We start from the raw sequence: 72,089 nt of genomic DNA on the forward strand, positions 1-72,089 counted from the left end.
AGAAATTTCTATATCCAATTAACTGGTTGTAAATTAAGTTCATTTGCCTTCCAGAATATTACATTCCAGGACCTTCAATCCTTTAATGTTGAAACTGCTAAAATCTGTATAATCTTGACTATGGCTCCATGATACTTGAGGATTTATTTCTCTGCTTTTCTACTTGGTCTGGCGGTTCTAAAATTTGACTATGCTATTCCTTGTAGTTTTTGTTGTGGGATCTCTTTCAGGAAGTAATTGGTGGATTCTTTCAACATCTATGTAACCCTCTGGTTCTAGAATATGATAGCAGTTTTCCTTAATTTTTTTAAATGATATCTAGGCTCTTTTATTTTTTACTATGACTGTCAGGTAGTTTAATATTTTTAGTTATTTATTTCTTCATCAATTTTCGATGTCAATTGTTCTTCAAACAAGGTAGTTCACATTTTCTTTTGTTTTTAATTCCTTGCTATTTGTTTTGTTGCTTCTTGTTTTCTGATATTGTCATTACATTTTGTTTGGTTAATTCTAATTTTTAAGGAAATATTTTCTTCAGTGAACTTTTGTACCTCCTTTTCCATTTGACAAATTCTATTTTGTAGAAAAAAAATTCAGTGAATTTTTATATCTCTTTTTCCATTTGACTGTCTCTTTTTAAGGCATTTGTCTCTCCACTAACTTTTTGTACCTCTTTTGCCATTTGATATGTTTTTTCAGGTGCTATTTTTTCAGTAATTTTTGTGTCTCCTTTTCCATGCTGTTGTGTATTTTTCCATGATTTTCTTGCATTACTTTCACTTTTCTTCTCAATTTATTCTCTGCCTTTCTTACTTGATTATCAAAATCTTTTTTTGAGTTCTTCCATGACCTGAGACCAATTCATATTTTTCTTGGAAACTTTAGACAATGTATCTTTGACTTTACTATCTTCTGAATGTGTGTTTTGATATTCTCTGTCAGCATAGATCTTTCTTTTTTAGAAAGATTTTATTTATTTTGAGTTTTACAATTCCCCCCCATTCTTGCAACCCTCCACCCCCCCCCCACAGAAGACATTCTGTTAATCTTACATTGGTTCCATGTTATACATTGATCTCAGTTGAATGTGATGACAGAGAAATCATATCCTTAAGAAAGAAAAATAAAGTGTGAGATAGTAAAATTACATAAGGTAACTTTTTTTCTAATTTGAAGGTAATAGTTTCTGGTCTTTTTTCAAAGTCCATAATGTTTTCTCTGGATACAGATGGTATTCTCCATTTGCTGCACTGATGGAATGAGCAAATTCATCAAGGTTGATCATCACCCCCATGTTGCTGTTAGGATGTACAATGTCTTCCTGGTTCTGTTCATCTTGCTCAGCATCAGTTCATGCAGGTCCTTCCAGGCTTCCTTGAATTCCCATCCCTCCTGATTTCTAATAGAACAATAGTATTCCATGATATACATATATCACAGTTTGTTAAGCCATTCCCCAATTGAAAGAAATTCACTTAATTTCCAATTTTTGCCACCACAAGCATGGCTGCTATAAATATTTTTGTACAAGTGATGTTTTACCCTTTTTCATAATCTCTTCAATGGTATAGACCCAGAAGTGGTATTGCTGGACCAAACGGTAGCATAGTAACTTTCTCTGCTCAATTTTTTTCCCTCTTGTTTGCTCATTTTCTCAGTCTATTACTCTACTTTAAACTCTTTGTTAAAGTAGGGATCTGCTTCTAGGATATAGCACACACTGTTCCATATTTCAGGGGTTATGCGCAGTTCTTTTTAGTTCTTCCAAGGTATGTTTATAAGGAGAACTATTTAATATTCTCTTGGTCTGTACTCTGATCTGTGAGTGACCATAAGCACTCTGGAAGAGAGAGGAGATTCTCCACTGGACTGAGCCTACAAACTCTGATGTGATAGTGCTCCCCTTCACCCTGAAACTGCTACTCAATTTTGCAATCAGTACTAGAGTATGGGCAAAACAAGAAAGTTTTGTCCCCCCATTGTTAGCAAAAGTACCCCCATAATCACTTTCTGACCAGTTGTTTAACCCCATTGCCATACATGGAAAAGTTATAGAAGCAGCACTTGCTGCTGTTGCTGATTCATTGGCTCCCATAGTCTGCTCCTGGTTTGCTGCTATGGGGACCATGATTTCCTAGTCTGAGCTCTCTGAACTCAGCTGCAATTCCAAAAGCCCGGTCCAAAACTGTTTCCCAAATAAGTGCTTTACTCACTTACTGGATGGAGACCAGGGAGCTGACCCACATGCACTGCACACCATTACCCCTAGAACTGTTACAGGTTCCATGACCCAATACCTTCTTAACAACTAGCAAGAAATGACTCTGGAGACCTGAACCAAACCCTGCCTTCTCTTTCATCAGTGCTGCACTGCCCGCCTGCCAGACACACTCTGGACCACCATGTGCAACTCATCACAAGGAAATCTCCTATTCTACACATCCTCTGATCTGACAAGACCATGACTGACTCTCCATCCTCTCCATCTCACATAGAACCCCCAAAACAGAAAAGAACTGATTGCCAAGAAAGTCTTTTCAAGCAGAACCTGTAACAAACCACTGATTCTGCTTTCTCGTACACTTAGTCTAGATGTCCTTTGATGACTCTAGTTTCTATGGTGGCTGCCTATTCATTAATTGGAGGAAAAAATGCAGAATCTATCAGTCATCTTATACATGTCATAAGTAAACATAAACTGCTGGAGAAAATGAGGAAAAGACTCAATTGTGGAAACTGTCAATTTCAACTTTTGATAACTCCACTTTGAACAATGAAGCTGATTTGGTCAGTTGTTTTGTTAAGAAAATCAATTAAAGGGGCAGTCAGGTAGTGCAGTGTATAGAGCACCAGCCCTATAGTCAAAAGTACCTGAGTTCAAATCTGGCCTCAGACACTTAATAATTACCTGTGTGGCCTTGGGCAAGACACTTAGTTCCATTTGCCTTGCAAAAACCTAAAAAACAAAACAAAAATCAATTAAAGTCATTGCTTCCTTTAATTTAATCCTTCTGCTCAATTATCCTCAAGTACAGATGCTGTTACATTTGTTCATCTCACTTATTTTTATTTTTAGTATTAATATTTTACTTATTTTCCAATCATAGAAATAGTACTTTTTAATATATCATTTTGTAAGGCTTTGAATTTTGCAATTTTCTCCCACCTTCCCATTCCTCCCCTCACCCCTCTACAGAAGGCAGTCTGATAATCTTTACATTTTATTCATGCTAAACATTGATTGAAATTGAATGAGTTGAGAGATAAATCACATCCTTGAAGAGAAAATAAAACATTATAAGCAGCAAAATTATATAATACATAAGACACTTTTAAAAAATTGAAGGTAAGGATGGCTAGGTGGCGAAGTGGATAAAGCACTTGCCCTGGAGTCAGGAGTACCTGGGTTCAAGTCATGTCTCAAGCACTTAATAATTACCTAGCTGTGTGGCCTTGGGCAAGCCACTTAACCCCATTTGCCTTGGAAAAACCTAAAAAAATATTGAAGGTAATAGACTTTGGTCTTTGTTTAAATTTCACAGTTTAAATTTCACAGGTCTTTCTGTGGATACTGATGGTATTGCCCTAAAATTGTCCCTGATTGATAGAATGAGCAAGTCCATTAAGGTTGATCATTGCCCCCATGTTGCTGTTACAGTGTACAATGTTCTTCTGGGTTTGCTCATTCCACTCAGCATCAATTCATACAAGTCTTTCTAGGCTTCTCTGAAATTCCATCCCTCTTGATTTCTAATGGAACAATCCGTACAAAGATATAACACAATTTTTTCAGCCATTCCCTAATTGTTGGACATTCACTTGATTTCCAGTTCCTTGCTACCACAAACAGGGCTGCTATGAATATTTCATGATCTCTTCAGGATATACAACCAGTAGTGGTATTGCTGTATCAAAGGGTAGACATATTTTTATTGCCCTTTAAATATAATTCTAGATTGCTGCCCAGAAAGATTGGATGAGTTCTAAGCTCCAACAACAATTTATTAAGCATCCCAGATTTCCCACATCCCTTCAAACATTGAACATTGTCCCTTCTGATCATATTGGCTGATCTGAGAGGTGTGAGATGGTACCTCATTTGCTTTTCTCTAATCAGTAATGATTTAGAGCAATTTTTCATATGACTATAGAAAGGTTTGATTTCCTCATAGGTAATTTGCCCTTGCATATCCTTTGACCATTTGTCAATTGGAGAATAGTATGATTTTTTTTATCAGTTTGTTATATATTTTAGAAATAAGTGTTTGTCAGAAAAATAGCCATAGAAATTGTTTCCCAATTTACTACATTTCATTTTATCTTGATTACAGTGGTTTTGTTTCTGCAAAAGCTTTTTAATTTAATGTAATCAAAACTATCTAATTTGTTGTAATAATGTTCTCCATCTCTTCCTTGGTCATAAACTGCTTCCCATTCCATATATCTGACAGGTAAACTATTCCTTCATCTCCTAGTTTGCTTAAAATATTGTCTTTCATGTCTAAATTCTGTACCTATTTTTATCTTATCTTGGTACAGGGTGTAAGATGTTGGTCTAATCTAAATTTCTGCCATATAAAACTTCCAATTTTTCCAACAGTTTTTATTGGGGAGAGAGTTCTAATAGCAGAAACTGGACTCTGGGTTTATTTTCTGTTGTCTCTTTTACACCTCATATTTTGCATGATCCACCACTCTATTTCTCAGCCAATAGCAAACAGTTTTGATGACTGATGCTTTATAGTATAATTTTACATCTGGTAAGGATAAACCACATTCTTTTGCAATTTCTTTTATTAGTCCCCTGGATATTCTTGACTTTTTGACTTTTTGTTTCTCCATATGAATTCAGTTACAATTTTTCTAGCTCATTAAGTAATTATTTTGCACTTTTTTGGTAAGGTAATAAATAAGCAATTTAATATAAGTAGAGAATCATCATTTTTATTATATTAGCTTGATCTGTGCATGAACAGTTAATATTTGCCCTATTTGTGTGAAAACTTTTGTAGTTGTTTTCATAGAATTTCTGAGTCTGGCTTGGCAGGTAGACTTCCAAGTATTTTATATTGTCTGAAGTTATTTTAAATGGAATTTATCTTTCTAGCTCTTGCTTCTATATCTTGATAGTAAAATACAGAAATATTGATGCTTAATACGGGTTTATTTTATGTCCTGCAACTTTACTAAAGTTGCAAATTGTTTCTAGTAGTTTTTAAGTGGCTTTTTAGGATTCTCTAGATACACCATCATGTCATCTGCAAAGAGTAAAGTTTTGTTTCTTCATTCACAATTCTAATTCCTTCAATTTTCTTTTCTTCTCTTATTGCTGAAGCTAATATTTCTAATACAATATTGAATACTAGTGGTGATAACAGGCATCCTTGTTTCAGCCCTGATCTTGTTGGGACTCCCTCTAGCTTATCCCCAATGCATACAATGTTTTTAATAGTTTCTGCTTATTATTCTAAGGGAAAATATACTTATTACTGCACTGTTTAAGGATTTTAGTAAGATTGAGTGCTGTATTTTGTCAAAGTCTTTTTCAGCATCTATTGAGATAGTCATGATTTCTGTTAGGTTTGTTATTGAAAGGATCAATTATACTAATATTTTTCCTAATATTGAATCAACCCTGCATTACTGGGATAAATCCTGCTTAGTTGTAATGCATTATCCTAGTGATAACTTGCTGTAATCGCTTTGCTAAGATTTTATTTAAGATTTTTGCATTTATATTCATTAGGAAAATTCGTCTATAATTTTCTTTGTTTTGACTCTTCTCTTCCTTTATTTAGGTATCAACCCGATCTTGGTGTCATAGAAGCAGTTAGGCAGAGTTCCATCTTCACCTCTTTTTCTGAAGAGTTTATATAGAATTGGAACCATTCGTTTCTTAAATGCTTAATAATCTTATGATTCCATCTGGCCCTGGAGATTTTTTCTAATGGAGTTCAATGATGGCTTATTGAATTTCTTTGTTTTTTTGTGTTTGTTTTTTTTTTCCTTTTTGGTTTCTCAAGGCAATAGGCTTACCTCCCCCCACCCCCCCACAGAAGGCAGTCTGTTAGTTTTTACATTGTTTCCATGGTATACTATTAATCCTTCTTTGAGCCACATCTGATAAGAGTAAAAGTCAGGCAGTTCTCACTTCCTCCTTTCTTCCCCTCCATTTCAATACATCCTTTGTACCTCTTCACATAATGTGATCTCATCCATCTCATCCATTCAATCTCATCCATCCTCTTGTCTCTATAATGTCTCCCCTTTTTAAGGAGATATTGTTTTTAAATCATTCTGAACAAATCATGATTATCCATTACTTCTGGCTGAGTATATTCTCTCTCCATTAGAATTACAATTCTCAAGAGTTATGAGAATCTTTTTCCCAGATGTGAATATAGACAGTTTCATCTTATTGGATAGCAGGATTTTTTTTCTTTTCCCTTTTCATGTGTCTCTTGAGTCTCCTGTTTGAAGTCCATATTTTGTATTTAGCTCTGGCTTTTCATCAGGAAAAGTTGGAAGTCTGTAATTTCATTAAATGTCCATCTTCCCCCAGAAGACAAGCCCCATTTCTACAGGATAGTGAATTCTTGCCTGCATTCCAAGCTGCCTCGACTTTTGGGAATACCAAATTCTAGGCCCTTCTATCCCTTAATATTGATGCAGCCTGGTCGTGTAATACTTATTGTGACTACTTGGTAACTAAATCATTTTTTTTCTGGCTGCTTGCAGGATTTTTCTCTTTTATTTGATAGTTCTGGAATTTGACCACAATATTCCTTGGTGCTTTCATTTTGGGATCCCTTTCAGAAGGGGATCTATGTTTCTTTCAGTAACTAATTTGCCCTCTGGTTCCATGATATCAGGGCAATTCTCCATCACTAAATCCCATAATAATGTATCCAGGCTTTTTTTTATCCTCAAATGTTTTCAGGAAGCCCAGTGATTCTTTTTTTTAGGTTTTTGCAAGGCAAATGGGGTAAAGTGGCTTGCCCAAGGCCACACAGCTAGGTAATTATTGAGTGTTTGAGACTGGATGTGAGCCCAGGTAGTCCTGACTCTAGGGCTGGTGCTTTATCCACTGCACCACCTAGACACCCCACGCCCAATGATTCTTTAATTATCTCTATTGGCTCTATTCTTGAGGTCACTGGTTTTGCCAACGAGGTATATTTTTATATTTTCTTCTACTTTTTTGATTTTTTGATTTAGTTTAACAGATTCTTGTTGTCTCATGAAGTTATTAGTTTCCACAGATTCCATTCTTTTATTTAGAGAAGAATTTTCTTCATTTATCTTTTGCACTTCCTTTTCCAATTGGTCATTTCTATTATTGAAGGAGTTTTCCATTTGTCCAGTTGTGGTTTTGAGACATTATTTTCTTTTTGCACTTGTCCAGTTGTATTTTCCAAGGATTTGTTTTCTTATTATGAGATGTTAATTTTCTCTTGGGTTCTTTTCCCAGTTTTTCCAATTGATTTTTAAATTCATTCCTGATCTCTTTGAAGAAGTATTTCTAGGCTGGAGATCAATTAATATTCACCTCAGAAGTTCTAGCTCTTTCTGAGCACTTAGTGTCTTTGCCTACAAGGTAGCTTTAAATGGACACCACTTTCTGCTAGCCATTCTTCATTTTCCTAGGATCTTGTTTTGGGGGAGGGGCTGTTTCACGAACCTTTGGTACTGAAATCTCTGGATTCTTTGTCACTAGGCTTAGGAACTCCAAGTGGGATGGCCAGTAGGGGGAGCTAGACACTTTCTTTGGAGTGTCTGTGACTTTGTTTTATGGTCCACTCCATAGAACTGGGTGGGGTGGGGGGCTAGGACAGGGGCAGCATGGTCTGGATTAGCCTAGCACAATGTAGACTGGGCCTTGGGCTATATAGTTTATCTGCTTATTCTACTGAGAGAGATATGCTGCCCATACCTGAGCCTGGGGGTGGGGGTGCTCTTTCTTGTCCTGGGAAGGGTCACTTACTCACACAGGGATGGAGGGGATGGGACTCAATGGAAAATGCAGGGACTTTGCTGAAATTTCAGGTCTCATGGCCCAGGTCTTCCAGACCAGCAGAGCTGACTGACTGATGTCTAGTTGCTTCATTGGAACTCTTCTGCCCATTGTACTGCAATTCTCCCTCCAACCTTGGTGGAACTCTCCCATCTACCTCTCACAGGAAAAGATTCCTCACACAGCCAAAGCTCCTGCACCTCTTCTAAGGTTAGTCCTCACCCTTACCATCAGCCTCTGCACTGGCTCTCTGTTCTCTGCCACTGGTTCACCCATGTTCCCCTGAGACAGAATTTGTTGGTAGATATTCTTCTCATTTGTTCTTCTCTGTATTTTGTGGATCTGAATTCTATTAAGATGCTTGAATAATATTACTCTAAGGGAAAGTCAGGAGACCTTAGGTTAGTGCCTGACTTCTATCTACCATCTTGGATGGAAGTCTACCCAACATAAAAACTGGAGATGATACCATCTCACTTATTTTTTATAATTATTTCATGTCCTCATTTCGTCACTTCCCAGGAAGGCCTCTGATCTTCTCCTACCCTGCTTGAAATTATGATCTATTTTATGGAAGTGGAAGAAATTTGATTTCATTCTGGCACAATAGTGTAATTATTAGATTTTCAATTCTCTAGACCAGATATTCCACTGAGCCTAAATAGAGAATCAAAAGTGTTTGTTTCACTTTGTTCTCTGAAGGAAGCCTCAAAAGTCCTGAGAACTTTCAGGAACATGGGAACACATGAATAGGAAAGAATACATTCTTATGTTGCTGCCCACATACTCTATGATGGCGTCCATAGGGACCCTACTAATCTACTTTAGATCCTTCCCCAAAACAGAGAGATAGTTATGAAAAATATCAGCAAGAGTCTTTTTTCAGTTAGGTTCAACCAAGTTAGTCATTTGGGTTGTGACAGAGCTTCGGCTCAAGGGAGGAATGAGGGAGTTAAAGAGTCAGACTCAGAATGTCCTGTTTTGTGATGATGGAAAAAAAGATGAATGCAACTGAGGTTAAAATGCCCTCTTCTACAAGAGAGATAAGTCTAACTCAGTATATTTTTTGAGATCTGAAAAACACTGCATCATTAGCCATCATTAGCTTTCTTCATTCCAATTCGCACCCACTTAAATTGGAAGGTTGAGGGGCCAAGAATTTGACCCAGTATGTCTTTAAACATAAGACTAAAGTCTTTTATTCACTGTAAACATGTGAAAGAAGATCACAATACCAAGAAATGCAGGCTAAAAGAAATAAAACACAACTCCCTTGAGGATCCTCTACTATCATATGAGCAGGGTAGAAATTCCTTCTCTAGGGATGGTTCATGAATACATAGTCCAGAATGATTAAAATGGTTTTTATTAAACATATCTTAGCAAAAATAGCACACTTCTCTCAAGGTTTGCAGAGAGGGGCTAGGAATCCCAAAAATGGAATTTGAAAGGCTTTGTTCCTCCCCTTTCATGCCAATCATAGGCTGGGGTAACATTCTGATACATTGTTCCTCTATACATTTCACCCAGTCTGCTCATTATGCTAATAAGCAAGAACAGCTATCTCCTTGAGCATGTCCAAAGGAGAAAGTCAAGACCCTGGTTTAATTTAGTCACACCCTGCCTAATCTCAGTTTTTGATCAGACTGAGGCTAAGTCTTTTGACTTTAACTCAATACCTGCAAGTGGGCAGACTCCTGTCTTTGTAATGTAAACTAACAATTCTACTTCCACATTCTTGTGGAACCCTAATACCCATTTTTTCCTCACAAGGGATATGGAATTAGTATTTTTTGTCTTGCTGAATTCCCCAAAAATAGTTTGAAGGGCTTTGCCAATAAGTATAGAATTGCAAGAAGAAATGTGCAATGCTAAGGTGCATTAAGGCTAATGCTTACAGGAATAAAAACAAAAAGGAGTTCAAAGAAATGGAAGCATCCTAAAAAGTGAGAAAAAGAAAAAATTAAAAATCTATAATTAATTACTCAATTAGAAAATCTGAAAATCAAAAGAAAGATTAATAAAATTGAAAGTAAGAAAAGTATTTAAGTAGTAAAACTAAATTTTGTTCTTTAAAAGCAGTAAAAGTAGACAAATCTTTGACTAATTTGATTAAAAAAGAAAGAAGAAAAACAAATTACTAGTATCAAAATTGAAAAGGGTGAATTCATCAACAATAAGAAGGAAAACAAAGAAATAATTGAGAGCTATTTTGCTTAAGTATATGCCAATAAATTTGGCAATCTAATTGATATGGATGAATATCTATAAAAATATGAATTGTTCAGATTAACAGAAGATAAAAGAAAACACTTAAATAACTTCTTTTTTGGAAGAAGAAATTAAACAAGCCATCAAGAAACTTTTTATGAAAAAATTTCTAGGGCCAGATGGATTTATAAAATCTACCAGATATTTAAAGAACAATGAAATCCAATCCAATGTAACCTATTTGAAAATATAGGTAAAGGAGTTCTACTAAATTCCTTCTATGACACCAATATGATGCTAATACCTAAAAGAAGAAGATCCAAAACAGAAAAAGAAAATTGTAGACCTATTTCTCTAATGAATGTTAATACAAAAAAATTTAAAACAAAATATTAGCAAAAAAAGATAGCATCAAGTTATCAGTAGGCTAATACAGTATCATCAAGTATGATTATAACAGGAATGTAGAAATGATTCAATTTTAGGAAAACAATAATTGACCATATCAACAAGAAAACTAACATAGCATATAATTATCTCAATAGATGCAGAAAAAGCTTTTGACAAAATGCAGCAGCCACTCCTATTAGAAGTTAATTCAGGATCCCATTTATCTCTAGGATTTGAGACTGAATTTGCGTTCCAGTCTTTCAAAATCCAGGATCAACATTTGTACCACTTGAACTTAAGAGACAAGGGTATGAAAAAAGAAGAAGACTGCTTCTAAAGGTTATAGACAAAAAACACAGAAGGGTTTTGCATTAATGCTTTTCAATAATTTTGAGATTGGAAATGATCATGATAAAGATATAAAATCTAATAACAAAATAGTGGGAATTATTGATACTAGTTGAAACAATTTCCAACAGCTTTCTGGAAGGTTGCTTATCATCTGGTCATTAACTCTCAATTGCATTCACAGAATATTTTCTCCACTTGCCATTTCTCCACCTTTCTCATGATTCACAGGAAATTATCCCATCATTTTACTGATGTTTCTTTTCTTTTCTTTTCTTCAAAATTTTATTTATTTAGGGCAATGGGGTTAAGAGTAACTTTTCCAAGGTCACACAGCTAGGCAATTATTAAGTGTCTGAGATGGGATTTGAGCTCAGATCCTCCTGACTCCAGAGTCAGTGCTCTATTCAGTGGGCAACTCAGCTGCCTCCTTGATGTTTCTTTTCATTACAATAAAGCAACAATGAAGAACAAGCCAATTATATGATATTAATGATCAAGCAAAGGAAATGACTCACAGTTTTTCTAAATTTAAAATTTTATATAAATAATATTCATTATTGTATTATCATTTTATTCCGAGATTAATTTTAGTTGTATCTCTGATGGAAACATCTTGGACAGAATAAATCATATATTTATTTTCAATGTCCATAAAAATCATACTTAGGTATATACGGTGATTGACCATTTTGTAAATCAGGTATTAGAACACAGGTTCAAATTGTGTAGATTTATTTAAAGGATATTTGGTTTTAAATATTATGATGGGGGTGGCTAGGTGGTATAGTGGATAAAGCACTGGCCCTGGAGTCAGGAGTACCTGGGTTCAAATCCGGTCTCAAACACTTAATAATTACCTAGCTGTTTGGCCTTGGGCAAGCCACTTAGCCCTATTTGCCTTGCCAAAAAAAATATCATGATGATTTTGGTCCTAATTCTTTGGAGCCTCAACTATTTGACTTTCAGGTTTATTGTTTTTAGTTGTCTTTATTGAATATATTTCCCAGTACCTCATCTTATCTTGGGTCTAGGAAGAAACTCCAGTGCTATATAGACATCCCAGAAGCCCAGAAGAACATGAATAGAAGGGAATAAATTGTTTTTCCTATTGTGGCTACTGGCATTGCCTGGAGACATTTCCTCCAAAGAAAAATAGACTTCTTTTCTTTAGTGTTTTCCATTGCAAGTGTACTATCATAATAGTTAGTCTTGATCTAGGATTGAGATGGCTATTAAAGAGGGAAGCCTTGACTTTTCCCCAGAGATGGGAAGAACCAGGAAAATAGCACAGACCTGGGAGAGAGGAATAAATCTAGTTCAACAATCCTACCTTTGGAATCTGGTGTGAAAAATGTTCCTGCCAAAAACAAGTCATAATTGTATTATCAGTTTTAATCTTAATTATTTGAAGCTGTAGGAAATAGGATTAAGATATTGGCACCACCACCCTTAATGTCTTCAGTACTCAAGGTAATTATTAAACAGAAAATACAATTTCCTCTTTTTGTCCTTACAACCTTAAATACTAGGAAAGATGGAGGGAAGTTAAACTGAGAGTATTCTATCCTTTCCCATCCTTTCCAATTCAAATACCTTTTTTGCCTTATTTATCCTTCCTGAAGTAATTTTGGGGTCAAAATTACTGCTCTTGACTCCCAATTCAGTTGAGTAGCTTCATTCAACGAGAGGTAATGAGTAATTAAGAAGCTCTAATAAACCAGTCTTGCTTGTTATTTCTTTCTGGTAAGCAACAATGATTTAAGACTTTCACTATTATTTTCCACAAGGTCTTTTTCTACCAAAGTGCAGATTGAGCTCATCTGCACAGCTGGAAATCCATGTCAAATCCTCAGTTTGTCCAAATTAGGTCCATGCTCAATGAATATGATAAACCTTAGAGGTATACCAGTTATATACCAATCAGTTTCTTCCTTCCTGAATTCCTCGTTTTTCCCAATGTAAAGTAAATTTTCCCATTGAGTACTGAATAAGTCCATCATGCCAAATCATGATGTGGATAAAAAGAGAAGATGGAATTGCTACTTCTATTTGCATTCATACTATGAAAATGAAATCTATTGAATCAGCAAACAATTCCTACTATGTGATAATGTATCAATGTATTACAAAAATACAAAATTTTTGTCAGCTATCACTCTGAATGATTCCATCAATAATTCTATGATAAAAGATTAATTTTTGTAGCTGAACTCATTAAAAATTTGAAGGAGAAATTAATTTGGAATTATAATTCATTTCTTTAACCTTGCATAACTCACTACACATCTGTTGCCATTTCCTAAACTTTAATAAAGAGAATGCTGGTAAAATACATTCTAAATCTCTGAACCTGAGATCCATTAACTCAAGAATATTAAAAAGTAGCAATAAAGGTTAGGCACAACATAATTGGCATGAGAGAGGTATGGAATAAGTGAGGGTAGACAAAGTTATCCTTCAAGAAGTTGAAATATATAGTTGAAGAATATTGGGGAGAATATTCCAAAAGTAGTAATAAATATAATCAGGATCATTGAGGTACTTTTACACTGACTGACTGTTTGAAGGGAGGTAAATGATTATGTTGAATCTCAAAACGTAATACACATTTTAAAAAGTACAAGCAGGACAAAACACCTCATCAGTGGGATTCATCGTGAAAGAAGTACAAACATAATCTATGCCTCATCAGAAAACAGAAAATTGGCTGGAAGAAGTAACCATTGTTCCTTGGCCCTAGGTTAATTCAATTTGTTCAAAGAATGTACAACTAAGATCATGATTGTGGGACAAATGACTTTGGGCAAGACTTAGTTGAGTTTCATAACTTAATGATGAATTTGTTTTTCTTTTCCTATTTTAACAATTCTTTATTATTAAAATGTATGACAAAATGGAAAGGGGACATGTATGTTTAGAAATTAATGTTAAATATATGTTTGTCTATATTTATATGTGTGCAGTATATTTGTGTGTATGTGTTTATACAGCACAATCTTTGAAATAGAGAAAAAATACAATGAGTAATATTTGTATACAGAGTAATATTTGTATCCAGGGTCAGAAATGTCTGAGATCCCTGATCAGGAACCATGGTGATGGTAATTCAGTCAATGCATAGAAAAAAGATTTTACCACCTAGATATTTTTTTCTCCCAGAATAATCTGTACATAAGTTAATAAGAGAGAGTAGATCTTCCAGAGACCAAAGAATATGACCATTCAGTGGATGAATAAGGTATTCCAAAGCCTGAAACCTTCCCGTTAAGATAAAGCAAAATACAGAAGTTATTTCCATGAGTGTACCTGCAGCAGTGGAAGGAGGAGGAGGGGAATTATTAGTTCTTTGGTCTTGACATTTCAGGATGAGTAAAAGTGAAGTACCTAGGTATCTAATACCTGACTATTTTTAGAACGGATCGGGAAGTTTTGCAATAATATAATCTAAGAATCTGACTGATCAAATCCAATCATGAAAATATAATTGAACTACTACCAATGAACATGTAAGTTAGAAAATTCAGAAGGCAAGAACCCACAAGAAAAATATTTTTTTTGTTTTTGAAATAGTAATTATCTTGTAGATTAAAAAAAATAAAGAAAACTTCTATTCTTACTTTACCAATATTGTATATTTATGTTCAATGGTGCTATAAGGCATCCAGATGTTTTCATCAATGCTGGGATCTTGTGAACAGAAAAGCTTCCAAGGCTCAATTGTAGCTCCTCTGTAATTTGCAGTCATGGGGTGTTGTAGAACGTTTCTTAGGGTAATGACCTACACTTGGGCAAACAAGCAGTATGAATCAGAGACACGACTTTAATAAGTTTTTGGGTTTTTTTACTCTAAGGCTATAATCCTTTATGGTTTACTGAACCTTTTGGGTTATTTTTTTAAAGCCTATTAAGTGATTCTCTTTTTATCAAGAATTCTCAATGAGGAAAAGTCCTGTACCTACACTGAAGGGTTAAATTGCTTACCAAAACATAAAAAATTAGAAAAGGTCAGAAGCAAAACTTGAACACAGATCTTCTTGTTCTCTATTCCCTAGGGTATAATGCCTGTCCATATGTAATGTTATTTAATTCTTGCAAATATTCTTTGAGGTAACTAAGATATAGATCTTGGCACGGAATCAAGAAGACCTGATTTAAATCTGACCTCTGTAACTTAATTTCTGTTTGGGCCTTTCTCAACCTCACTTTTCTCATTTATTTTAAATGTAGGAGCTTGCCTCAGGATCTTCTAAGAGTCTGGATCTATAAAATATTTTTTACCTTCTATCTTTTTCACAGTCAAAGGAAATGGATCAAACAGAAGCTGTGTGAAAAACTTTAGCCAAAATAATTTTCATACACATCTTCTGCTTTGTTATGTAGGGATTGGCCACTATATGTTAGCTGATTATTTAGGATAATATAAAAGATGGTATCTTTTATCCTACATGTTGGAAGGAGTGAGGATATTAGTAAATCTTTGTGTCCTTTGTTTTTTTGAAGTTTTTGCTGGTAAGAACCTAGAAAAACGAGGAGATATGTTTGCAATAGATAGTATCAGCCAAGTCCCAGTTTTGGCTGATGAAGGGAAATCAAGTTATTCACAAGACAGGAGGAATGAGTCAGAATGAGGTGGACAGGGAAAAATAAATTATTACATTTTATATATAAATATATATGTATATATAAATATATATAAATATATAATCATGAAAACTATTTCAGATAATAAATAGGAAACAATCGCAGAATACCAAATTTCCTTAAATATTGAATCATTATACTTGTACTTTCCTTCTAGCATAACACAAGAAACATTAATTTAAATCCTCTTTATTTAGAACATTTATGAGTTCTGCTGAGATAGAAATGAGGAGGACAAATGATCCCAATAATGATAACTATCAACACAACCAACCTTCATCCAACCAGCTTTTTTCTCCTTAGCATCCCAGGATTAGAAGCTGCTCACATCTGGATTTCTATTCCTTTCTTCCTGGTTTATATATTGGCTCTTGGTGGGAACTGCACCCTTCTTTTCATTATTAAAACTGTCCCCAGCCTGCATGAACCCATGTTTCTTTTCCTCTCCATGCTTTCTGTCGCAGACTTGATGCTTACCACTACCACTATGCCAAAAATATTCAGCCTTTTCTGGTTTAATGATGGAGAAATTCACTTTGAAGCCTGCCTCACCCAGGTATTTCTCATCCATGCTTTGTCTAATATGGAATCTGGGATCATGATGGCCATGGCTTTTGACCTCTATATGGCCATCTGCAACCCACTTAGACATTCAACTATTTTGACCATTACTGTTATTCAGGGTCTAGGATTGGCTATCCTCCTCCATGGAATTGTACTGCTTGGTCCTCATCCATTCATCCTTATGTGGCTTCCTTATTGTAGGACTAATATCATTCCTCACACCTATTGTGAATTCATGGTATTGATCAAACTAGCCTGTGCCTCAACCAAGATCCCTAGAGCTTATAGCCTATTTGTTGCTTTCATTACAGGTGGGCTAGACTTCTTACTGATTATCTGTTCCTATGTCCTCATTCTCCATACTGTATTTCACCTTCCCTCCAGGGAAGCCAGAATTAAAACACTAGGAACCTGTGGCTCTCATGTGTGGGCCATTTTGATTCTTTATACCCCTGCCTTCTTTTCCTATCTCACTCACAGGTTTGGACACCATATTGCTCCTTCTATTCATATTTTTGTGGCCAATATCTACGTCCTTGTTCCACCCATGATAAACCCTATTATCTATGGAGTTAAAACTAAACAGATATGAGAGAGGTTCCTCAAATTTTTCACAGATTAAAAAGCTAAAAAATTATTTTAAAAAATTGGATTTGACCTATAAGTGAAATAGATAAATGATACTAAGCAGCAATGTCATTTTGTAAGCTTAGGACAATTTTTTTGAAATATTTTGGGGAAAGGTCTGATTCCTGTAAAAAATTACCAAGTTTGCTACCACAATGCAAGTAAGATAATTATGTTGACAATCAATGATGTTATATCAGGTATATCTTTCATAAGAAAATGAGATAAAATATTACTTTCATTTTTATTATTTGTAATTATTATTGTATAGACCCTTTAAGACTTCACAAGAAAGGTCCTCTCAGTGATCTTAAATAATACATAAAAGATCAGATTTTTTATAGAACCCACAAATGGTATTTTGTGAAAAAAATCAGTGTTCAATTAAGAAGATGATATTTTATGTCAACCACTTCCAGCCCGTGTTGAAGGTTGTGAGACAAAATATTGGGTGTACCACAAGCAATGGTCATAGATTTGTTAAATACTTATCCATACAGATACTACTTATTCTAACTGTAGGACTATTGGAATTTATATATAAAGAGCAAAATTATATTCCTTTCTCTACCTATCATTTATATCATATGGCAATAATATTTCTCTTTTTTCTTCTTCACTGAGTTATAGTAAGCAAAATATTTTGCAAAGGAAAAGACTGTATAAATGTGAAAAGGGGGTGATAATGATGAAGATGAAGGGGGGGAGGAGGAGAATATGTATAAGGATGACAATGATAATGGTAACAACAATGATAGTTTTCAAGTACAAAATGCAGGGTTTCTTGAATCCAAAAATATACAATGCCTCCTTAAATGGTTATTCTATCCCTTAGCACTACCTATACCAAAGTTCATAAAAATAAGGTTGCTTTCTTCATTTCTCTCTGAGGCATTAATTCCAGAATTCCTCATAATATTGTATGTGGCAAGTGACTCTCTACACTCATTAGATAAGCATCAAATTCAATACTTTTCTCCATTTTGGAGGGAAGAAGATTCCAATGAGATTATTACCATCCTAGTTCATGATATCATATCTCAAAACACAGTCTATTGAATTAGTTATTGGAACCATTTATGTCCCAATGATTGCTTGTATATAATCAATATATATGGAGTTAATATGAATTACTTTTTATTGGTTTTAAGATTAATAAAACTATGAAAACTTCCACAAAAATATTGTAACTAGTTCCATTACAAACATTTTATATTTATTTCAGTTAAGGAACAATTGGAGGAGATATTTAAGTATTTACTTCTTTGTTCTGACAGATAAACCTAGAAACCTACCTTTTTCTCCTTCCATTGGCAATAGAAATTTGTATGGCCAACTATTGTTAAGCTTAATAAAATAACTTAAATGCACTGATGCAAAGTAAAGTAAGGAAAGACAAGAAAGCAATGCACATGATGACAAAAAATATAAATGGAAAGATCAATCTTTGTAAAAAACAGAAATTTAAGCAATGCAAAATTACAAAGAAAAAATCTTGACTCCAAAGAAGAGATATTAGACACCTCCATTGAGGTAGGGGAAGAGATTCACTGATGTAGAAAACTGCATATATTGTCAAAATTTTAGGCATTGTTTAGGTTTTCTGATGTTTTCAATAATTTCTCTTTTTTCTTTAACAATAGTTTTTAAGAATTACAATTTGAAAATAGGAAGGGAAGGTTTACATGGAGATGTTGAGATGATTAAAAAACAAAGTGATATTTTAAAAAATTAATTTTAAAAATGGATGGGGAATAATATCTTTAATTTTATCTATTCAAAGTTAAAAGGTCATTTAAGTTCCTGCTTTTTAAAGTTAGGCAAGTATATATTTACACATATATATGTATATATACATATATACATATATATATATATATGTATACACACATATTTACATGTATATCTCACTTAGAAATGACCAAGAAATTTTAGAAATTTAGAATTAGCTAAAAGGATGAAATAACTCAGTATCCACTGATTATCCACTGAGTATCCACTGATACTCAAGGCAAACTTTTTCACTCCCTTCTCATTCTATATTTCATTGCTAGATGTGGATTGCTTGTCTGGTCCAGACACAACACCCAATCTAAAACAAATTAGTTGAGGGAGAAGGGGAATAAGGAAATTCTACTGTTGGGCTCAATGTTTCACTTTGTTCTGCAAATGTCCAGTTCTTCTTTTGAGTTCAAAGCAATTTTCCATTTTGCAAAATCTGTTGTGCCCTGGATCAGATCAAAATCACCTACTGCAATTATACTTATTGGTGCAACTTATAAATCAGAAAACTGTTATTAGGAAAACAAGTTAAAATTCTGTTTCAGATTCCTACTGGCTGTGTGACCCTTGGCAAGTTTCTTAAACTCTGACTCAGTTTCCTCAACTGTAAAATATGGAAAATAATAGGTATAAAGTATTTCGCAAACTTATATTATGCTGTTGTGGTTGTGATTAATGAAACAATTAGCAAAATGTTGAAATATTAAGACTAGGAGTATCAAGAAATGGACTTCATTCCCAGTTCTGCTATTTTTTGGCTTTGTGATCATTTTAATTCACTTTTTCTCTTTATTCCTCAATCTGTTTCTACATTATCTTATCTCAGTATGTATTAAGGAAATAAAATAAAATAAAAATGGAGGAAAAGGCTCCTTTTTGATGCTTCAAAGAAATTCTAAATATTAGCATACTGGCAGAACCGGAGATGTCATTCATCTCATCCTGAAGAATCAAAGGTCAAATATTCTTGGAGAATCCTGGTTAGTGCCATCTAGGTTAGGGAAGTGTTAGGGAAAGACCCTGAGTCCATACTTGTAGGAACTGCTCATCCCCAGAGGAGCAGAACACAAATTAAATATAAATTTCAAATTCAAGATAAAGTTAGAAAAATGAGCAAACAGAAACAAAATTATTTGACCATAGTTACTTTAGTAATAGGAAAGACTGAAACATAAAGTCAAAAGAATACAAAACTGTCAAAACTACTTCAACAATATCCTTGTATTAAAATACTAATGGGAATCAAACTTAGCAAGGATTTTAAAACAGTTTAAAAAGTGGAAAAATTGGTATAGGAAAAACTGGGAAAATAAATAAGAGTGATGCAAGTAAATTATGAAAATAGAATAAGCAGGGTCAGCTAGGTAGTGCAGTGAATAGAGCACTGACCCTGGAGTCAGGAGTACCTGAGTTCAAATCAGGCCTCAGACACTTAATAATTGCCTAGCTGTGTGGCCTTGGGCAAGCCACTTAACCCCATTTTCCTTGCAAAAAAAGAAAAAAGAAAGGAAGAAAAAAGAAAATAGAATAAGCAGCTTATTAAAAGTCAACAGTAAAAAGACCTAGAAAACAGTTGTTCTAATGTTAAAAAAAGCACAAAATTCACGGAAGAAAAAAAATCTTTAAAAATCTAAATAAGTCAAAGAGGAAAAGAGCTGCAAAAATACACTAAAAAGAAAAATCTACCTAAAAAGCAGAATTGGTCAAAGGAAAAAAAAACATGTAAAAGCTCATTGAAGATAACAATTCCTTAAAAATTAAAATTGGGCAATTGAAAAGTAAAGACTCCATGAGATTTTTTTTTTGCCTGTCAAGTTTTATTTTATGAGCCTAATAAAAGGGTACTATGTGCAGAGGAAATAGGGAAGGATCATTTCTTAGTCTCCTCCTCTGACAACAGCTTGATAATCTCTTAGCCTGTAGACACTCTTCCCTACACTTTTGTGCTTCTTTGGTCTTGGACCAGCAAACTTCAGTCTGGTTATCCAAGTTCCTTCCAGGCCTTGTATGTCTTCAGTTTATGAATGTGCTTCATAAGGATCCATTTAATCTTGAATGTATTTCCCTTCGCATTCAAGTAAAGGATGTGGTACATATTGCAGTTAATCATTTTGGATTCATGCTATCTTTGGAGTAGACAGTGCAGAATCCTTTTGTGTTTGCCTCATCCAGGTCACCTTTTCAGGCTTATGAGCATTTGCAGTACTCTTTCTCTTACCAATAACCATGTGCCTGCCCTTCCATTGGGCCAGAGTATTTTTTTTTCCATCTGTCATGAGTGCACAGTAACAGGCTTCTGTATGATTAGTTCATCTTTAATCTGCTTCTGGATCTGCTCATAGGAATTGGCATTGACAATTCCATTGGTCTCATTAAGGTCAAGCCATAACTTCTTCTTTCCACATTGAAGGACACCAGAGGCAAACCTCTTCTGAAGCCTGAGCCTACTCATAGCTGCAGCTGTAGTGGGGAAAAGGAAAGGAAGAGATAAAAAAAAAATAAAATTCAAAAGAATTAAATATAGAAGAAAATGTAAAATATTTCATCAGAGAAATAATTGAATCAATGAACTATTTAAAATCCATGATTAAAGAATAATCTACACATTGTATTTGAAGAAATTATTAAGGGAAAATGCCATGATATCTTGGAACCAGACATTAAAAATTTAAAGAATTCAACAATTGTCATTTGGAAATGATCTGAATTGAAAACTCCCAGGAATGTTATAACTAAATTCTAGAATTCCCAGGTCAGAAATAAAATAATTCAAGCCAGAAAGACAAAAAATGTCTACATATTGTAGATCTACAGTCAGGATCACACAAGATTTAGCAGATTAAAAAAAAAGTTTATGAAGACAAAACACATGAATGTGAGGCAACTGAATTGAAATGATTTTAAAAATTAAAGGACTGATAAGAGGGATACAAAGGAAGAAGGAAAGGAGAGGTAAAATGGGGAAAATTTTCACAATCAAAAGAGTCTAGCAAAGAAGAGCTCTCACAACAAGGTGGGAAATGGCAAAGGGAATGACAAAAAGTTTTGAACTTCACTTTCATTTGAATTGCCTCAGCAGGAAAATATCATACCCACTAGAAATGTAACATATACAATAGCAAAATAGAATGGGAAGTAAATAAAAGAAATTGAGAGGGTGATAAGGGGGATAGCAGATTCAGGGAGGCAAAATACACTTAGAGCAGGGACAGGAAGAAAAAAGAGAGAGAGACAGAAACAGGAAGACATACAGACAGAGGCAGCAGAAAGAGACAGTAGTAATGAGAGAAACCATCAAGAGTAAGAGGGGGTAAAACAAAAGAAAATGGGATGAAGGGAAATAAACAGTAATTATATTTAATTGTGAATGGAATGAGCTCACCACAAAGTGGAATCAGAAAGCAGATTGGATTAGTAATCAAAATCCAACATTATGTCTCTTAACAAAAGACACACTTGCAAAAGTAAAACAACATGGAGCTAAAGTAAAGTGTTGGACCAGAATATAATATGCTTCTGCTAGAATAAAAAGAAATGTCACAATCTTAAAGCAAATACAAGGGCAGACTTAATTAAAAGAGATGATCAGTGAAACTCTCTTTTGAGGGGGGGGGGGAACAAACCACTACCATAGAGAATTATTTCTTTGACAAATTCCTTATTTTTCAAATAAACATTGAGTACAGAACTGAATCAAATTTATAAAAAAAGACATTCTCAATTGAAGAATGGACAAAAGATATGTCCATTTTCAGAAAGAGAAATGAATATTATTTATAGTTATATTTATAAAAACATCTTCTCAATTATTATTGATATAGAAAAATAATTAAATGTGAGGCACCACATCACACCTATTGAAATGAAAAAAAATTATTGGATGGAGTGAGGGAAAAATATGTTCATGAATGAACTGTTGGTGATGTATGAATTAGCCCAATCAATTTAGGAGACAATTTTGAACTCTTCCCAAAGACTATAAAGATATGCATACCATTTGAATCAAGTATACCATACCACTACTAGATTTAAATTCCAAAGTTATCAAAGAAAAAGAATGACAAACAATATATACACAAATATTCATAGTAAGTAGCTCATTTTATGGTGAAAAAGATTAGGAAATTGAAGAGATGGTCATTAATTGAATAATGACTGAAAAAGTTGTGGTGTACAGTTGAATTATAAAAAATAATGAACTTGATGTTTTGAAAAACACTTGAGAAGACTTACAGGAATTGATCCAAAACAAAATGAACAGAGTCAAGATGACATTATACTTAATAAAGTCCATGTTATAATGATGAACAATTGTTGAAGACTTGACTACTCTGTTCAGTACCATGATCCAAGACAATTTCAAAGGACTCATGATGAAAAAATGATATCCACCTCCACAGAGAGAACTGATAAACTATGATTGTGAATTGAAGTTATTTTGATTTTCTTGCTTTTGAAAAAATGTAACTAAAATGAAAATCTATTTTGTATGATTAAACATGTATAACTGATATATTGAATTCTCAAAGGGTATAAAGGGGCAATGGGAAATGAATTTTAAACTCAAAATTTGAAAAAAAAGGAATGTTTAAAATAACTAATTTTTGAAAAAAGAATATCTTCAGATCCAAAACACACAACAGTATATCCCAGACTAATGGAGGACAATATAGAAACAATTTTCTATATCTGCCTATATAATAGTAGTTAGGTGACACGTGCATAGAACATTCAAGAAGACCTGAGTTCAATCTGGCCTAAATACTTGTTAGTTATGTGAACCATGGAAAGTCATTTTACCCTTTTGTCTCAATTTCCTCATGTGTAAAATGAGGTGGAGAAAGAAATGACAATCACTCCAATATCTTTGCAAATAAAACCACTACACATAACTCCAAAATTGAATAATGCTGATGTAAGATGAAATGAGAGTAAAATTGTGTAATTACTTCAATAAAGAGAAAAATTTAAAAAAATATATAGACATTTAAAAAATCTCCATTTAATTCAAACTCCAGACGTCTTGGCAAATGATCAAAGACAAAGCAAAATTAACATTGAAATACTGAATGAATGACTTCATAAAAGATCTACTCATACTCAGAATGGAATTCAGAAAAGCCACTTTTCAGTTTGGTAGGATGAATTTAAATAATAAATCAACCACACTAAAGCAAAATACTTCAAAAAAGTTTCTGTAAAATCTGACTATAAAAATATTTTAGATTCTCTAACCAGTATTACTAACCTTGCATAGAAATAGATTCCTCCTAGAAAAATTTTCATTTTGATTTTGAAAACCACATAATATATATATATAACTTTTCCAAGTTTTCCTAGTTGAAGTTTATTTTGCTTTGATTCTACTACAGAGTTTTTCAGTCCTTTTGGTACCTGAGCTTGATACCACTGTTCTCCATGAACATGTATATATTGAATTTTTAGCCATGGTAAAAACTGTAAAAAGGAAAGTATCATTAATTAGGAGTATATTCAAGAATAGGTACCAAATATTATGATTTTGAAGCATACTACTTTTGTTTCTATTTTTGTTTGCTTTTTTCTTCTTTCTTTCTTTTTTTTGTTTTATTTCTTTTGTTCTGATTCTTCTCAAACAAGATGACAAATATGGAAATGTTTTACAATATTTCTAATATATCAACAACATCAGATTATGTAAATCACAAGGAGGGGGAAGGGGGAGGAAGGAAGAATAGGATTACGAATTTTTAAAAAATCAGTGAATGCAATGAATGTTAAAAATTGATTTTATATGTAATTGGGGAAATATTTTATAAACGAATAATGTCAAATATACCCATTTGCAGAATATGATGAAAAATATCATAGATCAATGGGAGAAACATCAAGGAACATTAAAACAATATTTAGACTACAGAAAAATAGTACAGTTTAATATCATGTAGTCCAATGAAAATAAGAAGAGAGATGATGAATAAAATCTAGAAAATAAAAGTCTCTCAGACACTCCTAATACCCTTAATCAGCAATTAAAATGGAAACTAAAAATGAAAGGAGAATTAGCACTCATGATGTTAAAATGATCCATTCAATTCCAGTCAAAACTGTGCCATAAAATTTTGAGAAGAATTCTGAAAAGTAAAAGAAAACTTAAATGAGATTATGCAAAATTTCAGGTAATTTATGTGATGAAAAATGTCCTACATAATGAAAATTTGGATTGCATCAAATGAGAAATGGGAAAGCTTGCCTACAACACAACCTAATGTGCTGAAGGCAGAACAATTACATTAGAGAAAGAAACTCAAATTCTAGCTTCTTCAAAAAACTGGAAAATGGAGGATCCAGATAAAATCACCTCAGTGGCACTTTGCCTACATAGCAAAACTTGTACCAAATTCCTCTTAGTCCTAAAGCTTTTCCTATCGCTTCCTATTGACAGGAAAATTTTTTTTATGTAATATAAGGATTACTGTTTCATCTAAGTATAGATGTATTACCTTGTTTATCTACTTTATACAAAGCTTTCAAAATATGTTATAAAATACATTCAATTATAACTATCTATCTTTTATATCTATATTCTTTATACTATATACTATTTATCCATAAATTTAATTATCTATATCCACACGCACACACACACACACACACACACATATATATATATATATATATCCTTGTAAAGATCTATAGATAGACATGAATAGGTTGAGAAGCAAAAAAAAATGTTTCAAAGCTCACAATAAACAAATTTAAAATTTACAAAAACACTTCTGAGAACAAGCATATTTCACTTTTTAAAGAAAGATGCATGATCGAAAACCTGTGTAAATAATTAATTAAAAAATTTGAGTTTGGAAAATGTAATCAAAGTAATTAATTCCAATAAAAGGCTGTGAGAATGCTTAGATTCAAAAATATAATTTAAAGGTAATATAATATTTTGAGTCACGGAACCAACAAATTAGAAGACTAGATATTTTCTTTAAAACATATTCCCTCTAACTTATAAAAAATAGGAATTCTTCAAAAGAGATAAAGCAATTTCAATACTTAGATCATGTTTCCATGATCTGAGTCACTAAAACCCTAAATGAAGTAGAAATTTGATGAACTAAAAACAAGGAAGATTGATAATTTGCATTGTTCAACTTTCTCATTAAAGATAATCTATCCTATTGTTCAGCACATTGAATGACCTGTCCAAACCAATCCAAGACTTGCAGAAGAAGATATTTCTAACCCTTCTGCTTGCTAATGCAAAGTCAAAAGTTTTCTTTGGGGGTGGCTAGGTGGCACAGTGGATAAAGCACTGCCCCTGGAGTCAGGAGTACCTAGGTTCAAATCTGGTCTCAGACACTTAATAATTACCTAGGTGTGGCCTTGGGCAAGCCACTTAACCCCATTTGCCTTGCAAAAAACCTTAAAAAAGTTTTCTTTGCCTGGGAAAGAAGTATGGAAGAATTCTTTATTCTAACAGCTCTCTAATAGAAGACTAAGGAAGAAACACAACCATGTAATACATATGTGTAAGACAAGGAAAACAGCTTACCTAAAAGTAGAATTAGTCAAGTGAAAAAGAAAAGACAAAAGATAACTGAATAAATTAAAAGCCTTAAAATGAGAACTGGACAACTAGAAACTAATGACTCTCTGAGACACCCAATTTCTGTCAAACATGTAAAGTATTTTTAGGAAAAAACAAATGACCAGTACAATAGATCCAGGAGAGATAATTTATCAATTATTGGTCTGCTTCAAGTCTAGATCATAAAAAGATCCTGGAAAAAAATATTTCATGAATTTATTATGACAAATTTTCCAAATAAACTAGATCAAAAAGACAAAATAGTACTAGAAAAATACTTTGAACACCTCTAGAAAGAGACCCCAAATTAAAAACTCCATAGAGTAGCATAGCCAAATTTCATAATCTTCAACAAATGGAGAAAATATTCTAATCAATAAAAAAGATGCAATTTAAATACAAAGGAAGCACAATCAGTACACAGGACTTATCATTTTCATTGTTAAAGGATCAGAGGACCTGGAATACGTTATTTCATAGGGAAAAGAACCTTGGATTACAACCAATAATTAACTATCCTGAAAAATTCAGCATTCTAAGGGGAGGAAATGGATTTTCAATGACATAGAGGACTTCTAAAACTGACTGATAAAAAAGACAAGAACTGAACAACAAATTCGATCTTCAAATACAAGACTCAAAAAATGTGTTTTTCCTTTATGGAAAAGAACATTAAATTGTATATATAAAGGGAATATAGCACATTCAACTCTTAATTATATTTCTCTTAGTAGTGTTAGAGGGTTGAATATAGTTAAAGTTATTGTACTTAGAGGATATGGGTATAAAAGAGATATGAAGTGATGTTGATTATTAAGGTTGTATTTCCTATAGAGACAGAGGGAGGTTGAGTACTTAGAAGCTCTATACATATTAAAATTAGACTTTACTTTACTATATACTTTAATTAAGGAACATTATTGGACAATAGGAGCAGAGGGTAGGAGTGTATTTATAAAAGTTGGACATATATAGGTCAAGAAGTAATCTGATCTTGATGCACACTTTAATTAATATGAGTTATAGTGCTATGGTTGGCATGCCAAAGGATAGTGGGAGAACTTATCAATGAATTGGGTATTCTATTAAAAAAGCTAGAAAAAGAACAAATTAAATATCCCTAATTAACTACCAAATTAGAAATCTGAAAACAAAAGGAGAAATTAATAAAACTGAAAGCAAGAAAACCATTGATCTAATATATAAAACTAATAGTTGATTTTATGGAGAAACACCCTAATAAAATAGATAAACCTTGGGTTTCTCTGATTAAAAAAAATGAAAGGAGAATACCAAAAATGAAAACAGTGAATTCACCACAAATGAGAATGAAATTAAAGATAATTCAGAGCTATTTTTATCAAATACATGCCAATAAATTTGACAACCTAAGTGAAATAGATGAATATTTACAAAAATAAACTCCATAGATTAAAAGATAAAGAAACAAAATATTTAAATAACTACACTTCAGAAAAAAATAAAGAAACTATCAATAAATTCACCCAAAAACATCTCTGGACCAATAGATATATAAATGAATTGGAATTAATAGTTCTACTATACATTTAAGGAACAATTAATTCCAATTCTATAAACTATATAAAAAATAGGAGAAGGCACCAAATTTCTTTTGGTACCACATTATGGTGCTGATACTTAAACTAGGAAGAATCAAGACAGACAGAAAATATTATAGATAAAATTCCCTAATGAAAATTTATGCTAGGGATTCTGATAATGCACTCATTTCAAAAATATATAGAGAACTGAATCCAATTTATAAGATTACAAGTCATTTCCCAATGGATAAATGGGTAAGAGCAGTCAGTTTTCAAATGAAGAAATTAAAGCTATATATAAAATCATATGAATAAAATGCTCCAAATCATCATTGATTAGAGAAATGCAAATTAAAAGAAAAATGAGGTACCACTTCATACCTGTTAGATTGGTTAAGATGAAAAAATGAACAATGATAAATGTTGGAGAAGACATGGGAATATTGGTACATTAATGCACCAGTTGGTGGAGTTTGTGAACTGATATAGTCATTGGGGAGGACATTATGAAACTGTGCTCAAAGAGCATATGGATCTACTTTCAAAGAACAATATGAAACTATTCTCAAAGAGCAGAAAAACTGATTATTCTCTTTGATCCAGAAATAACAATAATAGCCATATATCCAAGAGAAATACAAAATATGGAAATTCTGACATATTCAAAAATATTTATAGTAGCTCTTTTTATGATGGCAAAGAATTGGAATTTGAGAAGATGCCCATCAGATGGGAATGGTTGAATAAGTTATGTTATATGAATGTTATGAAGTACTTCTGTTAAAAACCATGAATGGTCAGACTTTAGAGAAGTCTGGGAGTCCAGTAATGGATAATAATGTTATCCACATCCAGAGGGAAAATCATTATAAACAAAGAAAGCAATTTATTATTTCTGGCTTTCTGCATTTGATTATGAGGTTTTTATGCACTATTACAAGTAATACACTATTACACACAAATTTTGTGTGTGTGTGTGTGTGTGTGTGTGTGTGTGTCATGCACCACAAGGAAAGAATAGTATATTCATTCCTTTCTATCCCCATTCATTTTTCTCCAGCAGTGTATCATATTTAACATTTCTAACATTCTATTCAGTTCCTTAACTTTCTTATTGTTTAATTTATGGTAAGATTTATCTATTTCTGAGAGAGAGAGAGAGAGAGAGAGAGAGAGAGAGAGAGAGAGAGAGAGAGAGAGAGAGAGAGGTTGGCATTTGCTACCAATATAGATTTACTGTCTATGTCTCCCTAAAACTCATTTAGTTTTTACTTGGAGAATTTGAATGTTATACCAATTAGTGCACATATGTGTTAATATTGAAATTACTTCGTTGTTCATAGTACCTTCTAGGAGAATGTAGTTTACTTATCCTTTTCAATGAGAACAATTTTTACAGTTGCTGAATCTGAGATAAGAATTGCAACTTCTGCTTGTTCACTTCAGCTGAAGCATAATATATTCTGTACCAGTCTTTTACCTTTACTCTGTTAGTAGCTCTCTGCTTCAGATGTGTTTCTTGTAAACAGGATATTGTAGGATTCTGATTTTTGAGAGGATACATTTTAAACAAGTAAGACAAATATTGAGTAGGAATATTCCTCTGGAAGTGTATGATTTATTTCAAAAACATAGATTCTAAGAAAGATGGGTATCAAGATAAGGATACCACACACTGAATACTATAAAATATCTTCAAAAACTTCAATCATGTCTGAGACACACACAAACACATACTCCTTTGGTGTCTTCTATGCTGTCAATCTTCCTCATTCCTTGTTGTTCACTTTGGTGATTGTACATGTCCCAGTTGAATTCTTGGCTTTTGTATTTTCTTTAAATACACATTCCTTTTGTTTATAAATAGGAAAATAAAGAACACCTAACTATCTTTCAATGGTAGTTATGTATTAAACACTTAGTATGTTTCAGGAATTTTGCTAAACTCTGGGGATATCAAAACAAAACAAAACAAAAATAACTCAAAACATAAAAGATAGTCTCTGCTTTCTAGAAGTTCACAACATAATGAGGGAAATAACAGGTAAACAAATATGTATAAACATTCGATCCTAAAGTAAGGAGGAAACTGGTGGGGACAATTGCTCAAATTGGTAGTGATCATTAAAATACCATGAAAATCTATACTTTTCTCATCTGAATGGAATATTTAGTCTTAACCAAAAAAGGACTAGAGATAATTGCCAAAATTAAAATAAGTAAATTGATAACATAAAATTGAACAGTTTCTATACAAAATTAACTCACTTAGGAAAAGAAGGGAAGTATCAAATGGGAAATAATGCTTGTATCAAATTTCTTTCTTAAGGATTAGTTATCCAACATACAAATAGACAACTAAGAAATATTTACGACTAGATCTCTCCAAGCCATAAATAGTCAAAGGATACAATTTTCAAAAGAATTAAAAGCCAATAACAACTATATGAAGAAAATGCTGCTAACTACAAATAAAAGAAATGCAAATCAAAACAACTCTGAGATTTCATTACTAATGCCCATTAAGTTGCTAAGACGACAAAAGACAAGAATAATAGCTGTTAGGAAGCTTGTGAAAAGATAACCATGGTAATGTATTGCTGATGGAGCTATGAATTACTACAATCATTTTGGAAAGCAGTTTGGTATTAGGAAAATATAGTGGTTAAAATTATTCATACTTTTTAACCCGGAGGTTCCACTACTCCTTCTATACCCTAAAGAAATCATTGATTTAAGAGAAAAAAGTCCTCATAAGCACAAAAATATTTATTGCAGTACTTTTTGTTTTAGGAAAGAACTAGAAGCAAAGTAGATGCCTCTCTATGGGAGAATGATTAAACTGTGCTATGTAAAAGTAATAAACTATTATTGTTCTTTAAGAAATAACCAATATAATTAATTAAAAGCAACATGGAAAAATCTATATGAACTGATGCAAAGCAAAGAGTTCTGATTCTGAAAAATCAATGTATGTTATGAGTATATCAAAGTAAAGGGGAAGAATAGCCACCACAACAGATCCAAAAATGAATGTTGAAGAATTACAAAGTACAAGTTTGATCCCAGAGAAGAACTATAAGAAGAGGCCTTACTCCAGTTCTTTTCAGAAGTGTTGGGTCCATAAGAATGAAACTTTGTGAACTTTTTAAACTTTTTTTCAATGATTTAATCAGTTTTGCTAGTATTTTTCTTCTACTTAAAAAAAAAGCTTTGTTATATGATGGATATATGGGGAAAGGGGAGATAAAGGGGAAATTTATATGAAACTAGAAAAAAAGATATCAAAAATATATTTCAAAAATAATAAAAAGAGGGGTGGCTAGGTGGAACAGTGGATAGAGCACTGGCCCTGGAGTCGGGAGTACCTGAGTTCAAATCCAGCCTCAGACACGTAATAATTACCTAGCTGTATGACCTTAGCCAAGCCACTTAATCAATTGCCTTGCAAAAAGAAACAAAACCTAAAAAAATAAGAAATAAAAATTAAAAAGGAATTAAATCATGGAACTAGATGAAATATTAGGAGTGACTGTCAAAATTATTATACTATCTAAAAGTCATGATAAAAAAGAGAGAATATTGAAAGAAATGATAAGGGAAAACTTCTTGATAACATAGAACAAGAAGGTAAATTAGAAATTGAAAGAATATACCAATCATCCATTAGAAGAACTTTCAAATTGAAAACTCCCATAAATATTCCTGACAATTTCTGGTACTCTCAGGTAAAGGAAAAACAAACAGACAAAAAAAGAATCAATTCAAATATCATGGAGCCACAGTTAGGATCACACTTCATTTGATTATATTGATGCTGATGTTTTGTCCTTCATTTTCAAAGACCATGACATAAGGGAGGTGATTCTATGGCATACACAGGAATTGGATTTGAGTGAGATAGTGTTGGACTAAGTCACAAGTCTCACTTTTCCCCCCAGAGCCATCTGGGTCCAATGACCCTATAGGAATCAGGATGACTGAAGACAGAATTGGATGTGAGGCAGAGTTAAGTGACTTGCACAAGTAAATGTCTGAGGTCACATATGAACTTAGGTCCTCCTGTCTTTGGGACCAGCCCTACCGACTGTGCCATCTAGTGGCCCAGTACACTTGATTTAGCAGTTACTAAATTGCACACAAAAAATCAATAGACAAATAAACAAACAAATAGAAATATGTTAACAGTGATCCACTCTGATTTAGCAATGACAACCAATGCAATGATCCAAGACAGTTCTGAAAGCCTCATGATGAATAAAGAAAACTAATAAATTTTGAGCACAAATTGAGGTATAGCTTTTCACTTTTATTTTTCTTCCTTTTTTTACAACATAATCAATATGAAAATAAGTTTTGCATGATTTCACATCAGTAATTGGTATATTTCTTGTCTTCTTAATGGGTGTGGAGGGAAAATAAATAATATTTCAGTGAGAGACTAGACAGAACAAAAAGGAAGCAAAAATGGAAAATGAGGAGACCAGAGAGTACCCAGAATGAAGTTGTCTTGTTCTATGAAACTGAAACCAAACAGAGCTACAAATGCAGAGTGGAGTGAATGTAAGTCAATTTTCTTTCTTCTATAAAAGAAGACTTTGGGAGGAGTTTGATGGTTCACTCTTTGATCTCTCAAAAAGGGGAAAGAATATAATGAAAGATTAATCTATCATTAGAAGATAACAAGTATAAAAGAAAATAGAAATTTTCTTGATTTTTTTTTCTGGGAGGTTGCCTGCTTTTCTTAAACAATGCTTTTCCATTTCTCACCATCCACATTCTTCCTGATGCAGATCCCTGGCTTGGAGCACCTGCACACTTGGATAGGGATTCCGTTCTGCTCCATGGAATTGGGAGGCATTGACCAGAGGCAATCATGGTCCTATTTTTTCTTCTTTTGTTCTTTCAAGGTTTAAATGTTCCACCAAGATCTTAGCAATATGAACCTGAAATATCCAAAACAGAAATCAAGGAAAACCATGGACAAATTCCACTGGAGAAAACAGGACAACATATATACCTGCTTTTCATTAAATATTCTGTTTCCTTTATTAATAAACACTTTATTAAAATGACTGGAATAAAATTGGTTATACTATTTCAAAAAATGGGAAAACCATTAAATTCACCTATTTCTATGTCTTATCCTCCAAATCTATTTCCTAGACGGTAAGACTTTACATTTTTTCCTTTTACTGAAATTTATGTATTACACTCAAATTTATGTATTACATAAATTTGAGAAACTGTCATATATGCCTTTTTTCCAAGTCATTAATGAAAACTTTCAATAGAACTTTGTTGAGGACAGAAACCTTGGCATATCATTCTTAAATTAGTACTTACTAACATATTTGTCTTATTGTCTTCCTCATTTTCTTCCCTATTGTCCTTTATGTGAATTAGTCAAATTCATGGGATATGTGAGCAGAAAGGAATAAACAGACAAGCAAAGAAAGAAAGGAGAGAAAGGATGGAGAAAAGAAAGATAGAAAGGTGTAAGGAAAGAATGAAGTAAAGTCAGAAAGTAGGAAGAAAATAAGAAAGGGAGGAAAGTTACAACAAAAATATTCAGTAGCAATATATATGAAATATTATCTCTACTATGACTCCATTTCATATACTGTCATTACTGCACTGAACAAGCATGAAAAGTTATAGAAATATTTGTTAAGAGGAGTGGTAACCAGTGGTGTAGGGGGTAGTACACTGATCAGATGGACCCGAGTTGAAATCTGGCCTTATTAGTGATTTATTAATTTGTGATCCTCAGCAAGTTGCTTAGGCCACATTGTCACCAATAAGAAAGAAAGAAAAATAAAAGGGGGAAAAAAAGGAAGAAATCATGACTAGAAAGCAAAGACTGGCAGAATATTTATTGCAGGGGATTATTGAGATGGAGAAGAGGCAAATTAGAAAAGGTCTTAAATTTAATACTTAAGAGGAAGAAGTGAAGAAATGGTGAATATTTATTGTCTCAACGCATCCCAATAAGGGTTCTGTTTGTCTTGAAAGGAAAGAGATAAATACTCATAAAATTTCTGGACAGAATTCATCTGTTACAATCAAAGCAGGATTCACGTGTGTATAAGAGAAACAATATGAAGTAATCGTGTAAAAAGATGGCTAAAAAATTAATAAAAAAATTATGCTACCATAGGCTGGATTAATGGAAGATTTTTTTAAATCAAGGAGGTTACACTTAAAGGCAACTACTCAGACAACATTCTCAAAGAAAATACAATGCAGTTTATTTGGACTTTATTAGTTGAGTTTTATGTATCCCTCTATCTTCCTACTAATAGTGAATAATTTTGTTTTCTCCTTTCATTATCTCTGGAGATATAAAATAAAATCATAGAGTCCTTGACCAACTTTGTATTCTCTCTCTTATTTATTAGTCAGTTATTCTTAATTATTATCTCCAATCTCTCTCTCTCTCTCTCTCTCTCTCTCTCTCTCTCTCTCTCTCTCTCTCATCTTTCTCCTCTGTTCTAGAATAATACCACCAATTTCCTAAAAGCCATTTTAAAGTGAATATCCCATAAACATTTTAGCCTCAACCTGTCAATCTATCCTTCTTCAAAATTTCACTCTTTTGGTCAACAGTAATTATAATACAGGTTAAAACCTTCAAGACGACATTCTGCTTCATCTCACATCTAATCACTTTCCATTTTACCTTCATATCATTTCCCAAACATGTCTTATTCTCTATAAGCATTAAGCCTCCATGTCAGTTCAAGGTCTAGGTGGCTCTCATGTGTACTATTGCAATAATTGTTCTCCTTCCCTCAAGTTTTTTCTCCTTTCCAACTCATTCTTCCTGTATTGTCCAAAATGACTTTTTTGCCCTTAAAATGTTGGTCTAATGTCATTCCTCTACTCAGTCTCCAAAGTCACCCCATTTTATCTCAAGGAGCAATTATAAACTGTTATATTTGACATTTAAATCTCTTCACACTCTGGCTACAACCTAAATTCCAGACTTCTAAATCTCTTTTACACTAAAATACAGTCTACCAGACTTTTTTCTCCTTCACACATAATATTCTTAGCTCCCAACAATATGTCTTTTAATCATCTATACAACTTGTTAGTAGTTCACTCCCTTGCTAAGTCGAACTAGCTCTTCTACAGGAGATCTTATATGATTTTCCCAGCTATTATTTCCTAGCTTCAGAAAATTATGCTGCATTTAATTGTCTTATATTTTATAATATACTTGTATACATTCATGTTGAATGTTACTACCTTTGGGTTCTTGGACTATTGTATTTCTCGTCAGTGTAGCTAAAGAACAACCTGCTTTTATTCTCAGCACAGTCAAGTCAGCTCATTTTACTATTTGTGATTCAACTATATTTTTAGAAGTTGTTCTCATCCTTGTGTATTTATCCTGTTGCCTGCTCTTGCTTTGATTGTCTATGCAATCCTCACTTTTAAATTCAAGTTATTTGGCTTATTCCCTTTGTATCAACATTGGTTTCTTTAGTTACCGTTTCCCAAGGTTCATAGTCTTCACCAGACTGCCAAAAGTATACCATACACAGACAGCATACTAATCCTACTCTGTACCAAATTTGTGACATGCTTGTGAAGTTCATTTATATTATGTTTCTGTCAAGTATTCCATGGATATACTCTGATGAAAGAATCACTGTGAGTTCTTTCTCCATTTATCTTTACCCCAAAGATCTCTGACATTTTCTGGCTCTAGTTTTGAAAATCTTTATAGGAGTATAAATATTTTATATACAATATTATTATTCCGTTAATCTTATCCACTATTTTGGGAAAAAGGCGTATTCTGCTAGAACCGTATTTCTGTCACGACTCCACATGAAGAAAGTCTCCAAGATTTATGAGGTAACATTTCCTCTTTGTGTACAAAATTTCTGATCTCCATTTTAAAAATCTTGTTGTCTTATGGCAGATAAAAGTTTGCAAAATGGAAACAGATGAAAAATCCTTGAAAGTTGTTCTACAGTCATGAGGATGGTGATATTCTCCCAGAAAAATATTCAATCAAAAAATCCAATGTGAAGTGATGTCCCTTTCCACCAGTGCCATAGTCAAATTATGATTATATATGATTGTAGGAACCCTGAAATATCCTTTGAAGTTAGTGGAATCAAAGAATCTCTAACAGAATTTCCTTGAATTACTGATGGACTGACTAAAAATTGGACATTTGATATTGCATCTTTGAACACCATTCCTCCTAGATGACCAACACACTAGTGTGGTAGATGAGCTCAGAAGACCTCCTTTATATCATGTGATGATGATCCAATTCATCATTAAAAGAACTGCAAGTTGAAACATATTCTCTCTTCCTTGTCATTGCTTCACACAAGCTGGGGGACAATAATGTTTAAATCAAAGCATCATCCTCCTCAGATTTAAACTTTCATGATACTTCATATAAAAAGTATTTTTTCATATTAGGTACATGCATTCTGTTAAAGAAAAAATGAAAATAAAATAGCATGTTGAACATGATGCTATAAGAGTAAGGTTTCCTTAAAGTAAGCTATGTACTTTATGAACCATGCTTGGATACTTTTCTGTCCAGAAGCTGATGGTAGCTTTATAGCACAGTATTGTTTTTGAAAACCTCAAGTGCATAGATATATTTGCTTCTCCATATGAGTTCACAAAATGCTAAATAACAAGATCTAGATTTGTCTTCTACCCTAGGAATTTAATAGTTGTATGACACTGGACAAATCATTAAATTTCTTAGGGGTTCAATTTTCTTATCTGTCAAATGGGAGAATGTTATATATCTCTCAAGATTGCAATGAGGATCATATGAGATAATATATGTAAACCATTTCACAAAACTTTAAGTGGAAAATAAATATTACCCCTTCCTTTAGAAAATCACAATTTAGGGGCAGCCAGGTGGTATAGTGAATAGAACACCAGCCATAGAGTCAGGAGGGTCTGACTTCAAATCTAGACTCAGACACTCAGCTATATGACCTTGGGTAAGTCATTTAACCCCATTGTCTTGCAAAAATAAAAAAAAATCACAATGAAATTTTGACAACTCTTTTTGTTAGCTATTGACTGAAGACCTTTATCAATTTTTTTATTTAGAAAAAGATTTTCTGAACAAGATATAGCATATGAGATTTAAAAACTACTATTGTTCTATTAGAAACCAGAAATGGTTGAACTCTAGAGAAGCATGGAAAGAATTACATGAACTTATGTTGAACCAAGGAAGTAGAACCAAGAGAATGTTGTACACTTTAACAACATTATAAGGTGATCAACTATGATGAATGCAACTCCTCTCAGAAATTCAGAGATCTAGGAAAACCCTGGCAGAACTGTAATGGACAATGCCAACCACATCCAGAGGTAGGAGAAGTGGAAACAACCACAGAATCTGAATGGATACTATGTTCACTTTTTTAAGGTTTCTCTTATATTTTTTCTTCCTAAATCCCAATTTTCTTTCTTTTCCCTTAGACCTAATTCCTCATAAACAAAATGACTAATTTGTGTTTAAACATGTTAAACACAAATGTACTTGTACAACTTTTAATCAACCATTTGCAGAGTACAAGAAATGTTGGGAAGGGAGTATGGTAGGAAAATGTGTAACATAAAAATACAAGTAGATGAATGCTAAAAAACATGTCACCGGAAAAAATATCAATAAAAAGTATTTAAGACGTAATGATGCATTTTTAACATAATAAGCATTTATTTTTATTTTAGAAGAGGTCTCATAATAAAGTAAAACTATTAGGTAAAACTAATAAAGCAATAATCTCATATAAAAGCACAAAAATCATTTAGCATTTGTAACCATTCACATTCTCTACTCTCTCACATATCTCAGGGGGAACTTCTTTAATATTTTGTGTCCTTTTGGCCTATGCCAGTATTTCCATATTCTAAATATTCAACAAAAGCTTGAATTGTGTCTCTTTCCAGGTTATTCTTATTGAACCAAGATGAGTAAAAGTGTATGGCATGTAGACCACATTCACTACAGCCATGTCAATTGACTCCAGAGTCAAACTACTTTATTATCTCCTTCCTAGATTATTATAAAGTCCTTCTATCAGTGATTCTGCCATATTTCCCCCCTTTCCCTCCTTGATCGAGACTATTCCAAAAAGATTTTTATATCCATTCTATTCATAATTCATTCATATATTTGTCCTTATTTTCTCACTCAGCAATACATAAACTCCACAAGCACAAGAAATGCTCAGTTTGTTGTATCTTACCAACAGTATCTGGCAAATTGAATGTTTAAAAAAACTTGTTGACTAATTGACAGAATATGATCTCTAGTTAAGTTACTAAACTGGAATCAGTTAATGAAGTCATATCATATCCCTATGGAATTGTGAGGCAGCTAGGTATAATTATATAATCCTCTCTTGTACCAGACCTTAGTAAGTGCTACCATTGTCACAGTGATTGAGATAGGGAGTGAGAATGATTAGTATATTCTGTCTTTCTTGAAAATTTGAAATCCAGATCTGTTAAAGAGGATTGAGGTGAAGGAGAAAATTAAAAGTGTAACCCACTATTAGAGGCTGTGGTTAATGGAAAACTGAATGTGTAAATATGGATATAATGAGAGACTGAGAGTTCTTCCTGGTTAGAAATCAGTGTTTTTGCCTAAGGGAAAGAGGCATGAAGGTCTGCTCTTTAGGATTTAACCTTAGGACCACAGAGTGAAGCAAACAGAGAGCATTCCTTTTAAATGAAGGAATCCATTCCTCCATGTTTCTAGGGTATGTCTGTTATACCATTCTTTTCAATGAGTGGAATAATTAACAGTAAACTCACCAGGGAGCACATAATGAAGGAGTGAAAATGGGATATGGAAGATTAGAGAAACCTGAATCTGGATGGAAATTACTACTTTGCCCTGTTATAGTATTAGGAAAGCATTCAAGCAAGAGTGAGGGCACATGAGAAATTGTAATGAATGATAAAAGCTTAATAGAAAGCAAGATTGGAAAATGGAAAACTAATGTCAGAATAGGGAGGATTCTGAAGTCCAGAGTGGCACAAATGAAGTTTAGCATCATTTCTATTTCCACAAATTCCCACTCAAACTTTATCCTTGAGGGTGATGCTTCCTAGGAAATTTGTTGGGGGCAGAGATTCACTGAATGGATGTCCAGCAAATATTTATCTGCTTTTGCTTCTTCTCCTATAGATGTGACAGAGATCTGAGATGCTAACAGTGTTATCTATCAGCTAAGTTAATGTGCTTCCCACTGTCTTCTTCATTCTTGCCCCCTTGGGTCTGGAAAACAGCAAAATCTTAATCTTCATCCACTCTTATTTGAGGTATACGTTAGCCCTTTGAGGGCACTGTAGCTAGTCCATTAATAAGAATCACCCCCATATACTTGAACCATTCATATAGTTCTTCTCTGAGTTCTCTCTGGCTGACTCAATGATCCCCACTATTATAGGACTTAAGATAAACAGTGTCATCTAATTCAAAGGGAGGGAAACATTTTGAATACCTGTATCATCCAGCTATTTTCTATTTTTTTTTCTGGTCATCCTTTGATTTGAGACCATCTTGATTATGACTTTGATTTTTATGTCATCTGTAAATATTTTATGGAACTCAAAACTTCTGATCCATGGAGGAGAGTGGGTTTAGGGATGTTATTTTTCCCTCAGAGTCTTACCCTCAGATTAGGTATTTCATCTCTTGGTAGCAGCCTGAATAGAAGGGTTGTATCATTCCTAAACTTTTTTCCAATTCATTTTAATAATTAATCTATCCTGTCCTGAGATCAGGATCCACAGAAATTAAAGTCATTTAATGTTCTTCACAATATCAATCTAATCTAACTTTCCACATTATTTTCATATTATAATTCCACACACCAACAAACACAGACACACACACACACACACACACACACAAACATACACACATATTTTTGGGTACCAAACTGAAGTGCCATAGTTGTTATTTCAGAGAGGTGATATTCTACCTCCTATATACATGAATTTGAGAAGCCTGAGATGCTCTTCTGCTTTATATTCTTTTCTTATAGTCCTTATAGATTTTCTTTTTATTGTTGTTTGTTTTTGCAAGGCAAAACTGTCATCTTAGTCAACCACCTCATGATGGTTTTAATTTGCATTTCAATAAGTAGTAATGGTTTGGAGCCTTTTTCATCTGATGATATGAGCTTTAATTTCTTCCTTTGAAATCATTTTGTTCATGTCTTTTGACCATTTATCAATTCAGGAATGACTTGTAACCTTATAGATTTGATTCAGTCCTCTACATATATTTTAGGAAAAAAAAGACCTCTATCAGAAACGCTAACCATGAAAATTATTTCCCAGCTTTCTGTTTTCCTTTTAATTTTGACATTATTTTTAATAGTGCCAAAACTTTTAAATTTAATATAGTCAAAATCAATCATTTTGCAAATTACAATGTACTCTATTTGTTGTTTGGTCATAAATTTCTTCCCTTTCCATAGATCTGACAGATAGATAATGTTATTCTATTAGTCTATCATACCACCCTTTATGTTTAAATCCTATACCCATTTTGACTTTATTTTGGTATAGGGTGTGAGATGTGGGTCTATAACTAATTTTTGCCACTTAACCCCTCACTTTATGCCTTACCCCCTTTCCAAGTTCCCTTCATGGAGGCACAGTGCTAATCAGCCAAAGCATTATGCTAAGTCAAAACATTTCATGAACTATCTATATCCTCCCCAAGCATACTCCCTCCAATTGTAACCAAAAGGTACAGCAAAGCTAAATCTCTTCATAATGTTTTCATGTCCAATGCCTCTAAGTATATGCTTCCTCCATCTCTACAGACCTCTAACCATAGCCCTACAACCCTCTCTAAACAAAGTATTGTGTAAGTCTCTCCTATGGACTCTTTGGCACCCCCAACTAGGATACTAAAATACTTGTTAACTAAAGCATGGTTTGTGATAACCTGCTAATTTCTTTATGTCCAGCATTTTTAAGTAGGTCCCCACTCTCTGCTCCTATTGTACTATTAACTTCTGTCCATCTAATAAAGTTACTTCTGATTTAAGAATTTCAATATTTAAAATTTTAACTTTAAGTTTATCTGACCTTATAGAAGTGCTATGAATCAAAATACAATCAATCAATGGTTGATTGATTGATTGCTTGAATTAATAAGCAGCATTGACTCATAGTCCCTAAGTACCCTCCCCCTTCTGTCTCATTAGAAGTACACTTCTTATAAACCATGAATCACATTCAGTCATGTCACCTTGTATATTACCCCTATTCAAGCTCTCTTCATGTGCCCCGATTCCTCATGAAATTAAGCATCATAAAAACCCAAAACATTTCATAAACTATGTATTCCCCCACCCTGCATACTTCTTCCAATTGCAGTCAAAACTTCAAGAAAAGTTTTGTGGTGTTTTCATGTCTAGTCCCTCTAAGTATACTTTTTCCTTCAGTCTCTGTAGTACTCCAACCATAACTCTACAATCCTTCTCTTTCCATTTATGCATCTCTTGAGCCCTATATTCAAAAATCTAATTCTTTTTTCAGTTCTGGTTTTGTTATGAGGAAATTTTGAAAGCCCTGTATATTGTTGAACAACTATCTTTACTCCTGACAAAATATGCTGAATTTTGCAGGGTAGTAAATTCTTGATTACAATCCAGGGACCTTTTTACTCTCAAGTATTGTATTTCAGGTCCTCTGCTCCTTTAATGTTCAAGTTGATAAGAGCTGTGTAATATTGATTGTCTTTCCTTTGTATTTAAACTGATTTTTTTATGACTGCTTGCAGTATTTCCTCCTTTATTTGAGACTTCTTGAATTAGGCTATGATAGTCTTTAGAATTTATATCTAGGGGTCTCTTTCTTTAATGTTAGGGGTATTTTTTTCAAGGATCATTTTCTTTTCTTGATCTAATATAGCAGGATGGTTTTCCCTAGTAATTTCCTGAAAGACATTTTTCAGGCTTTTTTTTTAATCTAGGTTTTCTAGTGGACCAATAAGTCATAAATTATCTCTTCTGGATCTCCTTCCACGTCCTTTGCTGAATAGTGAAACTATGAATCAATGCTGCTTATTAATTCAAGCAATCAATCAATCAACTATTGGAATTAATTGCTTTTTAAATGCTTCATAGAATTCACATGTAAACCCATCTAGCCCTGGAGATTTTCCCTTAGGACTTTTATTGATTTTTTCTTCATTTTTTTCTGAAATGGGGTTATTGAAGTATTTAATTTCTTCTTCTGGTAATCTGGATATCATATTTTTTTTGTAAATATTCATCCATTTCAATTAGATTGAAAAATTTGTTGGCAGACAGTTGGGCAAAATATTTCTGATTTACTTTAATTTCTGCCTCATTGGTGGTGAGTTCACCCTTTTCATTTTTGATACTGGCAATCTGGTTTTCTTCTTTAATCAGTTTAACTAAAGTTTTGTCTATTTTATTGTGCAATTTTTTTAGGTTTTTGCAAGCCAAATGGGGTTAAGTGGCTTGCCCAAAGCCACACAGCTAGGTAATTATTAAGTGTCTGAGACTCCAAGGCCAGTGCTCTATCTATTACACCACCTAGCCACCCCTGTGCTTCTTTTCACATCTTGTTTTAACCCTACTCTGTAATTACAGCCTCTGTCAAGATATACTCCTTTTATCTGTCCTGACAGAAATACAGTTTTCAAGGACTGACTGATTTATAAGCAACATCATCTCACAGTCACTGCATACCCACAACCTCTGTCAAAATAAATTCCTGTTATCTGTTCCATAGAAATAAACTTGTCAAGAGCCATAAATTCTCTTCTTCTTAATCCTATTCCAATGAAAACCAGCTTCTTGAAGACCTCAAACAACAGATACAAATGAGTGACTCTGAATATAGGAAACAAAGACAGCACCAGCAAGAGATTGTCAGAATACAGAACCATGAGTCTGTTATAGAAAAGAGACTAGAGGACTTCTAGCCAAGATGGAAGAGAAAAGACAAGCACAGTTCTAAAATCTCCTGATCTTCCCCCCACATGAAACAAACCTCTTAACAGAAATCCGATCAATAAAACTCAGAAAGAAAAGATCATCCACCTCAGGATTTGTCTTCCACAGTTATGGGTGAGTCCTGGTGCAGAAGGTGGACTTCGCCAGGAGCACAGGACCTTGAGAGCCTGGGAGCCTGGATTACTTATGTATTAGCCTGATTAGCAATGGGGCTGAAGCCCAGGAGCCTGAGGGTCTGAGAACCAGATTGCTTGATCAACAGTGGGATTAGAGCCTGGTCGACCACGGGGTCAACCCTAATTGGGTCAGCTAGGGAGGAGAAGCATTGGTGTTGGCACTGATCATTGTGAGCTTGCCTGCCAGAAGGGCTGATGGTAGAGTTCTGGTGCTGAAGAGTTGCAGACATCATCCCTGGGCTCCTCTGTTCTGGAGGAACTCAGAGTCTGGCCTCTATTTCACCTGAAGCCTCATCCCAGGACAAACACAAATACAGAACTTCTGCCTCAGGCACAGGTGTGTGAGCAGAAGATTACCACCCCAGCTGACAATAGTTAGAGTGATGGCTTCACCCAGGGTATAGACCAGCATTAACTGAAGACAAAAGTATTCAATAGCTCCAATCACTCCCTTCAGGACAAGAAAGAGGACCTCAAACTGAAATATAATATCGATGTTTGTGAAATTCCTGTATAGAAAGGGGTCTCTGACATCCTTCTGGGCCCTGAGAAATTTCTTAGAAATATAACATTTACTAGGCACCTTTGAGTCTGGAAATAGTCTGATAGGACACAAGGGGTCACAGATATACCATAAAATTGTCTAAAGATTTATAAAACACGCTTGTTACCCTGATTATGCTGATGTATCTGTTAAATTCCAGGACTGCCTCCCCCTGCCCCAGATGCCGTTTGGAGCCACAACATAGTAAATTCAACTCCCTCAAACCTGTGGTAAGCTCATGAATACATGACTCCATCCATCTCAGAAAATATGTTCAAACATTATACAAAGACCTTGACCCCTTTCCCACCCCATCTATACAGAACCCTATGTTTACATATGTTTATGACAAGACAATATAACTAACTGCTGTCTTTGCTTCTGTATCCTGTTTGCTCTCAGTATCCCCCCCTCCCCAAAACACTATAAAAAATCCTAATCCTTGAACATTCAGGTACTGTCTGATTTGGGTACGCTTAATCCCCAGGCAGTCCCCAGGAAATAAAGATTTCCAAATTTATCAACTTCTGGTCTCCCTCTTGCTCTTTGGGTTCAGCACAACAAGGTCACAGACACTCCACATAAAGCAACTAGCACCCCGTACTGGCCAGCCTCAGAATTTGAACTCAGTGACCAAAGCCTCTATCACCCCCTACTGGCCAGCTGGAGACATTACACTCAGGGAGTAAAGCCTCTAGGGATTGCAATACCAAACCTCTGTGAACCAACCCCTCTCCAACTCAAGGTCTGAGCAAAATGAAGAAAGGCCAGTAGAAAGGAGAGTCCATAGAAAAATTCTTGGAAGGTCTCTCACAAAGAACTGGAACCTCTGAGGAGAATATTATCTAATCACCAGTACAGAAAGACTTCCTTGAAGAAATAAGGAAGGAGTTTGAAAATCCATTGGAAAATCTGGGAAAAGAAATCCAAAAGAAGATTAGCACCTTTCAACAAGAAAACAAATCATTGGAAAATACAATTGGCAAAATACAAAATGAGAAAAATACTGTCATATCCTCAAATGGGAAAATCAAAAATCAAAATAATTTTCTCAAAACCTCAATTGATCAATTGGAAAACTCTTTCAAAAATTGAATCAACCAATTGGAAAAGGAGTTGCAAAAAAGTAAATGAAGAAAACTTCTCTAAAAAAAAGAATGGAGTCTGCAGAAACTAATGAGTTCATGAGACAGCAAGAACTTGTTAAACAAAACCAAAAAATTAAAAAAATAGAAGAAAATGTAAAACACCTCATCAGTAAAATCACTGACTTCTAGAGGTTGAGGAAGGACAACCTGAGAATTATTGGTCTTCCTGAAAACACTGAAGAGATAAAAAGCCTGGACATTATATTACAGAATTTAGTGATGGAAAATTATCCTGATATCATGGAACCAGAAGGCAAAATAGTTATTGAAAGAATACATCAATCCCCCTCTGGAAAGAGGTCCTAAAATGAAAACTCCAAGGAATGATGTGGCCAAATTCCAGAACTATCAGATAAAAGAGAAAATCCTGCAAGCAGCCAGAAAGAAACAAATTAAATACCAAGGAGCAACAGTAGGGATTATGTAGTTGCAACTCATTTGCCAGGATTAAAGATCTACAATTTGCTGTATTAACTATATTCTTTTTAACTACAGTTAACACACATTAACACTTCTTCATAATAAACCTAAAAACAGGTTCTCTTAATATCCTCATTTTAAAATTGAGCAAACTAAGTCAAAGAGAATTTAAGTGATTTGTCCTAGGCCAAGGAGTAAGTAATCTCTTTAGATTAAAAAAGGAAGATTGAACTTTCCTTGCTTTAAATCCCTCATCTTTTTTCCTTAGGAGACAGAAAAGGTTAATTGATGGAGGATATAAAACCCCTCCTCTACTTTCTGAGGTGTGAACTCTGTTGTAGTCCCCCACTACAGTTCAGAGATAAAATGTTAATTAGAGGAGGTGCTAAGTAGGGAGTTGAGAGGATAACCAAGTACTGAGGAGTGGAGATTCATGAGGAATTTTTCTATTTTGCTACTTCTGATGAAGATGGAATTCACACCCTTCCTATGTAAATGAGAAAGGGGAAGAGAATCCTGGAAGAAAAATTAGTGTAATCTGGTTCAGTTTGAAAAGTCTCTGCTTAAAGTTTCTAGTTGAACCTGCCCACTGAATCTGCTGCAGTCTTTAGCTATGGTCCCATCTTCTTCGCAGGGCAGAAAAGGCAAGCCCTGCTTCATTTAGGGAAGGTTACATTTAATGAGAAGCTTTGCTTCTTGAACATTCACTGGCACCTGGGTTAACTATGATTATAATGGAAACTGGTGGCATGAAGAATCCTGCAGCATTGGTCAAAAAGGACCCTATAATGACTAAACTACAGTAATATCTACCATTCAAATTATAGAGTTAAACCCAGACATCAAGCCTGGGTTCAATGTCTTGCAGTAGAGCATTGGAATTGGTTTGTTACAAGTTAAACTAATAGGACTATAAATCTTGCATCAGTTAGTGTTAAATTAATACTGTCCCTGACTGGACATAACAATACTGTAAGAGGAGAGAGAGTGAAGGAAAGGAATTCATACCTCTTCTGTGGTGGTGAAGATAATCAGGTACAATTCTAGGACCTTCAATACAATAAGATCATCAGCCATTATCATGAATATTTAAATGCAATAGCTGCACTGAAGTGTTAAGCTGCAGATCCACAGATATTGCAGGAAGTTGTGACAACCTTAAGAATATAAGACAATGTTTGGAGCAACAAAGATCACCTTAACAAATCACAAAAAATCCTTGAGAGCAATGACATTGTCCAAAATATTTTGAATTTTGCATCAGTTCTCCAGCTGCAATTAAGTAGTGGAAATTCCCCAATGGAAACTTCAGTCAAAATCTCTCTGGCCATAATACTATAATAATAAGAAGAATTAATTAATAAAAATTAATTAAACATGTGTTAACCTCCAGAGTTTGTCCTACGAAGGAACAAACAGATTTAGGTTAATGTATAATAGCCTCCAGAATTCAGTCTTAAGAATAGCGTGGGTTCTCTAAGCCTGTATTACATGTTTGAGGGGTACAGTTAAAAAACTGACTCATAGTGAAATTTTTGGGAAGCTTTTTTATACAATTGCTCAATCAGAAGGTGGTTTCTGATAAAGATGCTTTTGCATGTGTCTATCAAGGAGTGGCATAACTCAGGATGTGCTTCATGTTACCTTTGCTCAGTTATAGAGCTCCCATCAATAAATCCAATAGGTTAGGAGTTCCCCCTTCTAACTCTGTACCTTTGTATCTTATCAATTATCCTAAAAATTTGCATAAAGCATGAGAATCCCCCCCCCCCAGGATGTTGGTCTCCATCTTGTGACTGTTGAAACAATGAGAAGATTCAGATGTGTTATTAGAGAGAGAAAAGCAGGTAAAATTTATATTTGTTTTTAGATGACATCACATTGACTATGAATTTAGATGGAGTAATTGTATGCAGATTATTTAATGGCACCAAGAATCTTTGGGCCTGGAAAACTAGATACAATTTCCAAAGAAAGCATGCACTTACGCCATCTAAATCTTTAGACAATGAACTCAGGAATATTTGCCTGTGCTTTTGACCAGTCTGGAAGTCAGTTATTCACTGCACAAGCTGATAAAACCATTATATTGTTTTATATAGTAAGATTTAGCTCATTTCAGGGATGTCGAACTCATCCAATCTGTTGAAAACCAAAAATGATTAAGAGAAAAAATATTAAGGTGATGAATGAAGGCTAAATAACTTGACGATTGTTTTATTTTGACTTTTATTAATTTATTCATTCACATTATGCTCATAGGACTATGAAGCAGAAACTCAACAGAAATAATTATTTCACATTTTAAAATAAACTTTTTCAATTATATAATATAATTAAAAATATTATTATAATTAGACATATGATTAAGCATTAAGAATCTGGATCTCCCTTTGTATCTTTAAACCATTGGCCAAAACATTTAACACGAATTTACTGATTGCTGGTTAACAATAAGAAATTTAATTATTCAGAAGCTCTGTCTCTCAGGGATTTCATTTGTCACATTTTATTAATTGTATATTGTGCATGCCTTTTTTATACAGAGTGATTAAAATGGAGAGATTTGCATTATATTAAAATCACTTTATGTGGAGACCCGAAAATGGTACATTTATGTAAAATGAGAATTTCATTTTTGCACTCATTTCACTCATTTTGATGGTTATGATTTATTTTTACTATGTGTTTTCTTGCAAATGAAGTTGGATCAAGATCTCTAATCAAACTAATGTCCCCCAAAAAGTTGAAGATAAAGGGTATATACTCATATGACTAAAAATAGTCTATTAAGAGTAACCAAGGGGAAAAAAAGATCATTCATATTACTATTGTCAGTGGTCTTATGGCATTATTATCAATGCTATCACAGTCACTATTATATTGCTTTAGTATCATTTTCATCACTAGTTTCATCCTTAGAGTGATTATCATTTTTTATATGATAATCATCATGGCTGGTACCATTACTAGAGTTATTGTTGACAGTATCCTTGCTGCCATCCCCATAAAGGCTGTCACTGTAAGTATTAAGGTAATTACAGATCTTGGCTCTAACCATCACTAGTGTCTATGGTGTTCTCATCAGAGTTATCACCACCATAATTATTACATACATTACCATCTCCATCATTCTCATTCCTACACTGATCCTTGATATCAGTAGCATCCATATATTGGTTGTCACTGTCAAAGTTGGTTTCCTCATTGATTTTATCTCCACTATAATCACTTCTCATATCATCTTTAGCAACCTGGGATTCCTGTGAGAATACCCAATATAAAACTAAATTCTGCCTTTCTTTAAGTTGTCCTTGAAAATTTTGAGATGAGAAATGAAGGTCAGTGGATTCTTCATCAGAAGTATATTCATATTCATATTCACTGTTACTAGAGTCACTTGAAGATGACATGCCAAAATCTTCGGCCAAGAGGAAGCCTGAAGGTATGGCTTCATTATGTTTAGCTTCATTTTTTGAGTTACTCTTTTTGGACAGTTTTTTCTTCTCTCCCATTTCCAAAACTTGTTTACTTCTTTAGGTGTCGGCTCAAACAGAGCTTCCAGTTTCCAGGATGATAAAGTGGAGGCAATCACAATTTGTGCCTTTTTTCTTCCAGGAACTGGTCTGTTAAGGAAAGAAAGTCTTTAAAAAGTTCATTATAAATTCTGGAAAATATCACGATGCATAGGAACTAATGTAATTGTCATTACTTTTGAATTATTTAAGTTCTTTAGTTATTACAAAAAGCCCTTCATTATATTTTACTTCTATTACTTTAAAGGAATTCAGAGTATTGTAGTACATTGGAAAAGAGCTTTGAAGTTAGAATTATGCTTTGCCATGTAATCTTTAGACTTGAGCAACTCTTTACTTTCTGCCTTTCAATTTCTTATTAGTCAATTGTCTCTAAATAGTTTTGATCTCTTAGAACTCTCATTCTTTGATTTTTCTTTTGATCTTTGCAACAACCCTCCTGTTTGTATGGTAAAATGACCATTTGCACACATGGAACTTTGTCGCTTCTGTAATGGAGAAAAGCCATCAACTTGGCTACAAGGGAGTCCTAGTAGAGGAACTTTGGGAAACAATAACTGAGCAGAGAGTGCCAGTGTCAATTTCACTGCTTCTAAATTTCAAATACATTCAATACCTAATCCTTTAGATTGAAATATCTTGTCCCCTGTCCTATTAGAGATTATGCTTTGTTAAACTCCATCTTTGGATTTCTCTCATAAAGGTTCCCAATTATATTTCTCTTCTTGTACTGCTAAATGAAGCTAGAAAAAGTCACAAAGCTGAGTTCATTAGGTCCATTATAATTTGCAATTACATAATCTCCCTAATGGATTTACTTTCCCACTGATTACAGTAGCAGTTTCCTTTCAATTGAGCATTCCTTCATTTTCTCCTTTACCTTGCATCTAGCAAGATGTGGCCCTTCTTGAGGATTAGAATCCTTCTGCTTGCATATTTGATTTCTAGGCTTCTCTCCTACAGTTTATGGATTGTCCATTATATTATCTCCATACTCTCTAAACTTCAGTTAAGGTCTATCTGTTGGCTATCTGCAATCTCCCCAGTCCTTTCAAAAGCAACAAACAAAAAATTAATTGATATTCTCTCTTGGTTCTGTTTTGATTGACTATTCCTTCTCATTTCCCTTGACTAATTATTTATCCATGTCTCCTGAACTTAGCAAGACTGGAAACAAGACACTGCTCCCCTTCTGAAAGGTTCTGATCTAGATTCTCACTATTTATTTATTACCAGTCTCTGATATTTGACATTCACAGACCATTTGCTTAAACCTATTTCATAGGTAGGAAAACTGAGGTTTTGGTCAGGATAAACAATCTTGATTAGAGTCTGGGAGCTCTGACTATGCCACAAAACTGTCTCAAACATTAAATCCCTTTTGACTCCAAATCTTTTAAAACCCAGTTCAGTTTTCACAAATCTGCAAGAGAAAAAGGCATTTTCCCAGAAGAAAACCTACCTGAGATGTCCTTCTAGAAGGCTTCTCAGTCAGGAACACAACCACAACTGATATCTATGCTCTGAGCACAGAGACTTCTGAAGGTGAGTCAATAATGGGCCCTTTTTATTCATTTCCAGGTTCTCCTCCTCTTTGTCCTTTGCATAAAAGATGTTAATCCCATGCTCCTCATGAGTGGTATAGTAAGAAGTCCTTTTGTTCACCCTTATCAATCATCATCCTTAGTTTTTACTTACTCTCTCAACTCTCTACTTATCCCCTCATTTAATTAATTTAACTCTGAAAAGCAGAAACTACAAAGAGGGAGTTAACACAGTCAGTGAATTAATCACTAAGTCCAAAGAACCTACTAAGTAAGTGTAAAGTACTTGGACAAAGTAAGGTTCTTCTTCACAATGAAGACAAACATTTGTTAAATGACCACATGTTACTGAAGGGCTGACAAAAAGGATTCCTGTGTCTGAGTAAGCTAGCCAAGCTCCAAGTTCCACTTTTTCTCATCTTTAAATTAGACAACTATTATCTAAGGGGCAGAGGAGTCACATGAACTACACAGAGCAGCCAGGACATCAAGAATTAACTAGCTGCTGAAGGAACATCTGCTACTTTGAAAAAGTCTGAAAATACATGCATTGTATAACCTATTGATCTCCAAAGGTGATAAACAAAAAATTCTATCTTCAGGAGTAGTAGTCATTTGGAAAGTAAATTTTTATTGAAAACTTTTGTTATCTTCTTGATGTCAAAAAGCAAAACCTGCCCTGATATTCTAGAAGCAGAGGATAAAATAGAAATTGAAGATCTTTATCTCCTGAAAGAGATCCCAAAATGAAATTCAAGAATAGCCAAATACCAGAACTCCCAAGTCAAGGAGAAAATGTTACAAGCAACCAGAAATAAACAATTCAAATATAATGGAGCTACAGTTAGGAGATCATAGAATTTAGCAGCATCTATGTTCAGGGCTTATAGTGCTTGGAATGTGGTATTCTGAAAGAAGAGCTTGGATTACAACTAAGAATCAACTACCCAGCAAAACTTGGCATACTTTTTTGAGGAGAAAAGATGGACATTCAGTGAAATGTATCAAAATCAATTGAAATGAATTTTTTTGCTCTGACAACTACTATTTGACATATAGAGTGTTTCTCTAGGACAGAGGGGGAATCATTTATAATGATTATAGCAATATTATGAAAAGAAAATAGCAACAAAATATTTTACTTCTATTATTGTATAATTATTAATTTAATATTATTGTTATTAATTAATAACTATATATAGGATCAGTAATAATTATACAATGCTGCATAACAATGTTTGTTATATGATTAATATAAAACTTTTTCTTTAATTTTAATAAAAACAGTACTCTTGTGGACTTCAGACATTTTTATTTGCTGTGTTACTTGGTTATGTCACTTAAACTCCCCCTGAGCAGAGACTCAGTTCTCAATTTTTTGACCTGCAAAATTTTGTTAAAAGTACTATATCCTGGCACAGCTAGGTAGCACAATGGGTAGAGCACTAGCTCTGGAGTCAGAAGTAGCTGAGTTTAAGTTTGGCCTCAGACACTTAATAATTACCTAGCTGTGTGGCCTTGGGTGAGCCACTTAACCCCATTTGCCTTGTAAAAACCTAAAAAAAAAAAGTAATATATTCCTCCCTCCTAGGATTGTTTTGAGGGTCATTTTTAAATGGCATAGTGTACTATTCAGTCCAGAACCAAGCACATAATAGGATTTTATTTAAATTTGGTTTCATATTTAATGCAAAAATAGTTTTCAACATTCAGCTTTTTAAATTTTATTTTTAACTTTTTATACCCCAGTTACATTCAAAAGCAAGTTAGAACATTTGCTTCCAAAATCTTGAGTTCCAAATTCTCTCCCTTACTCCCACTCCACTGCCCCCATTGAGAAAGCAAGTTACTTGGTGTAGATTAAAAATATGTAGCCATGAAACACATTATTACAACAGACATGTTGTAAAAGCAAACATAATGCCGCTCACAAAGAAAGAGAAACCTCAAGAAAAATAAATTGAGAGAAAAAAGTGTGCTTCAGTCTGTATTCAGACACCATCAGTTCCTTCTTTGGGATTTGTAACATTCTTAATCATAAGTCCATCAGAGAAATTGCTTCACTATTTTTCCCACAGTTGCTATTACTAGGTGCATTTCCCTCTGTCCTATTTCCCCTACCCTCATTTATACTATTATTTCACCTTTCACTATGTTTTTCCTCCTAAGTTTGTTGTAGGGGTGGAGCCAAGCTGGGGACAGGAGAGGAATGTCTCTTAGGTGCTCTCAATCAAAACTTATAAAATAAAAACTCTAACTACATTTTTGAAAGACAGAATACACAGAGAGACACAGTGAGGCAGCTCTCCAACCCAAGGTAGCCTGGGAAAGAGCGGAAAAGCTCTGCTCAGCGGGGTTGGATGGGCAGCCCACCAGAGTGAAGGAACTTGGAGGCAGCCCCAGGATGCTGGGAGCCAGGGCTCATGGCAGCAGGAGGCAGTCTCCTGATCTATACACTGGGGAGCATTTCTTTTCTCTATGATTACTCTTTTGAAAATAATTATTTCTTTTGTTTTTTACATCACCATACCTTCTCTCTATATAAGACAAGAATTTAGATAAGAAGTTAGTTCTGGAGGAATATGTCTGTGGATTCTTAGCATTAAGATGGTAACTTAATCGATGGGAACTAGTAAGATCACCAAAGTGAAATAATATATGGAGACAAGAGAAGAGGACCAAGGACAGAGTCTGAATATATACTCATAACTTAAGAGTATTTTATGAATATAAAACAATCATATTGCCCTCACTAAATTGCCTTCAAACTGAGAAGATATTCTGAGCCTGAGTAAGAAAGCAGGTTGAGAAATGAATAGACTTAGGGAGAACTGGCAATTCTCCTGAAGAGTAGACATTCTCTTGAAGTTTTTCCTAGATGTCCAGTTCATGGGATTCTGAAAACCATTCAAAACAGCTCATATGACCTGGCACAGAGCCTTCTTTTTTCTATCTTTGCCAAGAAAACCCCAAATGGGGTCAGTAAAAATTGGATATGAATGAATAACAACACAGTCAAGTCCCTAAATCCAGCTTGCTATATTAGAAATCTGGGAGGATGTTATCCTTGGGTAAGATCTAAGACTCTCTCTCTCTGTCTCTCTCTCTCTCTCTCAGTTGACTTTACTGTTGCTGGGAAGAGATCCTTTTATTATTTGGTTTTCATAATCTCCTATGCATATATATATATATATATATATATATATATACCTTCTCTAACTTCTTTTTGGGTACTAATTTGGATAAATGGATTTTCTTTTTTAATTGCTGTCTTTGTCCATTGTAGAACTGGTGGGTGGTGGAGGAAAAAAGTCAAGCCTTGGATATAAAAGTATTGGTGTACTTCTTCCCCTGACTTTGATAATGATATGACTATAATAAGTTAGTTGGGATCTTTGTATATAGCCAGTCCTTAACTAATTGCCTGGCATATAAGTGTTTTAATAGATAATTCTTGACTGTCTGCTTGCTTATGTAATCTATAGGTAAAATCTGCCAAGGAAAGCAATTGGTGTTGGATCAGTGCTATTGTTTTCTTGGCTCAGGATCTCCCAAGAATTCAAATACACAAGGTCTCCCTAGCCATAGCAATTCAGACCAGTAAGAATACTACTGCTCCCCTTCTGAGTTGGTCTGATTTAATTTTAATATCAGGCCAATCTCAAGACTTAGAGTCAGTCTCCATGTATTATCAGATAGGATTTTGACAGTCAACCTGAGTTAGGATATTACAAGTATTTAAATAACTATAATTTATAGTTAACTAACCTGAAATTTAGATAGAGTAAGAAAATTGACCAAGGTCATGGAATTGTTCATAGGTCCTAAGAACTAATGCTAACCCTATATCTTGAAGGATGCCTCATGCCCTCAACATCTAGTTCTCTCCCAGTTCCAGAAAAGGGGCATCTCTCTGGTATTACATCTGGGATCATAACTCCAACTGGGGTGTAGGCCCTGAGCAGGGATTTCTCAACCTGAGCCATTACTAGACTTTATAAACATTCCTCTGATATATCACCCCTTTTCCTTTCACTGAAGAAGGTAAGAATCATCATCCTTACAATCAATGTTATAATAGAAAAAGTCCTTTGTCTCCTCTTCACTCAGGACTACTAATTTGGCACTTATATTTCCAGCACTGTACCTCATTTATTACACTGAATTCTGAGACACTTTCTGGGTGCATCAAAGTGTTCATGCTTCTGGAACAAAGAAGAGGTTTAACTGTGATTGTCTTCTAATTATTTATTAAGTGTAAAGTCTTTAGAGTAGATATTTTACTGAGTATAAAGTAAAGGGCAACTTGTAAATTAAAATGCTGGACCTGGAGTTAGGAAGGCTTATCTTCATGAGTTCAAATCTGACTTCAGACACTTACTAGTTTTGTGACTCACACTTAAGTTTTATTTTATTTTTCTTGTTGTTAGGCATTCATTCTTGAGGATTACCATGACATCAGGAAGGTGAGGTCATGATATGTAAGTAATTTGGATTTAAGCGAGGTCACTCTGTGAAAAATCACCAGTCTTACTTTCTCTTCTAGAGTCAATTGGGGCCAGTGGCTAGATATGGATAAGGATAACTGGAGATGGTCCTGGATACAGTTGACTTCTTAAAGCTCAGTCTCTCCCAGGTCACAAATTCACATGTCCATTCAGTCACTAAGGTTAGGAAAGAGAAAGATGAGGCACAGAGGTTAAGAATGACCAGTTTCAAAAAAGGAAGAAAAACATTTTTTTTCCAGGAGGATAGGACCCTCAAGTTGCCTGAGTGATTAAGACAAGTGAGAAAGATAAGAAGGAAGGAGCCTGTTTTGAACAATCCAAAAAAATAATCAATCTGGGTGGGAAAGATCCTCTGTTTTCTAGCCAAACTAGAGACAATTGTTGATTAAATTCACTCTAAACCAATCAGGACTCAAAGAATGGCCAAATGGAATTAGCTGGAGTTCCATTGTTGACCAATCAAGGAGTACTTTGAGGGCCTATTAAATAAAGCCAAAAAAATTTAATAAGCCTTTGCACAGAGAACTCACAAATCTAAGAAGAAAAGGAAAAACAGGAGAGTAGAGGACTTCTCCAAATTAGGTCAGGACATGTTTAAAAATTATTAAACAACAACAAAAGTACTTAGATAAAGTGAGACTCAAACCTGCTCTTTAGTGAAGAGATGTTTAGACCAAAGGCACTCATTAAAGCACCTCAGCATCTGAGAAAGTCAGCTTGGGACCTTGATTCACTTTTTCTGATTTCTGTACTGGACAATTTACCATCTACTTGGAGGGAGTTTAAAGCTTCCTTAAGAACTCCCTGGATCAGGTGGCTAGGTGGCGTGGTGGATAAAGCACTGGCCCTGGAGTCAGGAGTAACTGGGTTCAAATTGGGACTCAGGCACTTAATAATTACCTAGCTGTGTGGCCTTGGGCAACTCACTTAACCCAGTTTGCCTTGCAAAAACCTAAAAAAAATAAAAAGAACTCCCTGGATCAAGGAAATCACATCACATTGGTCATGTAGATTAACTTGGCATCAAGAACCAACTGTTGAAGAATAGAGAAACAGGAAAAATGAGGTGGAGCAAATGTCTACAGCTCGATTGAAATGTAGGCAAGTCACTTCATTCTGTTTGTCTCAGTTGGAAAATAAGCTTGGAGAAGAAAATGGCAAACCATTTCAATATTTTTGCCAATAAAACCCCAAATGGGATCATGAAGAAATTGACTAAAAATAAAAAAAGACTGAAGAAGAAAAGTTCCTAACAAGAGAAAAACAAACCCTGATTGATGGATAGTTAGAAAATAAAAGAGGAGGTGGGTTGAAAGCATTCAAGCCCTCCTGATTACTTTATCTTGGGTAGGCAAGGAAAAGGGAAGTTATGTGATAATTGAAAAATGACTGAACATCTACAAAGTCTTCATGTCTCAGGCTTTCTCTCTTGAATTCATAAGAGTAATCACTACTGTAATACCCTTCACATTAAAGGAGGTCTTCAATTGTTACTTCTCGAAAGTTCTTCAATTTCAGAAACCATAGAAGACACCTTTCCTTCATGGCAAGCCCTTAACTAGACCATAATACTTCACATACTCCTCTCTCTACCCCTACTCCTTTCCTCCTCATTTATATGCTCCCTCCACCTTAGTTGTAATGCATTTCCATACCTCTGGTCTGGTTGTAAAAAGAAAAGCCTTTTTCTTACCCCTCCACACCTAATTATAGCCCCTCCTCCAACTAGACCAAAGAATTCCTTGGCTTTCCTCTCCTATCAGTAGCTATGGCCTCACAGCAGCAGAGGCTGTTGGCAATGTCCGCACTGGAAGCTGAAAGACAGAGAAGTTTAAAAAATGCAGCTTGAGGAAATGATAAGAACAGATCACCAAAGCCCAGTGGAGTTACAACAGGGCAACTTCAACAAAGGGAGAAAGATAATTGAAATGGCAGCAATAATAAATTTTATGTCCTTAATACCTCAGAATCAAGATAGTAAATAGTAAATAGTTAGTAGTAAGATAGTAAAAGTAAATACTTTTCACAGCTGCCAAACCCCTGAAATCTATATCACCTGCAACATATTCACCTCCACCTTATTTCCCCATTAGGGCAGCTAGTGGTACACAATCCTTGGAGTCACTAGACATTAACTAGCAGTGTGATCTTGTGCAAGTCACTTAGCCCTGATTGCCTCCCATCCAGGGTCATCTCCAGTCTTCCTGATTCATATTTGGTCACTGGACCCATATGGCTTTGGAGGAGAAAGTGAGACTGGTGACCTAGCAGAGCACTCCCTCATTCAAATCTCATTCATGTACTTTTCATGGTATCAGCTCCCTGATGTCATGGTCTTCATCGAACACGAAGGACAAACATCATCATAATCATCATCATCATCGTTTTCCCATTTCCTATCCTGCTTGAAAATATCTATTTTTTGGATGTGGATGAACTTTATACCTCATTCTGTCACAATAGCACAAATACTGGATTTCCAGTGGCCCAGAAATTCCTCTATATTGTTGGTCTCAATTTTTTCTCTGAAGGAAATCTCAACAGTCCTGAGCCTTCAAGGACTCAGAAACACATGGATAAGACAGAGGAAATTCCTATATTGCTGTTCATATACTCTGGCCACAGTGTCTAATAGGTACTCTACCAATCTAGCTCCTTCGTCAAACAGGGAAACAGTTGTGAAAGGCATCAGCAAGAGTCCTTTTTTAGGTTAGGTTCAAGTAAGGCATTAAGGTTGTGACAAAAGTAGAATGCCTTGATACAAGAGAAGGATGACTGTAGTTAAAGAAGAAACCTCTGATTTTTCTCTTTTGTGATTTGGAAAGCAATGGAAATGGTTGAGACTACAATGCCCTTTTATGGGAGGCAGGTAAGAAGAGGGCTATAGATGAGAGATGTGCAAAAATAGAAATAAAAAGAATTTTTAATACATTGTAAGAGAATAATGAGAATAATGATTCAAGGCGGACATTGAAGTTAAAACCAGAGAATCATGATATCCTAAATAATAGTGAAGCTGTAAAGAAATGATGGCTTTGGAAAAAAATTAAGGCTTCTGTTTTTGATATATTGAGTTAGAGATGCCTTCAAGTTATTGATTTGAAATGTCCAAAGTTCAGTTGGAAGACTAGAGCTAAGGAGAGAGACTAGAGTTGGATTTGGGAATTATCTGATCATTAAATTTCTAGGAGAGAATAAAATCATCTAGGTGAGATAATATATAAGGAAAGCAAAATATGGCTACAGAAGAATATTGTAATTCAAAGAAAGTTATAAAAGTTGTTGGGCATAACATAGATAAAGATTCATCAAAAGGAGGATTACAAAGATAGCTAGAGAGGAGAAACAGTAGAAAACAGCATTGTGAAAACCTAGAGAAGCATGACTATCCCGAAGGTGGTGATCAATTGTCTCAAATGCACAAACAGATCCAGAAGGATGAGGACTGAAAAAAGACATTCCTCAAGGAGTTTAATCAAGAAGAGGGTTGATATAATAAGATAATAAGATGGATAGCAGGGATAGTTTCTTGGTTAGTTTTTTTTTTTTTTGTAAGGTCCTGGAAAGCATAAAGAAGTTGGTAAGTAGTAGTGAAGGAATCATTACATTGAGTGAGGTGGGGGGAGGGAGAGAGAGAGAGAGAGAGAGAGAGAGAGAGACAGAGAGAGAGAGAGAGAGAGAGAGAGATTGCTATCTATTGATAAAAGATGAAGCAATAAGCTGATTACACCTAAGCAAACTGAAGTTCGGACCCTGATTACATGTATAGAGCTGTTTCTAGCAGTATTATCCAAGATTTTTTGATAATCCTTATAAAGTCTCCCTAAGAAAAAAAATGTGTTTTTTCCCCCAAAATTTCTTCCTGATATAGGGCATGCCAGAAATATCATAGACCTGAATTTTCTCAGAGAATTGGGGCCATCTTTAAATGACAGCAACAAATGAGGTATAAAGGCTTGTTACCGATGTTAAAAAACTGCTTCTGTAGAAGACAAATGCTTTTTTATCAGCTTTCTGAAGAGAAAGATGCAGAGGTGTGCATTAGTATCTTTAAGCCCAGGAATACATGCTAGTCAAGAAGACTATCAACCACCTGGAATCCAAAGATTCATTTTATCTATATGAAGAATTTTGATTCCACACAGAATGATGAGGACACATTCATGGATAGGACTTATCACTTTTCAGATGGATTACTACAGCAGCCTCATAATAAGTCTATAAATTGTTGGGCAGATATCCATATTCATAACTGGAGGGAATTTCCACATTAAGAATTCCTTAGACAATTGAAATCATTTGTTAAGAAAATAAATTAATTAAAAGAACAAAGTATTGTGTTAGATCCTAGGAAGACAAAAGCAAAAAGGAATGTAACATTTCCTGATTTCAACAATTTCTATTTGGCGAAGGAAACTATGGCATCTAGGCAATGCCTATTGTGCACCAAGCACTCAGCTAAACATTTGACAAATGTTTTCTCTTTTTTATCCTTCAAATAATCCTGGGAAGTAGGTGCTCTTATGATCCAGACTTTGCAATTGAGGAAACTGAGGCATAGAACAGTAAAATGACTTGTCCAATGTCAAATAGCTGGAGGTTGGAGCCAGACCTGAACCCTAATCTTTATGACACCAGTTCTAATTCTCTGTTCACTGCATTACCTAGATGACTTGTCCTCAGGAGTTGAGATGATGTGATATTTCAATACTTTTTCTTTTCCTTTGTTGTGTTGCTAGCTATGATTTCTAACAGTTTCTTCTTTCAATTATCTCATTGCCAATGGACCATGGAGATGGACTTAGTGGCAAACCCTTGAACAGAAAAGTTTTAGTTGTCATATTGACCTCATTTCCCTCTGACCACATATCTTTAGTTTTATCCCCCTCCTTTATATGATCTGACCATAATTATTCTGCTACAAATTTTCATGACTTCTCAGCTAGAATTTTTCAAGAGTCTCCTAACTGGTATCCCTTTGACCAAATGTTCTCTTTTATGTGTTTCTTACACACAGCAGTTAAATCGATATTCTATAAAAATAAATGTGATTTTGCTGCTTCTCTTTTGGCATTTTAGACCTTATACAATCTAGCTTAAGCCTCTATTTCCAGACTAAGGAGGACTTCAACAGACCTACACAGGCTCCAATCAAACTAGTATACATGATGCTTCCCATATATGCTATTATGTTTGTTATATCCATGCCTTTGTTTAAATTGTTACCCATGCCTGAAATAATCTCACTATTCATTTACATTTCTTTTGACATCTTATTTTCTACTAGGTTGAATTCAAGAAACATATTCTTCAAGACATTATTCTTGATTCCCCAAAATTTTATTGTCCCCTCAAAATTATAGTGAATTTATTTTGTTCATATCCATTTTTAAATTATCTATATTCTCTTTGGAATATAATTTCTTTGAGTTTAGAAGATGTCTAATTTTTGTGTTTGCATGTATGTATGCATAAATATATATTTTGTTTTGTTGTATATAAATGGAAGTATGTGTATGCTGAAGCAAGCAGGGTTAAGTAACTTGCCCAGAGTCATATAGTTAATAATTGTCTGAGGTTGAATTTGAACATATGAAGTTAAGTCCTAACAACAAGCTCCACACTTTATCCTCTGCACCAAGTAGTTACATACAGGCAGAGATCCATATGTGTGCATATGTATGCCTACACATTACATATATTACATTATATATTTATGTATGTCTAGTGCATGACATTACATCACTGAAAAATTGTTTGAAGAATGATAGTTGAATGATAATGATTAAAATCATAAAAATATGGATTTTAAAGGTAGGGAAGGAGTCTAGTACAGAAATAAGAGAATTATTTCTGATAATGCAGATAGGAAAACCTTTCATGAAGCAGTGATGTTTCCTATTCATTCAGGATAATGCATGAACTAAGCATTTTCAGCATTTTAGATAAAGGAAAAACATTACCAGACAGAGAAACTGTTAGAATTGATTTTGTGCTTTCAGATTTATTAAATTTTATTGATTATAAATATATTTGATTTAATATAAATATAATTATCATAAGCCAATGTTGAAATGTAGATGTTATATTGTTATCTTCATTTTCCAGATGAGGAAACTGAGGTAGATAAAGGTTGGGTCTTTTGTTCAGAGTCATATATGTGACTAGTGTTTAAGTCTGGATTTATATTCCATTCTTTCAGAATCCAGTTCCAGGACTTTTCTGTATTACCAAATGTAAAAAAAGAAACAGACTCTGCAAAGGAGACAATATACCTCCAATGACTCTAGATATCTACAAAACACAGAAGAGTTTTTTTATGACTCAACAGGTTTTCTCCTATAAACTTGAGATGGGAGATGGTCTTAATAATGATATTAAATACAATGACACGAAAGTGGGAATTAGCTAAACTACCTTAAAGTATAATTTCTAGCAACTGACAAGGAGGTTAAATGTCATCCAGTCATTAATTCTCACTTGCATTCAAAGGATATACTCCTCTCTTGTCATGTCTTCTTCTTCCTCATGGTTCACAGGAAAACATCCCATCTGTTTTCAGAATACCTTTTCATTTCAATGAAAGATCTTTATGTCAGTTACATTATCTTAATGATCAAGAAAAAGTGGAAAAATCACTTCTTTCTGATCTTAAAATTCTACATATATATTAGTCATTATTTTATTATTTTATTTTTTATCTTTATTTTGATTTGATTTCTGATAGAAATCTTGGGGAATATTGCTACACTAATCTTATATGTTAATTTTCAATGTTCAGGAAAATCATATGCATAAAGAACAATTGATAATTTTGTAAATGAAATATTAACATTCAGGTTCAACTTGTGTAGTTTTGCTTAATGGATGTTTGGTTATCATTATCTTGAGCTTGTAATCTCAACTACTTGACTCTCTCAGAGTTGTCTGATTTTTGAAAATTATTAAATAGAAGCCTATGTACCTTATTAGGGGCGGCTCTGGACTGGGGCCCCCTGAGAGGACCGTGAGACGCTCAGAGGTTAGAACCTGCCCTCGGGTACTGGGATGGCCTTGGTATGGGCTGGCTCCACCCTCGGGGGGAACTCAGGAGGAGCAAGACCACCTACTAGGAGGAGTTAGGTCTGGGGATAAAAGGGAAAGTACAGAAGGGCTTGGGGGGATTCTTCGTAACAACAATAAAGAAGTGAACCTCTCCTCGGGTGCTCTGCCTGGTTTGTTCTCCCCTCCCCCACCCTGGGTGGGGAGCCAGAGACGTCTGAAGACCTTGGGTTAAGGTAAGTAGAGGGCGGTGGCTGGAGGGTCTCACAGACCCCTCCCGCAACAGTTGGCCCTCACCAACGTGGGGCCGATAAAAAATTTGACCGCCTGTCCCCTTGAGCAGGCTCAAGAGGGACTGCCAGGCAGCCTCAGGTACTAGGGTACTTGGGAAGATGGGACAGGGTAGAAGCTTACCCTTAATAGAGCCCAATGAGAAAGGGGTTCTAACTTGCCAGCTTTACAAGCTGTGAAAGCGCAGTGGGATAAAGATACACCTTAAGACCTGCAGGCACTTTATAGATAAAATATGGGACATTAGCCCATGGCTCCAACACTCAGGCATAGACCCGGAAAGGTGGCGGGTAGTAGGACAACAGATGGCTTCTTACCAGGAGTCATGCCCCGGGGTCTTAACGCCTGAGGATTTTACTATCTATGGAGCAGTAGGAGCGATCCTGTGTCCCCAACACCAAGCCCCTCCGTTACAATGGGACAGTGAGAATCAGGTGGGGTCCTCTTTGTTAGACCCCTCCGATGATGAGAGTGGTAAAGGGGAAGCTCCTCCGTTGTACCCATGGGATGATCTCCATGGGATGGCTAAGGGGTCCCCCAGTGAGAGTGTTAAGGAGGTGGAGGGGCCTGGATTACACACAGCAGAAAGGATAAAGAAAGTGCAAGAATGGCGCAGTAAAAAATCAAAAGAGGAAGTGCCTACGTGGCACAGTAAAAAATCAAAAGAGGAAGTGCCTACGTGGCACAGTAAAAAATTAAAAGAGGGAGTGCCTCCGTGATGCGGTAAAAATTCAAAAGAGGAACTGAGGGAGAGGCATTTTTCTCCCTCATATCAAGGAGAGGAACTGAGGGCGGGGCATTTTTCTCCCTCATCTCAAGGTCTGGAGAACACCCCGTCCTTCCTATGGCAATGACTTCCTTGTCCCTAGGAGGTTCATCCTCATTTCAATATGGAAAAAAGGGGCAACAGAGAAAACAGGGAGTTCTGGCTGCCAGTATAGCACAAGCAGCTGCCGAAGGGGAAGACATAGATTGGGAGGACTGGGGGTTGTACCCGATTTTAATAGAAAATATGGGAAGTTATGATGAAAAGAGGAATCATCGTCCGGTGCCTTTCAAATTAATAAAAGAACTAAAGGAGGCAGTATCTAAATATGGCCCTTCAGCCCCTTATATAAGAAAGTTGATTACAAATGCCTCAGCAGGCTTCCCGTGGACCCCATTTGATTACAATGAGGTGATGGGAGCAGTTTTAGATCCATCTATGCATCTCGCATAGATGGAGGGGTGCTTTGCAATATATAAAACAGCATGACATTGCAAATGAAGAAGATGCTATGCATATGATCACTGGAACTGGGCCCTTTGCAGCTTTGGATGCCCAGATAACCTATGATTGAGGGGTCTTGCAGGCAGTGGCTACTTGCCATGAGGAAGCTTTAGATTAGTTAGGTGCTATGAGTGGACGAGGCACTGCAAAATTAGTGGGACTGAAGCAAAGCGCCTCTCAAACTCCTATACAGTTCATTAATGAAGTACAGGAAACAGTAAGGAGAGTTATGGGCACTGGGCCAGGCACTGATGTCCTTACATATCAACTTGTGAAAGAAGGGCTTTGACGCGAGTATAGATCTATAATTGCAGCCCTTCCCCCCTCAGCTGGCCTGTATGATCTGATTGACAAACTTTTAGACACTCCCATGCAAGAACCCACTCAGATGATGGCTGCCTCTACCATAGATGCCAACAAGGCACTGATAATGGCACTGCAACAGTTTGGAAAAGCAGGGAAATGCTTTAAATGTGGCAAACCAGGACATTTTAAGACTCAGTGCCGAAGTCAGGGAGATCAGGTACAGCAGCCAAAGTGCTATGGGTGTGGGAAAACAGGTCATATTGTCAAGTATTGTCGTGCCCAGATGAAAAAACAGGGAAACAGACGGTGGGGGCTCCCAGCTGCAGGGGGCCCCCCAGGAACATATGCAGCAGCACAGAATCAGAAAAATCCATATACCAAGCAGTAACTGTATGGGCCACAGAAAATAACGACCCGATTAAAGTGGCCCCCTGAGAAACCTTAGCAGTTACTGTTGAGCCAAAGCCACATCCCAGGTTAGTAGTGGGATTATCGGGTTATTCAGATCATATCACGCATTCTCAATTGTTAGATCCAGGAGAATCCATCATTTCTGTCACCAACCCTCATGCTTATGAGATATATTTAAATCCAGGTGACAGTGTAGGGAAAGCCATACCCCTGCCATGGCTACAGGCAGCTCAGCCGATAGATCAGCCTAGGATGCAAGTGAACTGGGTCCAGCCTATACAGCGGGCTCGCCCTATGATAACCCTCAGGGTAGAGGGCATTTTAATTGAAGGAATGATGGATACAGGAGCAGATTGCTCTGTCATAAATGACAGACAGTGGGATAGCTCTTGGCCCACTGTTGCAGCTACCCAACTAGTGATGGGGGTAGGGGGAAACCAATCAGCTCTTCAATCTGCTAGACGTCTTAAGTGGGAGTATGAAGAAGATACAGGGTTTTTCCTACCCTTAAAAATCCAAGGTCTCCCTTATGCCCTCTGGGGCCGAGATCTTCTCTCACAGCTTTCTTTGTCTCTTGTCACTCCGGAACATATTCAGGGAAATTAGTGGGGGCCACTATAACATCGGTGAGCAGCCCACCTATTACCTGGACTACACAGAAACCAGTCTGGGTAGAGCAGTGGCCCCTTACCTCTGAAAAGCTCACCGCTTTACACCAAATAGTGGAAGAATTAAAGAGTACTAATAAAATTGAGCCCACTACAAGCCCTTATAATTCTGTATTTGTGATAAAGAAGAAATCAGGCAAATGGAGAATGTTAATTGATCTACGGGCTGTCAATGCTTGTATGGTTACTATGGGTACTCTACAACCTGGCTTACCCTCTCCAGCAGCAATACCTCAAGGTTGGCAAATAAGCATAATAGATATTAAAGATTGCTTTTATAGCATTCCTCTCCACCCACAGGATAAAGAGAGGTTCGCCTTCTCTGTACCATCTATAAATTTTCAGGAACCATACCAAAGATATCAGTTTCCGGTACTCCCTCAAGGCATGGCCAATAGTCCCACTTTGTGCCTGCTCTGGACCCAGCTCTGGACCTTGGCCACCTATGGGTTAGGAGACGCCTGGGGGTGTGAACCCGCCCACATGGGTGCTGGGAACGCCCCAGTAACAGGAGTGGCTCTGCCCATGAGGGAGGAACAGGGGAGGAGCTCGGGGGAGGAACAGAAGACTAGATAAGGGAGGGGACTGGGGAAGAGGAGAGCTTTTTTCGCTGCTATGTAAGCAATAAAGACCTGCTTGTTAGACTGCAACCGGGTGTTCTGTCCAGTTATTGCCCTCCTTCCCCAAAGGAGGGTCCGTGCGTCGGAAGACCGACGGGTCCGTGGCGTCCGAAGACCGGGGAAAGGTATGTATCCAGGTGAAGGCTCGGATTAGGTCCCCGAGCAGCTGGCGCCCCGAACAGGGACCAAGGGAATTTCCGCCTGGCCTCCCTTAACAGGGAGAAGAGCTGGACAGCCTCAGATTAACTTGAGATTAATCTGGGACGAAGTTATGGGGCAGGGAATGGGTTTTCCCCTGATTAGACCCAAAGAAAAGGCAGTTCTAGCTTGTCAGTTATATAAATTAGGCAAGCGGCATCAATTTAAGCCACATATTAAGCAGTGCCGTGAATTTGTAGATAAGGTATGGGGGTTCTCCCCTTGGTTAGAACATTCAGGGATTACCAAAGAGAACTGGGAGACAGTTGGGCAACAGTTGGCTTCTTTTGATCAGTCATGCCCTGGAATCCTAACTGACCAGGACTTCTCCTTTTATTCTCTCATAAATACAATGTTACAGGGGGGTCCTCGTCCCTGTGGGCGAGAAACAATTGGCACACAAGTGGGAGAATCATTAGGAGAATCTTCTGAGGAGGAGGGTTGTAATAATCCTCCTCCGATTTATCCTTGGGCAGAACTTAGAGAAACTTATAAGAAGCATAATAAATATGGAGTTGGGGAAGAAGAAGGAGGAAGTAGCTATTTGGAGGACAGAGCAAGAGCTAGGAAGAATATGGAGGAAGTTAGAATCAGGGTTGTGGCGCAGCAGAAATTAAGACCCAGGACTGTGGCGCAGCAAACATTGAGAAAGGAGGAAGTGTTTAGGCCACTTATGTCATCTACCACCCCTATTTTGGGGGTGGGAGGCCACCAAGGGGCTAGAAAAGCAGAGCGTCATTTAAGATGGGAGTTATGAAGGACAAAGTGGTTTTATTCGTCCCTTAAAGATTACGGGACTAGGCTCTGCCCTGTGGGGTAGAGATTTGTTACATCAGTTACAATTGTATCTTACCACCCCTGAACATTTGGCAACAAACTCCTAGGGGCTCCTGTTATGGTGAGCTGCCCAAAGATTACTTGGAGGAGTGATAACCCTGTGTGGGTGGAACAGTGGCCCCTTTCTACGGAGAAGCTCACCGCATTAAAAGATATAGTTAAGGAATTATTGTTACAACACAGAATTGAGCCTACCACCAGCCCTTATAATTCTCCAGTATTTGTAATAAAAAAGAAAGCTGGCACCTGGAGAATGCTTATTGACTTACGGGCGGTGAATAAAAGAATGGTCCCTATGGGCCCGCTACAGACGGGTCTTCCTTCTCCTGCCTTTATACCTAGAGAATTTGTTATAAAGACAATAGATATTAAGTATTGTTTTTATAGCATTCCCCTTCACCCTGAGGATAGGGATAAATTTGCATTCTCAGTACCATCAAAAAAAAAATTTTCAAAGCCTGTCAATCAGGTATCAGTTTACTGTATTACCTCAGGGAATGGCCAATAGTACAACTATGTGCCAAGCATATGTTGCAGCTATTGTTCACCCGCTGCGCAGTAAGTACCCCAAGGCCATCATAATCCATTATATGGATGATATTCTCATGGCTACTAAGCAAGCCACGGAGCTAGAAGGATTAACAAAAGAAATGCTCCTTTCCTTGAGTAAATATGGGCTTCAAGTGGCTCCTCATAAGATACAAGATACTAGCCCTTATCAATACCTTGGTCACACCCTTAGTGAAGGGAGGGCATCTAGAATACCCCCAAAGGTGAATTTAGAGAAATGTAGTACCCTTAATGATTTCCAGAAACTTATTGGTTCCATACAATGGATACGTTCTACAGTTCCTATTCCTGATGATTTGATGTATCCTCTTTATGATATCCTGAAAGGAGATTCCACATTGACCTCACCCCGGTATTGGACCCCACAAGCCAAAGAGGCCATGACACAGATTTTGTCCAGGTGTCATGAGTCTATAGTTCAATTTGATCCTGAGCAACCTATATTTGCTACCATTTTAAATCAAAGGTCACATATTGGTTGTCTCTATCAAAAGCAAGGTGTCATAGAATGGCAATATTTCCAGAGAAGTAAAAGAATCATCCCTTGTAAATTTACGATGCTGGCCAATTTATTCCTAGCTATGTCTGATCGTTGTCTTTGTATGTTTGGAAAATATCATGTTTTAAATATTTGTGCTTCTGAAGGTGCTCTTTGTTATTTTACTGACTCTATCCCTGAATGGGCTGATAGCACATCTTTTAACCTGCTTTTCCACTTGTGGAGTTCCTACAGCCATAAAAACAGATAATGGCCCTGCATATTCTTCCAAGGCGTTTGCAAACTTTTGTCAAGAATTTTCCATTTTACACAAAACTGGAATTCCATATAATCCCACTGGTCAGGCCATAGTTGAACGTGCTAACCGCACCCTTAAAACCCTCCTCATTAAACAAAAAGGGGGAGTCAGTGGTCGTGGCCTCCTTATATATACACAATTAGCACAGGCCGTATACACCATGAATTTTCTTCAGTTGAGAGATGATGGTACCTCCCCAACTTTGTGTTTTTTCACAGGAACTTCACGAACACTCCACACACACGCAACTAGCCATCCCTCTCCCTGTCCAATAGGCAACCGAGTACTGTGGAAAAGCCCAGATGGCCAATGGCATGGCCCAGGCTCAGTAATTATAAATGGACAAGGGTATCTTTGTATTCAACCAGATCCAAATCCGGATGGCAAAGAAAAGGAGAAACCAGTTTGGGCTCCAACCAAGTGGGTCAGAGACCTCGGAGCAAAAGCGTGAGGTGATTGATCTTGCTTTCAATATCATAAATTTTGCTTTCTCACTTTATGAGGAATTCCAAATTCAGGATCTTTACCAACGACAAGGATATTTGGCATCTGTATTGCAGAACTTCTTGACCCAGCAATCATCCATGTGGACCACCCAAAATCATATAAATTGGGCACTTCAAAAGGAAATAGATGCTTTGGCCCCTGTAGTAGTTTACATTGGGAATGAGCTTGCTTACCATGAATTGATAACCCAAATTCCTCGTCACTATAGATATAAACCATTGTGTGTCACTCCATTACAGGTAAATCTTACCAACTCTTCTTTTGTTGGTTCTTGGCTTCGGATACGGGCTGCATTACAGGGTACACCACTATCTCATAATGCTTCATCAGACATTCATCAGTTAGCCTTATTGCTTCAAGAACTGAGAAATATTTCGACTGATTTTTTCAAATCATCAAACTGCTGCCTTTAATATTGCTAATTATCTCAAGCATTTACAATTTTTACAGTGGTTATTCAGCTGGATAGGTCCTGTTGCCATATTATTTCTCCTTTGTATTTTTGGCCCCTGCTTGCTATGGTTTTTAACATCCCTAATGAAGACTGCCTTGATCAACATCAAGGCAGATACCATGTCTCTTATTCATCGCACTCCTCGTTCAGCACCAATATAAATATTTATTATCCACCGTTTTGCATCTCATCTTTCCTGGTGAAAGCGACTGCAGGCCTTCTGCCAGAACTGTCCTATATTACTGCAAAATAGGAAGAAGAATGCACATCACCAGTGCTTGTACTTATAACTACATTTTTTGTGTGCTAGAATAGTTAAAATTATATTTTATAGAGTTATTTAAGAATGCATTCAAATTTTATATTAATTGGTTATTTAAAAATTCTTAATAAATTTATATAAGAGGTTCCTCAAGACATTCTAATTGATTCTAAAAGTTATTTTTTCTTGACCGGTCTTATGTGTAGTTAAACTTCAATGAGACATTTTCACATCTCTCTACTGTCCTGGAGGGATAGGAAAATGTTCCTATATTCTGGGATTGATGCCGGCCAGGGCATCAATCACAGCTTGGTTAAAAATGATTGTTTTCTGTGAGTTCGTACATATGTCTGTGTATGTGTGCTTAATTCAGATCTGAAATAATTTTATTATTATAGGATATTAAGACTATGATTATTTCTATCCTGCCTCTTTTGCTACATATGCTTGCTGCAAAAATACGCTATCAAAGGCTGACCCTCGTGCTCTTCTCCAGAATCCCAGAGAACGACCAAAAATGGACACTACCCCTGTCTAAAAAAAAGGGGGAATTGCTCTAGACCCAGCTCTGGACCTTGGCCACCTATGGGTTAGGAGATGCCTGGGGGTGTGAACCCGCCCACATGGGTGCTGGGAACGCCCCAGTAACAGGAGTGGCTCTGCCCATGAAGGAGGAACAGGGGAGGAGCTCGGGGGGAGGAACAGAAGACTAGATAAGGGAGGGGACTGGGGAAGAAGAGAGCTTTTTTCGCTGCTATGTAAGCAATAAAGACCTGCTTGTTAGACTGCAACCGGGTGTTCTGTCCAGTTATTGCCCTCCTTCCCCAAAGGAGGGTCCGTGCGTCGGAAGACCGACGGGTCCGTGACGTCCGAAGACCGGGGAAAGGTATGTATCCAGGCGAAGGCTTGGGATAGGTCCCCGAGCATGTGCCAAATGTATATTCAAAGTATTTTGCACCCTATCAGGAAACAGTATTCAGGTAGCATGATAATTCATTATATGGATGATATTCTCCTGGCTGATGTGGATGCTGGACAGTTAAAAAGGTTGCAATCTGCAGTAATTGAAGTACTAGCTTCCCATGGTCTTTTGGTAGCTCCAGAACAAGTACAAGAAAATCCACCCTTTTCATATTTGGGTCACACTCTGCAGGGAGGAAGGATATCCCGTTTCCCTCCCCAAATTGACATGTCCAAAGTAAAAACTTTACATGATTTCCAGAAATTGATAGGATCAATTCAGTGGCTTCATGCAGTTGTACCTATACCAGATTCCCTTCTCACTCCATTGTATAACATTCTACCAGGCAGCTCTAATCTGATGTCCCCCAGAAGGTGGACAGCCGAAGCCAAAGGTGCCTTAAAGCAAATTATGGAAAAATACAAAGTCAAAATAGTACAGGTGGAAACATCACCCCCAATTTATTTCCTCATCCTAAATGATTTTACCCCTTTTGGATGCCTCCTCCAAGTACATGGAATTTTAGAATGGCTGTATTCAAAAAAGACTAAAGCGGTACTCCCTGATAAATGGGAAGAATATGGACAGTTCTACCTTACACCTATGAGGCGTTGTTTGCAACTGTTCGGCAAACATCCCATCATTACTAACCCTTATTCAGAGTTGACCTTGCAACAATTAGCCTCAACATCACCCACTTGGGCTGTCATAATAACCACTTGCCAATTTAAAAGGGTCACTTTTCCCCCAGAGATTCGAGTTTTCCTCCCTCTGCCCTTAAAAAGGCCAGATCCTATCATTGCACATCAACCCGTGAATGGACCTAATGTCTTTACCGATGCCACTAAGCATTCTAAGGCCTCGGTTTACATTCCTAGATACAAAATATTAAAAGTGTTCAATACTCCATATACCTCAGCCCAGAAAAATGAACTTTATGCTATTCATCAAGCTCTTTTATTATGCCCTGCTGAGCCTATAAATTTAATAACTGATAGTTTATATTGTGCACAGGCTCTCATGAAATTGCCTGAAGCTATGATTCAAGGGAGATCTACAATAGCTACATTGCTTTCTGTGGTCCAACAGTTGTTATTGGAACGCACATACCCCATTTATGTTATGCATATACGATCTCATCAATCAGTCACAGGTCCAATCTATTATGGGAATTCAATTGTTGATAAAGCATTGATTGGTTCACTTTTTATACCAGCTCAGCTAGCCCACCAAAAATACCATCTTTCTGCCCGATCGTTAAGGAATCTTTATGGGCTCACCAAAGAACAGGCCCGACAAATAGTCAAGCGGTGTTCTGCTTGTGCCCCTTTCCGCCCACCTCCCAAAGAATTAGCAGTGAATCCCCGTGGGGATCGCCCTAATGCACTATGGCAGATGGACATTACACACATGGGCTCAATACTAATTCATGTTTCTGTTGACACTTTTTCTAATTTTATCATGGTCTCTATACAACCCAAGGAGACCACACGTGCCACTATTGACCATCTATATACACAATTTTCGGTTTTTGGAGTCCCTGGAGCCTTAAAGACAGACAATGGTCCTGCCTATACTTCCTCCTCGTTTAAGACCTTTTGTGCAAAGTTCAACATACATCATATCACCGGCTTTCCTTACAATCCTACAGGCCAAGCTATAGTGGAACGAGCAAATCTCACACTAAAGACTACTCTGCCTAAACAAAAAGGGGGAGATAGGCATAAGTTAACTAGAGGTGAATTAGCATTAGCTCTATATACCATAAATTTTTTGCATTTCCGTGATGATGGCACAAATTCTGCTATGAGATATTTAGGAGGTTTGGATCGTTGTGTCAACACCCAGAGCCCAGGCAAGACAAGCTTGCCCCAGGCTCCCCGTACCTGCTTAACAGGAACCACAGTCTTTTGGAGAGATCCAATAGGCGAGTGGCGCGGGCCTGGAATAGTACAGTGCAGAGGTCAGGGATTTCTTTCCATACTGCCAGATGGGGAAGACAAGGAGATCTGGGTGCTAATCCAGAGGGTGCGAGAAGTCTCTACCAAGACCAGTGTCATCGAGACAACGGGGACGTCGAGGCTGGAAGCGCCCTCGGGCACAGAGGAACAAAAGGAGACATGACATCCTGGCGATCATCTTCATGTTGCAGCTTCTTCTGGGACTAACATGGGCTACGCATCCCTGGGGCAAAGGCGGGAAATGGTACAATCTAACTTCACCCACTGGGAGAGCTGCTGATGAACAGGGAATGAAATACTGGGCAGTTGCGAGGGGAGTCC

The 72,089-nt window shown here is 35.7% G+C and overlaps 2 protein-coding genes and 1 pseudogene across 2 annotated transcripts; 2 read left to right on the plus strand and 1 right to left on the minus strand.

Annotated features, from left to right (window-relative positions):
• The first annotated feature begins 15,857 nt into the window (after positions 1-15,857).
• On the plus strand, positions 15,858-16,763 carry LOC141489670 (olfactory receptor 52E8-like). Its single transcript, XM_074190182.1, has one exon. It carries the CDS (start codon positions 15,858-15,860, stop codon positions 16,761-16,763), a length of 906 nt encoding a protein of 301 aa, XP_074046283.1.
• A 3,687-nt stretch (positions 16,764-20,450) lies between these two features.
• LOC141489681 (large ribosomal subunit protein eL19-like) lies at positions 20,451-21,032 on the minus strand (annotated as a pseudogene).
• Positions 21,033-64,185: 43,153 nt separating this feature from the next.
• LOC141507710 (endogenous retrovirus group K member 25 Pro protein-like) lies at positions 64,186-64,539 on the plus strand. The gene has a single exon (XM_074215637.1). It carries the CDS (start codon positions 64,186-64,188, stop codon positions 64,537-64,539), a length of 354 nt encoding a protein of 117 aa, XP_074071738.1.
• The last annotated feature ends 7,550 nt before the right edge of the window (positions 64,540-72,089 follow it).

The sequence above is a fragment of the Macrotis lagotis genome, chromosome 1 (genome assembly GCF_037893015.1).
Source record: "Macrotis lagotis isolate mMagLag1 chromosome 1, bilby.v1.9.chrom.fasta, whole genome shotgun sequence".
NCBI classification, from domain to species: domain Eukaryota; kingdom Metazoa; phylum Chordata; class Mammalia; order Peramelemorphia; family Peramelidae; genus Macrotis; species Macrotis lagotis.

Bases quoted from the DNA above. Each gene is read 5' to 3' on its own strand.
- LOC141507710 (XM_074215637.1), top strand. From the start codon at position 64,186: ATGCAAGTGAACTGGGTCCAGCCTATACAGCGGGCTCGCCCTATGATA.
- LOC141489670 (XM_074190182.1), top strand. From the start codon at position 15,858: ATGATAACTATCAACACAACCAACCTTCATCCAACCAGCTTTTTTCTC.